The 72,089-nt window shown below is 42.0% G+C and overlaps 1 protein-coding gene across 1 annotated transcript; it reads right to left on the reverse strand.

The window, feature by feature from the left end:
* Positions 1-7,644: 7,644 nt before the first annotated feature.
* On the reverse strand, positions 7,645-56,977 carry lhx3 (LIM homeobox 3). Its single transcript, XM_072240681.1, has 6 exons — positions 56,881-56,977; positions 55,868-56,039; positions 28,989-29,191; positions 27,410-27,561; positions 13,053-13,224; positions 7,645-8,072 (listed from the first exon to the last, which is right to left on the reverse strand). Exons 1-6 carry the CDS (start codon positions 56,975-56,977, stop codon positions 7,645-7,647), a joined length of 1,224 nt encoding a protein of 407 aa, XP_072096782.1.
* Between the last annotated feature and the right edge of the window lie 15,112 nt (positions 56,978-72,089).

Raw genomic sequence — 72,089 nt, forward strand, 5'->3', positions numbered from 1 at the left:
AGTCGACGTTTCGGGCCGAGACTCTTCATATTCCCATTCATCGGCGGTACCTGGCCTGCTGAGCTCCTCCAGCACATTCGGTGTATCATTCTAGATTTCCAGAATCCGCTGCACCTCTTGTGTCTTCTCTCTACCTCTCTGTTTCCCTCTTTTTCTTCAGAAATGCTGCCTGACCCGCTGATAGTTGGCGGCATTTTTTCTACATCAGTTCTTCGGTTTGTGTAGTTTAGTTTTGTTCTCACAGGTCTGTCTCTATATCTCCGCTTATGTGCCTTTCTGTCTACTTGGCTCGCCATCATTCTGGCAATAATTACGGGACGATCTTAAAGCGACAATGGGCAAACGTGGGAGCAAGTCTGGCTCTCTTGGGAAGTAATGGTTAAATAGTCATAGTCATAGTCATACTTTATTGATCCGGGGGGAAATTGGTTTTCGTTACATTTGCACCATAAATAATTAAATAATAATAAAACCATAAATAGTTAAATAGTAATATGTAAATTATGCCAGGAAATGTCCAGGACCAGCCTATTGGCTCAGGGTGTCTGACCCTCCAAGGGAGGAGTTGTAAAGTTTGATGGCCACAGGCAGGAATGACTTTCTATGACGCTCTGTGTTGCATCTCGGTGGAATGAGTCTCTGGCTGAATGTACTCCTGTGCCCAACCAGTACATTATGTAGTGGATGGGAGACATTGTACAAGATGGCATGCAACTTGGACAGCATCCTCTTTTCAGACACCACCATCAGAGAGTCCAGTTCCATCCCCACAACATCACTGGCCTTACGGATGAGTTTGTTGATTCTGTTGGTGTCTGCCACCCTCAGCCTGCTGCCCCAGCACACAACAGCAAACATGATAGCACTGGCCACCACAGACTCGTAGAATATCCTCAGCATCGTCCGGCAGATGTTAAAGGACCTCCGTCTCCTCAGGAAATAGAGACGGCTCTGACCCTTCTTGTAGACAGCCTCAGTGTTTCAGAAATAAACTTTCTTCAACCCTACAGCAATGCACTGCCAAGGTTTCCGGGGCAAGAGGGTGTGGGGACTTGGGAGCCCCCGTCGGGTGCCTTTTCACCTCACAGTCACTGGTTTCCGATTACGCACTGAGCTGTTCAACATCTCAGCTTTGACCACCTGCGCTTTCGTAGAAGCGAATCATTACAGTTTAAACTCTCTGGGGCGGAATAAATCGATTAGAACACGGCTTTACTTGACTGACCTTAAATGCCTTGTTTGAGCCTTGTAAATCCAACTCCAGGACACACTTTTTCACAGAGCGGACTGTGGGAGATCGAGTGACCGCTCTCCTGAAACAGGAGACAGCCTTTGTTCTAATAATCAGACACTGGGGTAATGAGTGAAGGTTCATTTAACAAAATGTATTTAAATTTGCCCCGCAAAATCTGTTCATTAGCGAGTTCTCACAAATACTTTTCTCCACGGAGCGAACATAAAGACAGGGAGGACCGTTTCACCTTTTACCCTGAAACACAGTGATTATTAGAAAGAGAGATATCAGGGTCAGGGTAAGTATACAGTGATGGGGGAGGGGGAGATGGGAGGGGTGGGGAAGAAGAGGAGAGGAAAAGGAGGAGGGTGAGGGAGAGAGGAACGGGCAAGCAGTGAAGAGGAAAAGAAACATAGAAACATAGAAAAACATACAGCACAATACAGGCCCTTCGGCCCAAAAACCTGTGCCGAACGTGTCCCTACCTTAGAACTACCTAGGCTACCTATCTATGTAATCACCTCGAAAACTCAATAAAAATTATATTAAAATTTTTAAAAAATCAAAAACTACCCAGAGCCCACTATTTTTCTAAGCTCCATGCAGCCGTCCAGGAGTCTCTTAAAAGATGCAATCGTTTCCACCTCCACCACCGCCGCCGGCAGCCCATTCCACGCACTCACCACTCTCTGCGTAAAAAACTTACCCCTGACATCTCCTCTGTACCTACTTCCAAGCACCTTAAAACTGTGCCCTCTTGTGCTAGCCATTTCAGCCCTGGGGAAAACCCTCTGAATATCCACACGATCAATGCCTCTCACTACCTTGTACACCTCTATCAAGTCACCTCTCATCCTCCGTCGCTCCAAAGAGAAAAGGCCAAGTTCACTCAACCTATTTTCATAAGGCATGCTCCGCAGTCTAGGCAACATCCTTGTAAATCTCTTCTGCACCCTTTCTATGGTTTCCACGTCCTTCATATAGTGAGGCTACCAGAATTGAGCACAGTACACCAAGTGGGGTCTGACCAGGTTCCTATATAGCTGCAACATTACCTCTCGGCTTGAAAAGAAAAGGGGAAAAGAAGCAAGGGAAGAAAGAAAGTGAGAGAGAAAGGCGGCGGAGGAGGAAAGGGGCACAGAAAGAGGGGAGAATATTAAAGAGGAGGGGAAGAAGGGCGGGGGAAAGGAAGGTGAGAGGGGAAGATGAGGAGAGGAAAGGAGAGAAGTGAAGTGTGGAGGATAGGAAGGAGAATATCTTAGCATCATCGAAATTCAAACCGATCCTGACAAACTCAACTGGGGAATCACTGCAGAACCCGAGGGAATCTGAAGTCCACGGTTATCCTCAACGTTGCATGGATCTGAAGGCTTCCAGAACGTTGTGGTCACTTCATTGTAAAGAGCGTTCGATAACTTTCTTTAAACGAGTGTCCCTCAGCTCACTCAGAAAGATTTCCCTCTAGAATTTTCTGAATTAGGGGCCCTGGGTGTTTTTTTTTCCGCATGCAGACTCAGATGGTGCGTTATGTACCCCTGATAAACTTGCAACTAATCCGTTTACCTGTGAACATAAACAGAAAGCTGAGTTTGAGATCCCCTAAATTCAAAATTCGGTGCTTGTCTGGGGAGGCTCCAAAGCCCCCAAAGAACCCATCATGGGCGCACATCTAACGATACATATCGCATTCTGCAAAACGGTTAAATTTGAATCACAAAGTATTTGTCAAACCGCGGTGTATATTAATCGGAATAACCTGATTAATCTTTTCTTTGACTTATGTCCGGATATTAAGGCGTTTGTCGAACCCTCTAGGATTGAAATATTTCGCTGGGTAACGCTAGGACTCGGGATTTACCCGATAAAACCCTGGGATAGTGATGAAAGAGTGTACTCAGCTGTCAGTTTAGTCTCCACTTGAAGTCCGATGCTCATTACGAATTAGAAAACAAATTAATAATGAGGTTGTGATTATCGTTTCAGTTACCGTTTACTTCACTCACACTTTTACTCCGACTCGTGCATCTGCATGAAAATGAGACAAAACTCTTTCAGGTGCAATGGCGAGGGTACTGAATGCGGTAAACTTCCTTAAAAATAATTCAGTTGCCATTTTATTATAATACACACAGAATGCTGAAGGAACTCAGCGAGCCAGGGAGCGTCTATGGAATTGAGTTAATAGTTGACGTTTCGGGATAATCGAAACGTCGACTGTACTCGTTTTCATAGATGCTGCCTGGCCTGCTGAGTTCCTCCAGCATTTTGCGTGTATTACTTTGCTTTCCAGAATCTGCAGATTTTCTCTTATTTGTGATTCGACTTTATTGTGTACATCTCTACTCATATTAAGTAATGCAATTATTCAGCCAATCATTTGGTAGCAACTCAGTGCATAAAGGCAAACAGACATGGTCAAGAGGTTCAGACTGGACATCAGAATGGGGAAAAATATGATCGCGGTGACTTTGACCGGCGAGTGATTGTTGGTGCCAGACGGGGTGGTTTGAGTACCATAGAAACCTCAGACCTCCTGCGATTGCCATTCACAACAGCCTCTGTCTAGAGTTTACAGAGAATGGTGCGAAAAACAAACGAAATACATCTAGAAAGCGGCAGCAAAAACGTCTTGTTAGTGAGAGAGGGGCCAGGCTGGTTCAAGCCGACAGAACGGCTTCCGTAACTCAAATAACCACGCGCTACAACAGCGATGTGCAAAAAGAGCATTTCTGAATGCACAGCGCGTCGAAACCTGAAGTGGGTGGGCTACAGAAGCGGAAAACCACGAAGAGACACCCAGTGGCCACTTGATTACTCACAGGCAGGACCTAATAAAGTGGCCAGTGAGTGCAGTACCAATGCAATGCGCATTCGACTCCCAAAGTGGTTTCTTGTTAATATGAAAACGTGCATATGAAAAATAAAAACTAGAACCAGAATGAGGAGTCGTACTAGTGTGAAAAAAACACGCCTGTACGCCACTGTTAACATCACCAGTGTGAAATGTCTGGAAATCAACCCATCACATTGACTTTCTCAGAAATTAACATCAACAGAGTGGAGTCAATTCGAAACCAAGTGTGGGGTTCTGAATCTGCTACCCACCAATACAAAGTCGACAGCCTTGAGAGAACTCTATGCTTACAAATTCTGCATAAGAGCAGTGAGCGTGTTTGACGGGAATAGACGCTAGGCGTCTGGTTCCCTATGCACTCCATTAGGAAGAGTTGTGGGGTTGAGTCACGTTTGGGACGATTAATTCACAAAGGTTGACCACTGTAATCCAATATTGTAGTTTCCCTAAGTCATTGCCAGGATGCAATAAAATGAACAATAGCTTTATCAATAACTTCTCTGACTATTCATTTCAAAATCAAACGGTAATTACAATTCTTTGGACCTACCTATAAAGCTATTAGTGATGCGAAATTATTAGAACATTTCAAACGATCTTTACTTGTTAAGGCAAACTTGACTTGGATGTCTCCGCCTTTTCCATAAGAATGCGATATTTGCCGTTTCCTTGTAAAACCTTACCCTGCCGGTAAATTACACCCACAAGCTGCTATGGTATTCAGAGCAAAAGGAAGACGCAAAAGCAAGTATAGCTGTTGCCTTGCGGATCCAGTGACTTAACTTTGAACCTGACCTTCAGTTCTGTTTGTATGATCGTGCACAATTTACCAATGACTGTAAGCTTCCCCCGTGTTTTGATGCTGCAAACCACCCCCGGTATAGGTGGGTGCTGGGCGAATCTGCAGACAATTAGTGGGCTCGAGGGCGAGACTAAGTTCCAGGGGGAAATCGGAGAAGGGGATTGATGCATTTGCTCTCATTGCTGACATGGACTTGATGGGCCAAATGCCTTTCTGCACCATAAAGAAATATCAATTCACTGGTCGCCGCTGAGCTCCCAGATATAGATAACATATCCATTCAACTTTGTTCACTAGTCTCCCAACTTTTGTAAAGTTGCTGACGATGGGACAAAATCCCGAAGGGGAAAAAAACATTTCCTTCTCTCATTTGCTACGGTGAATATTACTTTATATCATATGAGTTTCAGGTAAAAATACGCTTTTGCTGACATGATCCCCCATTCTCATCAGATGTCCAATGCATCCGCCTTATAGGATTGGCAAACACCTCCCAGAACTTCTTGAAAGACAACTCGCCATCGTTTCTAGCATTCCTTTACACTGGATGATCCGTGCTGGAGATTTTCTGGATGTTCAGCTTTGTGCGAAAATTAGGGAAGCTGTCCCTTGATCAGATGAAAAAGGCTCACGTCCATCATTGGGCCGCTTCAGGGAGGAGGTGCAGAAGCCTGAAGACACACACTCAGCATTGTAGGATCAGTTTCTTCCCCTCCGCCATCAGATTTCTGAACGGACAATGAACCAGCTTATAAATACTGCCTCACTATTTCGTGCTCACTATTCGCTCGACTTATTTATTTTTTAAAATATATATCTACAGATCTTATTGTAATTTACAGTTTGCTTTTATGTATTGTACTTGTACTGTGCTGCAAAACAACATGTCAGTGATACTAATTCTGATTCTGACGCTAATGGAGGTGCGCAGATCTGAGGTTTCTGTGGAGTAACGGGAACGCTCTTCTCCGGACAGAAACGTGTGTTGTGATGTGCAAAATTGCCAATGAAGAGTTTCTGGAAAGTATAGCCCGGAAGCGAAAGCAGAGTCAATGTTAGCTTGCTGTCCGGGTCAGTTAACACACTGAAAGGGAATACGTAGACCTTTGCGGAATGAACCCGGAAGTGGGACGATGGCCCGAATGGCCTTTAGTGCCCTGTATTCCTACTGCCTGTTGTGGGCGTTGAGTGGTTTTACGCTCGCTCTACATGTGGAAGTCCCAAGATTAAACAATATTTCCCGTTCAACTCATCGAGCTATCGCTATCCCAGCACCTAGTACCCAACCATGACCCGAGCTGACGATACAGCAAAATGTGTTGTTGTCACATAGGCTTAACGTGTAAATCGAACCGACCAAATCTATTTCGCGAAGGATCAGTGAATACCGGTATCAAAGGGAAAAGGTGTCCACGATTGGAGTCACCACTACTTCACTGACAGCAGATAAAGCAAAGTTCTCTACACATGCCGTCTTACTTTAGCTGATAAATTTATTAAAGATTTGTCTTACTAATCGTTTAGAGAGAATAAATAAAAGACAATAAAACATTTACACTTGACCCACGACGATTTCCATGTCCAATCTGTATACATAAAACACCTTACATTTTATACCTCTGGTTGACAAAATGCATAGTCGTACCAACCACCGAGAAACCCAGAAAGTCAAGTGGTGACAAGAAGCGTGTCTCTTTTTTTTTGCTTTTCCCCCCAATTTTTTTTCTCTAAAATTGTTTTACTAATGTCATCCTAAAAATACCGCTAAACAGACTGCTTTCCACAGTAAAAATACACAACAGAAATACAGAGTGATTTCCCCTCGTTTTCCCTTCCCGCTGGGAGATATTTGGCAATAAACAGACATTGCAAAGTGCAATTGGTATATTAGACGTCAGTCCAAAAATAATTATGACGGAGGCTTAAAAATCACTGTTGGCCACACTCGGGGAAGTGGTACAATTTTCCACTTTCTACAGACAGGCATTGACGGTGGGCGTTAAAAGTAAATAACATGCAAAGATATCGCGCTCTTTTCGGGCTGCGGGACATCCCAACACGATTCACAACTGATCAAGTGCAAACACACCATTGCCACTAGGAACGGAACACAGGACATCCGATGTGCGCACGGAGAGACCCCGCCAACGGGGATAACTAATTGTTAAAATACGTAAATAAAACTTCCCATCAACCATCCCTCCCCCTCCCACCCCGTGGCCAACGCTAGTCCCTAAGATGTAAAAATGGTTAAGAAGGACTATTGACAATATCAGACGTTTAACATCAGGCAATTTTCTAACGGGCCGTTCTGTTCAATAACTGCTTCGACACTTTTTTTTAAAAAAAGAGATCGTTCGTAGCTCTGCCGTTAAAGGGATAATGCATTGAAATGCGTAGCCAGGATCACACAGAATCACATTAACTACGGGCTATAGGATTTACACATAATCAGATATAACGTAAAAAGAGCAATGTGGGGTTGCTTGGCAACTCAACACCAAAATAACATTTAACAAGGCCAGTCGATGTTTCGGGAAAAGCCCAACAGTAACTTGGTTGCCACGCACGGAAAGTTTTTTCAAACAAGGAAACAGGAGTTGCGGAGGGGCTGGAGCTGATGCGGTTCTCGTCCGTGGCACTGGGGTCACACGGTGAGAGGTCGATCCCCGACAAAGCTGGAAAACGTTACAAGGCTGTTGCTTCGATTGATCGAACATTATTGTTTCAAAACAAGGTGTGTGTGCTCGTGTGTTAAAACTGTGCGTGTTCCACCTCGTCCAGCCAGGATGCCGGACTAGCCGGGAAATCGGGGTACCCTCCGCTGCTGTCCGTTGAGAGATCCGAACTGGGTCCGTTTGCTCCTAAAACATGCATGGCCTGGCTCATACCTTGTCCTCCTCCTCCTCCTCCTCCTTGAGCAATAAGGCCTAAACCAGCGTCCTGGTACACGAGTCCTGAAATAAGGGGCTGGTGGGAAGGAATGGTTTGTAGCGACGCGGGAGACTGGGGGATGCCATAAGGACTGTTCGATCTCAGGTCGTGATATTGGTCCTGCGGCAGTGCCCCGTCTATGGTGAAACCTCCGTTGCTCCCAGTCTGCCTGCCCAGACCTGGAGAGGCGTCGTTCATGCTGCTATACATCCCATTCGGATGCCCCATGTCTGACATCGAATGTTCGTCTATATGTGCAGACAAAAAAAAAAGAACAAATGCGCATTAAAATCCAGCTATCCCGAAAGATTGACCTTTCCACCCACCTGGCATGAAGCAGTTCCTCGATCTCTCAGGGCTCAAGCGCTGGTCCGTCCGCTTGCCCGGAAGATTTGTGTGTGTGTGTGTATATATATATATATTTCCCCCGCGCGCTTTCCGCCGCTTTGAGAGAACTCAGCAGACACGACCCGGGGGAAGACTCGATAGCTGAGACATTAAATCAAACTACAAGTCAAATTCCACAGAATAATCTTCCATCTTATTTCAAATTTCTACCCTCTACAGTATTTGGCTTCCATTTCTAGTTTGTCATTCACAAGACCACGCAAACTCTTCATTTTCCGGGGATTATTCTAAAAAGTTCACCGCAAGCAGTGATAAATATTACTGGTATTTAATTAAATCTGTTTGGAGGAAACCTTTTGGAGACCGTGAGGTGAGTTTTAAATTTAAATCTTTTTTAAAAAAACATTATCAAAAAGGCAAGAGGGAGAAGTTGCACTTGAATCAGAAAGGGAAATTTTGCTCGTGCAACATAGTTTAACTGGATGCAGCGAGGAGAGGGGAGGAGAGTGGGACGTGGGACTCCGTGCAGGGGCAAGTCATGGATAAAACAGTCGGTAGCAGAGTATCGGCAGCAGAGTAAAGGCAGGGAAAAGTTAAACAGTGTCGTTTCAGTAGCCCAGGTTTAACGGGTAAGGCAAATAAACAGTGTGGACAACAGGAAATCTGCAGATGCTGGAATTTCAAGCAACACACATCAAAGTTGCTGGTGAACGCAGCAGGCCAGGCAGCATCTCTAGGAAGAGGTACAGTCGACGTTTCAGGCTGAGACACTTCGTCAGGACTATCTGAAGGAAGAGTTAGTAAGAGATTTGAAAGTGGGGGGAGGAGGAGGAGATCCGAAATGATAGGAGAAGACAGGAGGGGGAGGGATGGAGCCAAGAGCTGGACAGGTGGTTGGCAAAAGGGATACGAGAGGGTCATGGGACAGGAGGCCCAGGGAGAAGGAAAAGGGGGAGGAGGGAAAACCCAGAGGATGGGCAAGGGGTATAGTCAGAGGGACAGAGGGAGAAAAAGGAGAGTGAGAGAAAGAATGTGTGTCTAAAAATAAATAACAGATGGGGTACGAGGGGGAGGTGGGGCATTAGCAGAAGTTAGAGAAGTCAATGTTCATGCCATCGGGTTGGAGGCTACCCAGACGGAATATAAGGTGTTGTTCCTCCAACCTGAGTGTGGCTTCATCTTTACAGTAGAGGAAGCCATGGATAGACATGTCAGAATGGGAATGGGATGTGGAATTAAAATGGCAATCCTGCTTTCTCTGGTGGACAGAGCGTAGGTGTTCAGCAAAGCAGTCTCCCAGTCTGCTTCAGGTCTCGCCAATATATAGAAGGCCACATTGGGAGCACCGGACGCAGTATATCACCCCAGCCGACTCACAGGTGAAGTGTCGCCTCACCTGGAAGGACTGTCTGGGGCCCTGAATGGTGGTAAGGGAGGAAGTGTAAGGGCATGTGTAGCACTTATTCCGCTTACAAGGATAAGTGCCAGGATGGGGGGACGAATGGACAAGGGAGTCGCGTAGGGAGCGACCCCTGCGGAAAGCAGTGGGAGGGGAGGGAAAGATGTGCTTAGTGGTGGGATCCCGTTGGAGGTGGTGGAAGTTACAGAGAATAATATGTTGGACCCGGAGGCTGGTGGGGTGGTAGGTGAGGACCAGGGGAACCCTATTCCTAGTGGGGTGGCAGGAGGATGGAGTGAGAGCAGATGTGCGTGAAATGGGGGAGATACGTTTGAGAGCAGAGTTGATGGTGGAGAAAGGGAAGCCTCTTTCTTTAAAAAAGGATATCTCCCTCGTCCTGGAATGAAAAACCTCATCCTGAGAGCAGATGTGGTGGAGACGGAGGAATTGCGAGAAGGGGATGGCATTTTTGCAAGAGACAGGGTGAGAAGAGGAATAGTCCAGATAGCTGTGAGAATCAGTAGGCTTATAGTAGACATCAGTGGATAAGCTGTCTCCAGAGATAGAGACAGAAAGATCTAGAAAGGGGAGGGAGGTGTCAGAAATGGACCAGGTAAACTTGAGGGCAGGGTGAAAGTTGGAGGCAAAGTTAATAAAGTCAACGAGCTCTGCATGTGTGCAGGAAGCAGCGCCAATGCAGTCATCGATTTAGTGAAGGAAAGGTGGGGGACAGATATCAGAGTAAGTACGGAACATAGATTGTTCCACAAAGCCAACAAAAAGGCAGGCATAGCTAGGACCCATACGGGTGCCCATAGCTACACCTTTAGTTTGGAGGAAGTGGGAGGAGCCAAAGGAGAAATTATTAAGAGTAAGGACTAATTCCGCTAGACGGAGCAGAGTGGTGGTAGAGGGGAACTGATTAGGTCTGGAATCCAAAAAGAAGCGGAGAGCTTTGAGACCTTCCTGATGGGGGATGGAAGTAATAGGGACTGGACATCCATGGTGAAAATAAAGCGGTGGGGGCCAGGGAACTTAAAATCATCGAAAAGTTTAAGAGCGTGAGAAGAGTCACGAACATAGGTAGGAAGGGATTGAACAAGGGGGGATAAAACCGTATTGAAGTATGCAGAAACAAGTTCGGTGGGGCAGGAGCAAGCTGAGACAATAGGTCTGCCAGGACAGGCAGGTTTGTGGATCTTGGGTAGGAGGTAGAAACGGGAAGTGCGTGGTGTGGGAACTATAAGGTTGGTAGCAGCAGATGGGAGATCCCCTGAGCGGATAAAGTCGGTGATGGTGTGGGAGACAATGGCCTGGTGCTCCGTAGTGGGGTATTGGGATTGGCTCTGAGGACTGGGATGTTATAGAAATGTTGTGTTGGTGTGTGGCCAAGTGGTTAAGGTGTTGGACTAGCGATCTGAAGGCTGCGAGTTCGAGCCTCAACCAAGGCGGCGTGTTGTGTCCTTGAGCAAGGCACCTAGCCCACACATTGCTCCTGCATGTTTATAATCCAGTGGTGGCAGGTGGCAGTTGGTGCAGTATGGACAAGACAAGACAAACGTGGCTGAGGGAAGGGCAATCCAAGGTATAGATGGCACCTCAGGACAGAGGTATAAGTAAGCAAGGAGGCAGTGTAACCTTTTTAATAAATGAGGATGTAATACAATACTTAGAGATTACTTTCCTGAGGCAATATCCAATCAGGCCATATGGGTAGAATTTAGAAACTAGAAGAGGAGGATCACTCTATTGTTCCACCCCCCCCCCACCCGACAATAGTCAGAAGAAGCCTGAGGAGCAGGTTTGTAGAAAAATTCTCATAGTTGTAAAAATAACGGTTATGTTAGTGGAAGATTTTAATTTCCTCAGCATTGACTGGGCCACTGAGAGTGTTAAGAGCCTGGACTGGGCAGAATTTGTGAAATGTGTCTAGGGATATTTCCTGAAACAATAGCGTGACATCATTACAGCTTAGGGATTTGGAGTTCAGAGTTCAGTTCCCACGCTGTTTGTACGTCCTTCCCGTGATCCCATGGATTTCCTCCTTCAGTTCAAAGATGTACTGGTTGAAAGGTTAATTGGTCATTGTAAATTGATCTGTAATTAGGCTTGGGATAAATAGGTGGATTGGTCTGATGTTATGGGAAAGATGTGTAGTTTCACTAGAAAGAGTTCAGAAAAGATTTACCAGGATGTTACCAAGAGTAGTGGTCCTGAGTTCTAGGGACAGGTTGACCAATCTAGGTCTTTATTCCTTGTAACGTAGCAGAATGAGGAGTATACTTACAGACATGTTTGAAATTACGAGAGGCATAAACGCTTTTCCCCAGGATAGTGGAGACCACAATGAGGGGACATAGCTTTAAGGTTAAAAGGAAGATTTAAAGGAGACCCAAGGGACAACTTTTTCATGCAGAGTGTGGAGAGTATATGAAACAAGCTGCTAGAGGAAGTGGTCAAAGCAGGTACAATTTAAAAGAAGCAAGTGAAGGAGCAAGGCTTAGAAGGATAGGGGCAAAAGGCAGGAATTGGGACTAGCTCAATGCACGCGATGGTTAGCATGGAATCTTTGGGCTGAAGGGTGTGTATCCATGCTGAATGTTTCAAATAAGGAATTGTATACACACTCTAGTCAGAGAGGAGGGACAAGGCAGCTTGGGCCTAGATGCATTTCTCCGGCAACTTTGTCAGGCTCTCACTAAGCATCCCCAGCAGAACACTCCTCCATTTCACACTAATTCATGTTAAATGAAGGCCTCAAGTTAGAGACTTGGGTTGTGTGGTGCTGGAATGGGGAAGCTCTATAAATAGATAATTTTGTTATTAAATTTCATATCTTTTCATTGTCCATTTGGACTTATTGTAGAGAACCTAATGGAGGTTTTTGGACTCATGGCATCTTTAGAACAGCAACAGCCTGCTGGATGAACTCATTGGATTAAGCAACATCTGTGGTGGGAAAGGAATTGTCAATGCTTCCAGTTGAAATACTTCTAACATCTGCAGTCTATGCCTTTAGATGGGTCATATGTCTACATCTTTGTAAAACCTGAATAGTCAGTCCCACACTCCCTCATCTCTTTCCCTGTAGCCCAACAATGTTTTCAATGATATATCCTTTTTCAACTATACTTCCAACTCAAATTTGAAGTTATTATTAAGTATTCTTCCACTGGTCTTTATGGCAATGCATTCTAGGTTTTAAAAACTCATGGAGTAACTGATAAAATTCTCTGCCACACACCTCTGACTCTTTGGCAAATAACCTTAGGTCTGTGGCCATTCCTGTCAATAGATATTCCTCTCCCAATAACTATGTTAAAATCCCACATAATTTTGAAGATCATTATCTTCCTTTAATCTTTTCTATCCTGACTGGAACAATCCCAGCCCTTAAGCATTCTTCCAGTGTTATAATAGCCCTGAGAAGCTAACTGCAGGGTTTGTCAGGAGAAACACTCAGATTCTGACATGTACAAACCTATGAAGGACACTTCGGCGTCGCTGGCCACCCCATCATCTTGGGCACTGTCTTTATCTGATTTGGAGCTTGCTCTGGATCTCTTGATGTTCCGGAAATACTGACCCCATCTCTGCCTGCCAGCATCTTTCTTCAATCGTTTCTCCTTTGCCCTTCGGTTCTGAAACCAAACCTATTGGAGGGGGAAGCAGGGTTGAATTACATCCAAAGGGTCCAATAATTTTTCTCATCAGTGTATGAATTTAGTTGGATGACAGTTTCATTCCATGAAATATGAAAGTCAGCATCATCGCTTTCAAGGGCAATGATATGTGGCAGCAATGATCAATGCTTCATTGACTGATGCACTGTACTTAGAGGCCAGCAGAATGCACACAGTTTGTCAGCTGTGACATGATTTTTAGCATTTCTCACCTCTGAGTCAGACTGCAGAGACTTCAGGGCCTAATCCAGTCTGACACACAATCAAAATTCTAGAGGAACATTGCACTGTCAGGGTGGTGTGCATCAGATGCAATGTTAAACTGAGGACCCATCTGACCATTGGAGCAAGCAAGTGGTCAGGGTCCCATGTTCTGGCCAGAAAGATAACCAAAAAGTATTTTTGTGTCATGGTCACATAGCTCATTGTGAGATCTCGCTTTGGTCAAATTGATCATGGCATTATGGCATTTCCTATATTGAAAGATTGATTACACTGGACAAAAGATTTTACTTCCTGAATACCTTTGGATTTTGGGCTGCTGATCATGAAAATCACCATGAAATTTTCCTATCACACACCATTTTTTAAAATTGCTTATATTTGTTATTTCAATTCATAATTTGTGAGAATAGCTGACGGCAAGATTAGGGACAGCTTTTTTATTGGTTCACAAATCAAACAGGTCATCAATGACAGGCAATTCAAAGAACTTCTAGTGGGACCAGAGAAAATCGCATGGAAGGCATCCAAGGATGTTGTTGAAAATTTTCTTGGCAACTACAGAGCACCAAACTACGCACAGCTGGTTAACAAAATGCTTCAAGCATACAAATCTATGAAGTGCAACATGTCACTAAAGATTAATTTTCAGCATTCGCATTTAGACTTCTGGGTAAATCTTGGTGCTGTCAGTGATGAGCATGGTGAAAGGTTTCATCAGGACATTACAGTCATGGAGAAACGGCATTCTGGCAACTGGAATCCATGAATGCTGGCTGATTATCATTCTATATTTAATCGAGAAGCCTCAGACACTGAGTACAAATGTAAATCATCAACAAAACATTTTTAGCTTGGTTGAACTATTGTGAAGTGTCAGCACTGTTATGCAATTAAATGCATTATATTCAATAAAAGTTAATTTCTTGTTTTTTCAAATTCCTACGTGATACAAGTAGTCTGAAATTATACTGGTGTTCAGCTTCAAGCACTATATCAAAAAAAAATTCTGATAGAGCAACACTTTCAAAAACTTTGTTGTCCAGTGTTATGTATGTTAGATCTTTCATGGACTGTGAAGTGTTTTGTGATTTCCTAAATGAATTTGAATCAAAGACAAAATATAAATAGAGACCTTTTTTCTTCAACTATTGCCACAAGTTTAACATTCATACTCTGGTAGGCCCAGATGTCATTTGTACCTTGCATTTAAAGTTCAGTAAAATTCTGAGTTCTTCATGTTGGTAGGTTAAATGGTCTTTGTAAATTGTCCCGTGATTTGGCCAGGGGTTAAATCAGAGGACTGCTGTGCAGCACAGCTTGAAGGGCTGGAAGGGCCCTATTCCATACTGTATCTCAATAAATACGTAAATGGACCATGACATTTTCAGTCCAACTGTCCTTCTCAGAGATGGAGAGGAACACTGTGTCCTCATTCACCAAATTAAACTTGTCTACCATCTGTTGTTACTCACAGAACCAGAGCAATGCCAAAACATTTAATGAAAGCATTTAAGCTGGGGGTTGGTGTCGTACATTTCACAGTCATTTAAGAACAGAACAAGGATGTTCAGGTCCTCAAACAATGCTTTGACACTCAGTTCAGTCACTCCAGGCTAACCCAAGTTAACAAGCCAGCCTAAGTTCTGAGCAGAGTACTTAGGTAAATCCATCGCTGAGTCTAAACACAGAACATCAACTGACCCCCTGTCTTCCAAGATGCAGATTTTCTCCAGCGACATGTTTTTAACCCAGCTAAACAAATTCTGGGGAGAGTTGAAAGCTTATACAGTTCTTGCCAGATTTCCAAGGCAGTTGTGGCCATGAAAAGTATTTCAAGAATGGTCAGGCATTCCACTGCAGAAGGAACCCAACAGCTTTGAAAATGGTCAAAATCTAGACAAAACTACTGCAGTAGTCAAACTAGTCCATATCTCACAAAGTGTTTTTGCTTTTCTTTGTTTTCTATCCATTATGATCCATAATTTGTTTAATAACCTTACTTTATAATTTAACAAAGGTCTTCTGGAAGTACATCACATTTACTGTTTCTCCCATATCTAATCTACTAGTTAAACTTCAAACCACTCTCAGATTTGTAAAACATGATTCAATTTTATAAATCCATGTAGGCCCCGTCCTAACTTAATATCATTTTTTAAATGCTCTCCTATCACTAATTTAGTAATGGATTCTAGTATTTATCCTACTGATGTCAGGTTAACTGGTCTACAGTTCTCAGTTTTCTTTCTCCTGTCTTTATTTAAATATTGGGAACTATGTTAGATTCTACAGTATGGATTTTCAAAGTTCATTGATTTTAAAGTCTTTCCTTCACCACCTTTCAAAAACCTTTGGTTTTCCAATGTACAGTAGCAATCACACCTCACAACTTCATGTCTTCCTTCACGTAGTGTTAGACTTTATTTAGATTTTGGCTTCAGACTGAATTAAATCACTTTCAATCTTAGTATGAAATTTCATCCTAGAATAATAGAATCATACAGCATAGAAACTGCCCCTTTTGCTCACCATGTTCATGCTAATTATCAACCACCTAACTATACCAGTCCCCACTGTCCAATACTCAGCCCTTAGCCTTCTATGCCAAAGTGCTTCATGTGCTTATTTATACCCCTTAAATACGACGAGAGTGCCTGTCTCCACCATTCCCTCAAGTAGTGTTCAAGTAGTGTGATCCCAATTTCAACCATTCTCTGGGTGAAATAAAATTTTCACACCCTCTCGTGCATCTTGACTTTACTCATGGCCCATGATTATGGACCCTTTCAATAGTGAAATGATTCTCACTATAGATTCTAGGTACACTCTCAGTCAGGTTCCCCCACAACATTTTCCACTCCAGGGACAACAAATCCAGCATCTCCACACTCTTCTCTAGGTTGAACCACTCCATCTGAACTGACATTCTGAAGACCTACTTTTGCCTTCTCTCCAGTGCAACTGCATCCTTCCTCTACTGCAGTGACCAAACCTACACACAGTACCTTAGCCAAGGCCTGATTATCTTGATATGGTTGTACAATAATACCACCCCCCCCCCACACACACACTTCTATATTCAGTGCCCTGGCCAATGGGAGCAACCATTCCATATGCCTTCTCAACTACCTTACTTAGCTATGCTGCTGTCTTCAGAAATCCTTTCATATATAAATAGAGAGAGAGAGGGAGAGAGAGAGAGAGAGAGGGAGAGACACACACAAAGGGTGATTAATAAGTTCGTGGCCTAAGGTAGAAGGAGCTGAGTTATTAACTTTAAATTTTCTGCATAATCACTAAAGAGTTGAACTGCATGTGCATGTAACAAGAGCTGTATAACTCACATCCTTCTCTATGAACTTATCAATCACCCCTGCTGTGGACCACTTTCTGGAGGTTCAAGACGCTGACTTCTACAAAGAAGGGATCCGTATGCTCCACAACCGCTGGACTAAGTGTGTAAATGTAGGAGGGGACTATGTTGAAAATAAATGTGCTAAGTTTTCTAAAATTGACTCCTTCTACCTTGGGCCATGAACTTATCAATCACTGTGTGTGTGTGTGTGTGTGTTTAACGAGCACCGTAATGAGCCCTGATGGCCCAATGATCCCATGACACCCATTTACATACATGTGACCAATTAACCAACCCGCACACCTTTGAAATGTGGGAGGAAACCTGAGCCCCCGGAGGAAAACATACTCGGCCGCAGGGAGAATGTACAAACTCCTTACAGACAGTGGTGGGAATTGATCCTGGCTCCCTGGCACAGTAATAACGTTATGCTAATCAATACACTGCCGGCTGGTGGCATAGTGGCATCAGCGCCGGACTTCAGAGCGAAGGCTCCCGAGTTCGAATCCAGCCGGCTCCCTTGCACATTTCCCATCCGTGCTGGGTTGAGCATCGAGCCAGCAACTCGACCTCGTAAAAATAAGAAAGCCTGCTAAAAAAAACACCGTCATGACAGCGTCCTGATGACTCCACTCGGAGTTAAGGGCTTTCTTCTTCTTCTTCTTAATCAATACACTACCATGCCACCCCTTACTGGTTTTCAGAATTGAATTATATTGGCCATTGCTCTGTCCATATTGCCAATTCACCATATCTCCTACACATGCATGCAGACCGTAAATGTATATAGTTAACAGCAAGGGTAGTGATACCAGTCCCTGTACTACACAATTGGATTTCAATAACCAGATTATTAATGAATCCTAGCAACACACTTAAAATGCTGGAGGACTCAGCAGGCCAGGCAGCATCTATGGAGAAGAGTAAACAGTTGATGTTTCAGGCCGAGACCCTTAAGCAGGACTGGATAAATGAATCCTTTCTGATTTCACATTACTGATCTCTGTCATTATCTTGGTGCCACAGAATATGTCAATAGACCCATTCCCCAAACTGTTCTGGGATCATCCTCCACAAATGGTTCATGGAGAAGGATAACCAGTGTTTTCTTTAGGCACCTATGAGTAGGTGCCTAAATTGTAGACTTCTCAGGGTTGTCACCACCCCAAGAACATGCTTACGGTATCAGTACAGGTATGTGATACAAATAAACTGATGACAGCTGATTGTGAAGATGCCCCTGGATATTTCATTACCATTGCAACAACGTTTAGAGGTTCTGGTCCTATTATTCAAAACTGCTAGGGATGAGACAGAGTGCAACTTTCAACCATTGAATGATACATTGATGTTAATGTGCTTTCATTGAACAGGTTGATACAGTGCAAACTTAAATTGACCAGTTTATACTATCCATTCTAAAAACAGTTAAAGTCCGATAATCTGCTACCTCCAAGTTCAAAGTAAATTTATTATCAAAGTACATGTATGTCACCATACACAACCCTGAGATTCATCTTCTTGTGGCTATTCATGGTGAATACAAGATAGAATCAATGAAAGGTTGCACCCAACAAGACAGACAAAAAATCAAGAACAAGGTCTGTAGATGCTGAAAATCCAAAGGAACACACACAAAATGCTGGAGGAACTCAGCAGGTCAGGCAGCATCTAAGGAAAAGAGTAAACAGTCCATGCGTCAGGGCGGGACCTTTCTTCAGGACAAACAATCAATGTGCAACAGACAAAAAACTGTGCAAATAAAAAAAAATAATAAATAAGTAATCAATAAATATCAAGAACATGAGATGAAGAGCCCTTGAAAGTGAGTCCATAGGTATGGGAACAGTTCAGAGATGGGATGAGTGAAGTAATCCCCATCAGTTCAAGAGCCTGATAGTTGTGGGGTAATAATTGTTCCTGAATATGATGGTGTGGGTCCCGAGGCTCCTGTGCCTTCTTCCTGATGACAGCAATGAGAAGAGAGCTTGGCCTGGATTGTGGCGGTCCTTCATGATGGATGCTGCTTTCCTGTGACAGCGCTCCATGTACTCTATAATGTGCTCAATGGTGGGGAGGGATTAACCCGTGATGGACTGGACCATATCCACTACTTTTTGTAGGATTTTCCATTCAAGGGCATTAGTGTTTCCAAACCAGGTCATGATACAACCAGTCAAAATACTCTCCACCACACATCTATAGAAGTTTTTCAAAGTTTTAAATGACATGTCAAATCTGTGCCAGGTTGAGACCCTTCACCAGGAGTGGAAAAGGAGCCAGAATAAGAAGGTGGGAGGAGGGAAAGGAGTATAAGCTGGCAGGTGATAGGTGAAGCCAACTGATGGAGAGGATAGGTGGGTGGTCCAAAACGTTGACTGTTCATTCCTCTCCATAGGTGAAGCCTGACATGCTCAGTTCCTCCAGCATTTTGTGTGTGATACTCTAGATTTCCAGCATCTTCAGAATCTCTTGAGTTTGAGTTTTACTGTAACTAAAAAAAAAAATGGTTTTGAATGTGAATCATAATTGGTGCAAAACTGAAAATAATAAAGATTACAGTGATCAAGCATACAATTGCACAGAGACAGGAAACGGAGCACAACTGCCCTTCAAATGTCAGTGAAACAGGAGCATTTGATCCAATTTATACCATTATCAGCCCCAAAATGGATTCCAGCCTGGCAAAGTTGTGCTACTCAGTTCAAGAGCCAGCTCTCTCAACTAGAAGGTCTCTGTACTTAAAAGCGGGAAGACAAGTTTCCCATTCTATAAACGTCTCAATCAATGACAAGGACCTTTCAGATATGTTCAGTGTATCCGAGACCTCTGCGTGCACTTTCCAGGACACGTTTCACACTAATACAGGTTTATTCTTTATGGAGTATCAAATATATGAGAATCAACCAGCCGAGTACTGATATTTCAGATTCTGTAAAATTTATATCAGTGCTGAACCCTTGTGGTTTAATAAATACAAATTCTTGGCAGTGTAGCTGAATGGTGGAGGAATCAATCATTAGAAATAGCCTGGACAAATTTTCCTGCATTCTATTAGTAGCACAACATCAAGCTTAATTCAAAATATCAGTTCCCTCCTCATACAATGGCTCTCTGAAGTCAGGTCAAAGTCCCAGTGACAGTATTACATTGCAGCATTAGTGTCCTAGCAAAGCTGAAAACCACTGCATTATCCTAATCCTTCCTTTACGTTGTCGTGGTTACAGCTGTATGCGGTCATCAGTACTTTATTTTCCCCACCATGAATTTTGCAGAAAGCCGTCTACTTAAACACATAACCCTTGGGTTAGTCCTTGGGCACCAGATCAGCAAAGATAATGAAAATCATCTTTTCTCCCTGCTTGTAATTGGAAATGGTTTTGTATTCTAACTAGGATGTTGAAAGGGTAGCGCTTCACAATGTGCTATGACTAACAGGTTAATTCTCTCATTTATTACAAATAAACTCTTTCCAAGCATCATCCCCGAAAAAGATGGGAGAGTTTGATATTGGACCATTGGTTATAATCGATACCTGTACCCAGCTGGAAGCCCAGGAAGAATTCATTAGCCAGGAAAGCACTTGACCCTTTTTTTCTCATTTAGTGTTTTATATCAATAGGACCTTTCAGTGAACAATCCTCAAAAAGAATGTATATTTGGCTATCGATGCTGAGTGATTACAACTGTACATCTCATTGAATGTTTAATCATTATCAATGTGTGCAGAGAGCTCCAAACCTTACAGCGAAGATGCCCTTCAGTGTAAACTGTGGACAGTCACTGTAACTAAGCACTCACTACTGGTACTATTGCCAGAACTGAGTAACTCAGCATCAAGTTCATGATAAGCAGGGATACTGATCCATTAAGCTGGTTTCTTTCCATAGAAATATACATTCAGTTGCCACTTTATTAAGCACCTATAGATATTGAATCAGCCAATCATGTGGCAGGAACTCAGTGCATAAAAGCACGCAGACATGATCAAGAGGTTCAGTTGTTGTTCAGACCGAACATCAGAATGGGGAAGTAATGTGATTGAAGTGACTTTGACTAGGAAATGATTCTTGGTGCCAGATGGCATTGTTTAAGTATCTCAGAAACTCCTGTTGAGTTATTGGGGGTTTTCATGGGCTACAGTTTCTGGAGTTTACAGAAGAATGGTGTGTAAAACAAAAAAAAAAAAAAAAAATCCAGTGAGCAGCAGTTCGGTGGGCAAAGGAAAAAAGCCTTGTTAATAAAAGAGGTCAGAGAAGAACAGTCAGACTGGTTCAAGCTGACAGAAAGGTGACAGTAACTCAAAAAAAATATGCATAACAATGGTGGTGTGTAGAAGAGCATCTCCGAATGCACAATACATCAAACCTTGAAGTGGATTGTTGGCATCCGCAGAAGACCACACTGGGTTCCACTCCATGATGTCACTGCTGTACCTAATAAAGTGGCCACTGAGTGTACATCCTAAGAAATGTATATATGCATAAAGGTCTAAGATTGTAGAGAAATTTGATAAGGTAGCCACGTGGAAAATATTTCCATCTTTGCCTGAGACTAAACCTAGGGAATATAAATTAAGATCCTTGTTAATGCCATGAATATCAAATTCAAATTTACTAATGATATCACTGCCGTTGGCCTGATCAAAGGTGGTGCTGAACCAGCATAGAGGAGGAAAATTGAAAGTCTGGCTGAGTGGTGTGATAACAGCAACCTCTCACTTAATGTTGGCAAGACCAAGGAGCTGATTACAGACTTCAGGAGAAGGAAGCCAGAGGTCCATGAGCCAATCCTCATTGTAGGATCAGAGGTAGAGAGGGTTAGCAACTTCAAATTCCTTGGTGTTATTATTTTGGAGGATCTGTTCTGGGCTCAGCACAAAAGTGGAATTATGAAGAAAGCACGGCAGCTCCTCTACTTCCTTTGAAGTTTGTGGTTCAGCATGACATCTAAAATTTTGATAGACTTCTATAGATGTGTCATGGAGGGTGCATTGATTGGCTCCAGCATAGCCTGCTGGTATTGGAACACCAATGCCCTTGAATGAAAAATCCTACAAAGAGTAGCAGATACGGCCCAGTCCATCACAAGTAAAGCCCTCTCAACCATTGAGCACATCTACGTGAAAGGCCATCGCAGGAAAGCAGCATCCATTATCAGGGACCCCCACAACCCAGGACACGCTCTCTTCTTGCTGCTGCCATCAGAATGAAAGTACAAGACCCTCAGGACTTGCACCACCCAGTTCAGGAACAATTACAACCACTCGACCAGCAGGCTCTTGAACCAAAGTGGATAACTTCATTTGCCCCATCACTGAATTGTTCTCACAACCAAAGGACTCACTTTCAAGGGCTCTTCATCTTATGTTCTCAAACTGTATTGCTTATATATTTATTATTATTGTTTATTCTTTTTCTATTTGCAGTTTATTGTCTTCTACACTCTGGTTGATCACCCTTGTTGGGCAGTCTTTCTTTGATTCTCTTATAGTTATTATTCTATAGATTTGAGTATGCCTACAAGAAAATGTATCACAGGGTTGTATATGGTGACATATACATACTTTGATAATAAATTTACTTTGAACTTTCATAGATCCAAAAGGGAATTTAGGAGAAATTTCTTTACCCTGCGAGTGTGGTGCTTGCTACCACATGAATAAAGAAAACAAGAGAGAAAGGAACAGGAGATTGCATGGATGAGATTAGATGAAGGGTACAAGAAAGATAAATGGAGCATCAGCCCACAAACTGCTATAATGGTTCTGCTTTGCAAATGTTGTTATAACTTCTTAATCACTAACCACTTAGAGTCATAGAGAAGGACAACACAGAAAGAGGCCCTTTGGCCCTTCTTGTCCATTCCGAAACCATTTAAGGTGCCTACACCCATCAACCTGCACTGGGACCATAGCCCTCCATACCCCTACCAACTATGTGCCTACTGAAAATTCTCTTAAATGTTGAAAATGAGCTCCTATGCACCACTTGTGCTGGCAGCTCATTCCACACTCCCACGACTCTGTGTGAAGAAGTTTCCCCTCATGGTTCTCTTAACTTTTCACCTTTCACCCTTAACCCATGAACTCTGATTGTAGTCCCACCCAACCTCAGTGGAATAACCCTGCTTGCATTAACCCTATCTATTCCCCTCATAATTTTGTATATCTCTATCAAATCTCCTCTCAATCTTCTACAATCTAAGGAATAAAGTCCTAACTGATTCAAACTTTCCTTATAACACTTGGCAAGGTAAATCACCACTTGCCTTATAGAAACAGAAAGCCTTGAATGATTGCTATTTAGAGACAGTATTATGAAGTCAGCATACCAGATTATTCAAAGTTGCTGTGCTGCAGAAGATTGCTCAGTTTGAACACCAGCAGGCCCCCACGGTAAGGGGGCAATAGAAGTCCCCTCCCCCTCATAAGATCCCATCATTCTGGACCCAGCCTGCTATCTGGAGTTACTTTTCCCAGATAAGGTCAGCTGAAGGGGTCAACTTCAGATCCCGGAGTCATCTCATGAGATACAGTGAATCCTGTAAAGTGACTAGGCCTGATGTATCACATCTCGGCGCTCAGCCGCTGCCGTGTCCTGCTATACTTTGCCAGCTGTCAAAGATTTCTGAACAGTTCAAAAGTCTCTTTAGTCAGCAAAGCTATTCAGGTTCAAAAGATTCAAAGATCCAGAGCACATTTATTATCAAAGTACGTATGCAGCGTTCAGCCCTGAGATTTGTCTTCCTGCAGGCAGCCATGAAAAAAAGGAACACCATGAAACCTGTTCAAAGAAAATAGCGAACACCTAACGTGCAAAAATAGAACAAATCGGGCAACTGGCAAAAAAACTATTTAATTAGTTAAAATAAATGCATTAGAAGTGCAAAACAATAGAACACTAACAATTAATATTATTAAATAAAATAATGTAAAACAAAAGGCCTCACTTATCTTTTCCCATTGGTTTGGTGCCTCCATTCAAATGACATATAACTGAGGAGCCAGTTGCAAAGTATACCAGGCCCTTTGACACACTAGATTCAATGGTGTGTCCAGAATTAGCATGGTCAGTTTGATCACAGGCAACTGACCTCCACCTCATCCATATTGGTGAGGAACGTTTGAGCAGCTGTGGATCAGTGGGCCCTCTACCCTTTCCCATAAGGTCCCAGCCAGCCGGGAGGAGTTGAGAATGTAATGGCTTAACCTGTACTTAATCGGTCACCTGCACTATGCTTTCTCGGTAGCTTTTGCTCTTTATTCAGCACTGCTGTTTTACTTACTTCTACCTTAATGCAGTGTGTAATGATCTGATCTGTAGTGAGCAGAGCCAAGCTTTTCACTCTATCATGGTACATGTAACAATAATAAAGTCAAAGTTCAAAGTAAATTTATTATCAGAGTATGTATATGACACCATATACAACCCTAGAATACATCTTCTTGCAGGCATTTACAAGAAAACACAATAGAATTTATGAAAGACTATAAATAGCAAAGACTGACAAATAAGGTGCAAAAGACAAATTATTCAAATAACTTTAAAAACTGTAAATAAATAATACTGAGTTTTAGAATCCTTGGAAGTGAGTCTGTAGGTTGTGGAATCAGCTCAGCACTGAGGTGATTGAAGTTATCCACATTGGCTCAGGAGACTGATGGTTGTTACTGAACCTCGTGTATGGGACTGAAGGCTCATCACAAAACAATACCAATACTAGGCCTTCCTCAGGTATTAAAAAATGTGGATGGAAAAGTATTTAATAGTTAATGTGGAAGAAGGTAATTGGCAAGATTTTCATTTCCTTTGCAGCAGACCTGAAACCATGCTCCCAGAGATAACATCCCAGGAATTTCCCTCAAATACACATGAATGGCGATGGTACATGGTTTAATTTGTGCCTCTGTATACTATGTGAACGAAAAATGCTGGCATTGGAAGTGGGGAAAAGGCCTTTCCACAGTCTGAGGGAATGGTCACCGACTTAAAACTTTAACTCCATTCTCCCTCCACTGATGTTGCCTGAACCAATGGGATTTTTCTGCTTTCTTATAGATTTGTGTTTTTCCTTACAGATTCTGCTTTTACTGCAGACTTCTATCATCTGCAACAGTTTGACTCCCACCGTGTGTTACCTGATCTGATTAAGGCAGCAGCAGCTTGGGCTTATTTTGTGACTTCTCCGAGGAGCTGAGGATGTATATCCACAGTGAGACTGAATTCAACACAGCATGCAGGGAAAGGCACTGCATTTCTAAAGCTCACTGCACAAATCATGGTTCAATAATTATTGTAATACATTTTCAGAATCATTTGCATTCAGTGAAATGTACATTGTAATTTATAAAGCATTAAATAATCAAATAGAGCCTCCAAAAAGACCATAACCTTGTCACTGGGTTTGGAGCCTTGCTTACCTCAATGACCCAGAGATCTATGTTGGGTGGGGTCAGGGCTTTAAGCTTTGGCTCTTGGTAGGGTCACCCATGCCAAACAGGTCAAAGGGTAGAGGCCAGGCGAAGAGTGGTCCATCATTCTCCAAGTTTGGGGTTCAGCTCAAGGCTAACAACCTTACCTGGTCAAACAAATTTGTTATGGAAACAGCAATGGTTGTAGGGTAATGGCTTTTCCTGAACCTGGCGGTGTAGGACCTGAGACTGCTGTTCCTCCTTCCTGATGGCAGCAGTGAGAAGAGAGCATGGCCTGGAATACAGGAGTCCTTGATGATGGATGCTGCTTTTTTGTGGCTGCATTCCTTGTAGATGTGCTCAGTGGTGGGTTAAAACATTCTCCATATGATATTACATCTAAGTATGAGGCTATTTCTTTACCAGGTAAAATAGAAAAGGGAGGTATTTTAAGGTGTGAGAGAAAATTCAGACGGACTTTGGTGACTTGGGACATGAATCCTAGAAAATCTAGTATGGGACACAATTAAAAAAGCAGATATTATACTGCTCCCTTTAATGGAATGATGGGAGGAGATAGATCCTTGATCAGGCCAGATTCAAACATTGAGGAAAGTTTTGGTCTGCTCACCAAGAAGGGATATATCTACTTTAATGAGAGTGTAACAAAACTTCCCCTGATAGAGATGGTGCACGGAGTGTTGATCACTGTGATGTGTTGTCCTGAAGGGGAAGGTTGAATGGTCTGGGCTGGAATAGCTTAGATATTAGAGGCATGAAGGATAATTTCACTGAAACATATAAAATGATTAAAGAGCTGGCCAATATGGTTGCTGGGAGGATGCTTCCCTTGGCTGGTTGATATGTAACCAGACAGCACTGTCTTGGTACAAGAGCATTTGGGAATTAAGTGAGAAATTTTCTTCATTCCAAATCAGAGGGCTGGGAGTATTTAGATGAGATTGAGACTAAAAAGTACCTGATTAGTTAACACCAAAAGTTCCACGAGTCGTGGAATATGAAACATGGTTGTATTTAACTTTCGTTCAGGTTCATGGGCTGAGTGGCTTCTCCAGATTTCTGAATTTGTTCAAAATGGTCACTGCTCTAAACTCCAAAGAATATAATCTTTCTCCACCTTTTTCTCTTTCTGGAAATGCCTGGAATCTCATGTGTGGAACCAACCAGTCATCTACAATCAGTGGCCATTTTATTTGGTACATCTGTACACCTGCTTGTCAATGCAAATAACTAATTAACCAATCATGTGGCAGCAACCTAATGCATAAAAGCATGCAACCATGGCTTCTATTCTGCACTCTGGCCTCTCACCTTTTCTCACCTGCTTATCACCTCTCCCTCAGTCCCCTCCTCCTTCCCCTCTCCTATCAGATTCCTTTCTCTCCAGCTCATTAACTTTTGCACCCACCTGGTTTCACCTATCACCTTTTAGCTAGCCTCCTTCCCCTCGCCCACCTTTTTACTCTGACGTCTTCCTCCTTCCTTTCCAGTCCTGACGAAGGGCCTCGGCCCGAAATGTTGACTGTTTGTTCATTTCCGTAGACGCTGCCTGACCTGCTGAATACCTCCAGCATTTTGTGTGTTGCGAGAGGTTTGGTTATTGTTCAGATAAAACATCAGAACAGGGAAGAAATGTGATCTAAGTGACTTTGACCAGAATGATTGTAGGTGCCAGGGGTGGTTTGAGTATCTCAGAAACTGCTGATCTCCTGGGATTTTCACACACAACAGTCTCTAGAGTTTACAGAGAATAATGCAAAAAAACTGTAGACTTCTTTGCAGTCTTATGATTCTTTTTAGTATTCTGTGTCTTTCGCCCAATCTTTCTCATTTTTTTTGTGTACAGGGGAGGGGGATATTAGGGTCAGTGTGCCTGTTCCATCTGTGTTCATTTATTTGTGTGGGGAGGAGGGATTTTGGGGGTTGATGATAGTGCTGCCCTTCTTTCTTTCTTGGTATTGTGGCAATCTGGAGAAGGAAAAATTCAGAGTTGTATACTTTGATGATAAATGAACACTTGAACTAACTCCCTGACTTTCTTGATGCTGACAGACTTGTTTTGTATCTCCTGCAATTTCTCTGCTCTTATCTCCCAGCCTCCACTTTATTTCTAAGAGAAGGTGGTAACTGCATGCCCATACCTGGACCACTCGCATGTCCAGCCCGGTCTCGGACGAAAGCTGTTCCCGCACGTGGCGAGCTGGTTTGGGCGAGTTATTGTAGGCGTTCTTCAGTGTCTCCAGCTGTTTGGCAGTGATCGTGGTCCGCGGCCTCTTGGCATTGGTTTCGGCTTCTGAAAGGAAATGGAAGACCCCTTGGTATGATCTAACCAGCTGGTCAGGAAAAGACAACCTTCTCTCACTGCCCATACACGAGCAGCAATACCTCCGTGAAAGGGGGAATGGGAATCCAATGAAATGTTTCCCTCTTGAGTGTGCCAAATTGTATTTGGTGGAATTGAGTACAGTGTGTGTGTGTGTGTGTGTGTGTGTGTGTGTGTGTGTGTGTGCGAGAGAGAGAGAGAGAGAGAGCTGTCTGAGAATGTGGCTGGGTGCACGGGTTCCTGGAGATCAGTGCGTATGGATGAATGTGTGTGGGCGTACACGACCATGAGTATATATTTATAGAGGTGTTTGCATGTGTAGATATGTGGCTGCGTGTCTACCTTTCTATATGCATTTAGTTTATATATTGCACTATCATTCACGTCACAGAATTAGAGATGAGGTACACCCAAAAAGGGTAAACGCAGGCTCCGTGTCAACCCTTACGGTGAGTAGACAGTGCCCTAGCAAAAAGAAGAGGAGAAAACCAGACCAGTGACGTGAGGGTGCGGAGGAGGTTACAATGAAAATGAAAACAGAGACCCACTAGAAGAGACTCGGACGTGAAAGACTCACTTGGTTTCTCTTTCCACCGATGCTGCCTGACCTGCTGAGTGATTTCGGCATCTCTGGTTTTATTTCAGATGCCTAGCATAGGCATGGCTTTATTAATAACTTTTATATATTTATAAATATATGGGGTATAAGGACTAACGGTCACCATACGCTGAGAGTTAGACCCAGTTTTCCTGACTTTCATAGCATCTGCAGCTGTGGTTGATAACTCAGCAGGCCAGGCAGCATCTCTAGGAAGACGTATAGTCGACGTTTCGGGCTGAGACCCTTCGTCAGGACTAACTGAAAGAAGAGCTAGTAAGAAATTTGAGAGGGGGAGGGGAAGATCCAAGATGATAGGGGAAGACAGGAGGGGGAGGGATGGAGTCAAGAGCTGGACAGGTGATTGGCAAAAGTGATAAGAGAGGATCATGGGACAGGAGGCCCAGGGAGAAGGAAAAGGGGGAGGGGGGAAACCCAGAGGATAGGCAAGGGGTATAGTGAGAGGGACAGAGGGAGAAAAGGGAGAGAGAGAAAAAGAATGTGTGTATATAAATAAATAATGGATGGGGTACGAGGGGGAGGTGGGGCATTAGCGGAAGTTTGAGAAGTCAATGTTCATGCCATCAGGTTGGAGGCTACCCAGACGGAATGTGTGTTGCTTGAAATTCCAGCATCTGCAGATTTCCTCGTGTTTGTGGTTGATTACTAGTTATTCCCGGTGGAGGGTGGATCTAATAATTTCACCAATTAATTAAATGCCCGTGTTACATAAGTGTATGGAAGTTATACACCGATATGATGGTCTAGTAGATTTTATACGTCGAGTTGGTTCACTGACCTCGTTGCTTGGCTGCCTCGTAGTCTCCCTTACACACCAGTCTACTGTCCTCCATGAGGTAAAATTCATCGCCCGTAGCCAGTTGCCGCTTGCACACGATGCAGGCGAAACACTGCAGGTGATAGACAAAGTCCTGAGCCCTGCGGACCACTTGGGTGGGGGGGATCCCCTGCTGACAAGCGGCGCATTTCGTTCCGAATCGCCTGCGGATGTGAACACAGCGGGAAGCGGTGTCAGTGCCGTCAATGGTGCCTCCACTGATGGTCGCCGCGCTTGCAGAGACCGACAGCCCCACTGAAATAGCTTCAGTTCCGCTGCTGCGCTGGTGAAAACTGCCACGACAGGACACAGAGATGCTCCCTGGATTACTAACGGTCTACTAAAGAGGTAACAATCACTTACCTACGGATACACCTGCACACATACTATCCATCAGACCCACACTCTATATATAGTACTGCACCCTTCTACACTTACTGCAATCGAATACATAAAGATCAACTTGACAGAAACTCTGCAAACAGATAGACAACCACTGCACATCCTGCGAAATTATGAATTTGATTCCCAGAAATCATGGGTAGATATAGAAGTTGCATAGAAGAAGACAAAATTCACAGTAACACAGACAAAATGCTGGAGGGACGCCGCTGAATCCCGTGAGTTTGGACGCAATTCATAGCCCGAAGAATTACATCTTCGGCAGAATTGCTTACTTAACTGCCCAGCTCTTGGGAATGCCCCGAAATTGTGACAAGTGGCGATAAATGCGAGTCTTATAAATAATAAATAAATAAGCTAATAAATTAAGTTATCAGAGAATGTCGAGATGTTTCACACAAAACAGTCGTGCAGCTAAAGTTAGAGAGATTAGGAAAAAAACTAATGACGACATGTGGCTATTTTATTACAAATAGCCACACATAAATAGTAATCAATAATTAATATCCAGATGGGTAGACAGAATGGAATTATACGACGTCCAGATAGAAAATGGACGTTGGGAAACATTTGGGGAGCGCGTCTGAGAAGAGTGTGCCACAGTCAGCTAGGTACGTCGTGAAATATGTTACAGACGTGAAGCGCGGCGAACCTGGCTGTTAGATTACACACACACGGCCCGATTGTCAGCGTTAGTGATGCTTATTGATGGATAAATATAATCTCAACCCTCGATTTTCTGAAACTGAACGACGTCTGCTGCCAGATAAAACTCATTTAACACTCAAACTAATAGATATAGCCAAATAGATAAATACGACACTGGACAATATTTTACCGGCATAGCTACACAAACGTCAGGAAGAAAATAGAAAAAAACTACAAATATGGGAATTCTGAAATAAAAATAGAGGAATGCAGGAAATACTCAGCAGGAGAGGCAACAACTATGGAAAACACCGTCAATGTTTCAGCTTTGGGACCAATGGTCAGAACATTGATGAACGGTCTCCTCGACTTGAAACGTTAAATTGTTTCTCGTTCCACATATCCTCGCTGAGAGTTGACAGAGTCTTTTTTGTTTTCAGACTCCGTACTCAAATGGGTTAACATAAGCAGGTAAAGTGGGAAATGAATCAAACGAAATAGATATTGTGTGCTGAGGAATGAATATTAACTTGCGGTATGCAGTTAGGGAAAACATTTGCCTTCCGGCAGTTTATTTTGTAGAGGCACTGTATAGCTAAAGACCGTAAGAACATAAGTTATATGTGCAGAATTTGTCCATTTGGTCCATTGAGTCTACTCTGCCATTTCATCACTGCTGATCCAATTTTCCTCTCAGACTCAATCTCCTGCCTTCTGCCGGTATCCCTTCATGCCCTGACCAATCAAGAATAACGCATTCAAACACACCAAGAAAATATCCTTTTGGAGAAATAGATACCATTTCCAGATGGATTCATCAACTCAGTTAAGATATTCATAAGGATGAGGAAAGAAGACAAGCAATATTATGATAAGACTCTATGTTCAGTACACCACAGATACAGTAACCAAATACATATCATCAAGAGAATCAAATTATACACAGATAAATAGAGTTTGCTCATAAACAAATTCACTCAAGTGTGTACACTGCATTGAGCAGAACAGGTACAATCTCCGAAAACAAAATATAACATTCAGATAGCTAGTTAGGATCTAGATTATAAGAAAGACAATATCCAGAGGATAGCTAGATAGAGTTTCTGTACAAAAAGGTGAAATGTCTATCCAAACAAACGGCACTTAGAAATGGGTCCAAGTTGATGCACAGACACAAAATGTTGGTAGATGGATTTATTCATTTGTCTAGCTATCATCTGGATTATGTCTTTTTTATAATGTGAATCAAATAACTGGACACCAAACAGAATTCAAACAGATAAATAGATTTAGCCTGCTGCTGGCTAGTTACATGCAGTATGAAAACAAACAAAAATATATTGCACCCTGAGGAAGGTACTCTCCACAGAAAGGCATGGACTACATTACAAAGTAAGTAAAAAAGATTGTCTTAATAAATAGATGCAACATATAGAGTTAAAACACCTGCATAGAAAAACTGATTTTGTTCAAAGTTCAAGATAAATTTATGATCAAAGTGCATGATGTATATGTCACTAATACTACCCTGAGATTAATTTTCTTGTAGGCATTCACAGTAAATACAATGAAACACAATAGAATCAATCAAAAGACAACAAATTATGCAAATACAAAAAAATAATTATAATTGGGGTGCAGTGCTGCCGGAGCTCACCGGGGCACTGCTCCAGCACCTCTGTAAAAAAAAGTCAAAATAAACAAGTGGGGAATTTAACAGCGGCCACATATTAAATAGAGGGAATTTTATGGAAGCAGGGGTTGGGGAGAGGGGGTGGTGGCTGGTGGGGAAATACCACTAATAACATTAGGACATTTGATTGTTTTTGGTGAAATCCTGGAGCTGTGACTGCTTTTTATTTAGATATTTGTGAAATTCCTCCTTGCTCGACCCATTGTCCCAGCATACCCTGCTGTAGCCTCCTGCCATTTCACAGATCCTCAGTCTCTCTCCTGCACTCGTTGTTTGAGCATTTTTCACCGTGAAAATAAAAATCTTAGATCTTTTGAAAAGTGGCATGTCACTTGCCGAAGTGGGCCGTAAGGTCGGTAAGAACGAATCGAGCAGTCACACAATAAAGCAGGAAGAAGCTGAATTTCGTGGAAGTGTTAGTGCTACCCCTACAATGGCAAAAATGATCTCTCTGGTTCGTGATAAAGTGCTTGCAAAGACTGAGAAAGCATTAAGTGTGTGGCTAGAGGACATATCACAGAAGCATATCCCTGTTGATGGCAAAATTATGCGTGAAAAAGGGACTTAGCCTCTATGAGCACTACTGTGAGGGGGTTGAGGAAAGTGAGGGGAAGGAGCTCAAGGCTAGTAAGGGATGGCTGGCTAGCTATGTAAAGCGCTACAGCCTCAGGAACTTAAAAGATTACAGGAGAATCGACATCTGCTAATTAGTGAGTGCAACCGTGCAATACTTTGTCATATTATTAAATTAAGTATTATATGTTTTATTGTACCAGTTATACACGGAAATGTAGTGATAGGCTATAACCTTGTTAATGTCTTAACTATCGCTATATTTCTGTGGAGCTCTGGAATTCACATATTTCTTTCATCTTGGTTTAGTGCTTGACATTATAAGAAGCCCTATTCATGTATGTATGTCACACCCAGTTTGTGTACCGGCTCATTACATGAATGGGGCAAGGAAGTTGCCCAGTACATGAAATGAGCAGGTACACAAATTGGGTGTGACATATATATGGAGAGGATATAGGAAATGGCAAGCATTTTGTCAGCTCCGGCACCTAAAAAATTACCACTGCACCCCTGATTATAATAATTAATCAAAATTGAGAACATCATTTGTAGAGTCCTTCAAAGCAAGTCCATAGGTTGTGGAATCAGTTCAGTGTTGGGGTGAGTGAAGTTATCCACTCTAGAATGGATATTACCCCTCAACCTCAGCCATCAGGCTCCTGAATCACTGTCTATGTAGAATGAATAGCCAGGAGGGAAAATGTATAAGTAACATGACAGACCAATAGAAACAATAATGTGATGGATCTAGATAATGTACCCAGATAATTTAATTGATGGAATATCCTGATTGATAAATTGAGCGAATACACTGCTAGATAAATAGACATTTTACCAGTGGATCAATAAATAACATTTCCACACAGAAGAACAGAAACAAAACCATGATAACTGAATGGACACAGTACACAGATTGATGGATACTACATCCCAATTGTTAAATAGAGTATTCTTACAGAAAATATGTAACATATCCTGAGAGATCCATAGGTGTCAAAAGCAAATAGATAACCTTCAGCTGTATAGTGAAATAGTAATATTCTATCCAGTAATTTCAAAGGACAGGGCACTCTGATAAATAAATAGATATTGAATCCTGATAGCTAAATATCCATATAGAAAATAGAAACTGTAACCAGATTCACAAATAAATGAAGGATGCACATAATATAATAAAATACTCATCCAGATTAAGGCACACAGCTGATAGATAGAGAGAAGTCAGATAGATAAACTAGATAAAGTAACTGTGATATTTTTACTCACAGGACAGGGGCATTCCAGGCATCTTCGTTGCCCATCTCTAACTGCCCTAGAATTGAATGGTTTGCTTGTCCATGTCAGAGGGCAGATGAGAGAAAACCATGCTGGATTCACATAAAACATTATAAACTTAGTTCTCCAAAGAACATCAGTGGACTGGCTAGGATTTTACAATATTTATTAAATTAAATTTAGAACAATAAAATGTTTTGAATTGAAGTGAAACTTCCATTGACCACAGCAGGATTTGAAAACATATTTCCAAAACTATATTACTTGCTGATTGAGATGACTATAATTCTGGAAACCACACACGAGCCAACATAATACTCTGGATATTGTTCATGTAGGAAGAGGAAGTTTTTGTAGACATGAAACATCTCAGCACAGAAACAAAAATCATTTTCAATCTCCCTGAATCTTTTATGATTTTACACATTTCAAATAAATCTGAGCTTTCTCTATGCAAGACTAGTTAACCTTTCATCGTTATAAAACATTCCTCAGATTCGACAACATCCTCTTAGATCTGCTTTGTATCTGCTCTGCTGCCAACACATCCTCTGAATACTGCTCACCACAATAATGTACTGGAATGGCGCACTACCTGATATTTTAGATACTTTGAGCTCTTGCATTCACGTTATACTGCCACCAACAATGCCTTCCTAAAAACCTTGTTTCTTTCCCCTCTCTTTCTCTCTTTTTTAATTATCCATTCTGGCCAGATTTGCAAAGCATTCCTACCTACAAGGCGTAACTTAACACCATGAATGGCAGTGATGCCTCACTCCCAGATGAGCTCAATCCCTTTTATGCAAATTTTAAAAGGGAGAATAAAGCTTTGGGAATCACTGCAGCATCTGGTGACCCTGTGGTCTCTGTCTTGGAAGCCGACATCAGAACATCTTTCAAGAGGGTCAACCCTCGCAAGGCGCCAGGCCCTGATGGTGTACCTAGTAGGGCACTAAAAACCTGTGCCAACCAACGGGTCGGAGTTCAAGGACATCTTGGTGGGAGGAGAAGATGGTGACGCGACGCAGCGCGCGCGGCCGCTCCAAAATAATATCGTATTTGTGAAGTAGGATGCCGTGCACAATCCTGATTTGATGGAGACAGCCGTGAGAAACACGGAGGAACATCTGGAGAAACTTCTGAAATGCCCGCTTCGCTGCCACTGCTACTGTGTGATCGAGAATCTCCGGAGGGGAAGGCCCCAAATCCTCAGCTTTGCCTATTGCCTGTTGCCAGGGCCGGGGTCGAAGTGTTCGGCAGAGATGGTGCTCAGTGCTCGGTGTCGGAGGGCTGGTCGGAGGCTCGAAGTTTTTGGACGGACTCAAGAGTCAGCTGTGGTCAGGTGCTTCCAGGGTGCTGCAACGGCAAGTTTGCGGCGCTGGAAGTTCATGGCAGGGGAGTTTTTCTTCCTTCTGCTGTCTGTGGGAGATGATGGGACTTTCGAGAGACTTTGAGACTTTTTTTTTACCGTGCCTATGGTCTGTTCTTTATCAAATTACGGTATCGCTTTGCACTGTTGTAACTATATGTTATAATTATGTGGTTTTTGTCAGTTTTTCAGTCTTGGTTTGTCTTGTGTTTCTGTGATATCATTCTGGAGGAACATTGTATCATTTCTTAATGCATGCATTACTAAATGACAATAAAAGAGGACTGTGTGTCCTCATAATCTAATCTAATCTAATCTTCAATCTCTCACTGCTGCAGTCACTGCAGAAAGCTGTAAACTCATCCAGCTCCACGATGGGAACTAGCCTCCCCGGCACTGAGGACACCTTCAAAAAGCAATGCCTCAAAAAGATCTCATCCAGCATTCAGGACTCTCATCACCCAGGACACGCCCTCTTCTCATTGCTAACATTAAGGAGGTGGGACAGGAGCCTGAAGACGCACACCCAATGTTTCAGGAACAGCTTCTTCCACTCACCATCAGATTACTGAATGGGCAAAGAACCCATGAACTCTACCTCACTCTTATTTTTGTTCATTTTTGCATTACTTATGTAATTGTTTTCATATATGTTTTATTGTAACATAGTTTTTATACTATGTACTGCAATGTACAACTGCTGCAAAACAACAAATACACAACATATGGCAGTGATATTAAACCTGATTCTAATTCTGGCTCCCCTCTAACTCCTTTCCTTCTCCTCACCTGCTCATCACCTCCCTCTGGTGCTCCTCCTCCTTCCCTTTCTCCAGTGGTGCACTCTCTTCTATCGGATTCCTTCATCTTCAGCCATTTACCTCTTCAACCTAACACCTCCCAGCTTCTCACTTCACCCCCTCCCCCACCTACCTTTCCCCTCACCTGGCTTCACCTATCACCTTCCAGCTTGTCGTCCTCCTCCTCCCACCTTCTTATTCTGGCTCCTTTTCCCTTCCTTTCCAGTCCTGGTGAAAGGTTTTGGCCTGGAATGTTGACTGTTTATCCCCCCTCCATAGATGCTGCCTGATTTGCTGAGTTCCTCCAGAATTTTGTGTGTTGCTGATGATTGAGACCAACTCCTCCAATGTTTGGCCATCAGGCATGGATGTGTCCTATATATCAAACGTTCTCTGCTAGAACTCAAATGACAGCCGTTTTGTAGGTGGCCTCTGAATGGATCACCTGCACCCTGCTGAGTACAACTTAGAACACCCTGCACCTTCCCATGTGCACTCTTCACCTTTACAAGCAACAATAATTATCATATTTACATAGACCCATAATTATCTTTGAATCTTCTCTGCCTGTACATTTTCTCTCCTAACACCATTATCTGCTTCTGCTCACGCGTGGATTGCAAATCAGCATATATAAATGCAGCTTGAAATTAGCGAGGGCCACTTCATATCAAGTTAGCATTGATTGCGTCCTGATTGACATCACTATTTGTCTATTCTGAATATCTCTGGCATATGCAAATACTGCTTTCTAAAATTTAAATATTAAATATTGCTGTAAATTAATAATAAATCAACATTGAAACTGCTCAAACAACAATGTTACAATTGCACAGCCACCATGTTTGGATGTATATTGCATCTAGGTGGATACAGGAGATACAAATGACTATGGATGCTGGAATTAATGCTGGATGCTCCTTGACTCATTGAGTTCCTCCAGCAGATTGCTTGTTGCTGAAAGAGATATAGGATCTGGATAAAGTGTTGCTACCATAGCCAGATAAAAGATTAATTGATAATTAATTGCTTTTTTTCTATATTTTTATTCTGTTGGTTGTGAAACATCATGTTTACAATTAACAATTCTCCTGCACCAATTCCTGTTTCTGCCCTAACTTTTCCCCTGAAACACCATGCTCCAATTTTTAGACCATGATTTCCTGATCCTCAATCCCCAATCAACAGAAACAGATTCCACCCCAATACACACAAGGTGCTGGAGCGCAGCATCAGGCAGGATCTATGGGCGGGAATAAACAATCGATGTTTCGGGCCGAGATACTTCATCAGTATTCCATCCAACTTGTCAGTCCCCCATGGCACTCTAAGAAGCACTCTAAGAACCTTTTAACTTAAGTTCCAGGCATCACAGGCCTTTTTTGCACCACTTCTCCTTAACTTGAAGGAGTCCTGCCACTACTCTGTCAAATCTGTTCTTTCCTCCCACCAAGACCAATACCATCTCTGTACGACAGGAGAACACACATTATAGTACAATAGTCTCTGTTTTATTATTTCATACATTATTATTGCACATTATTGCACTTTGGTAAATTATTATTGTGTCTATTATTATTCTGCACTTTATTATTAGTTAATATTATTATTAAGTATGTTTTTAAATGTTGCTGATGTAACAAAATAATTTCTCAATATTAATAATAATTATTATTATTATTTCTAGTTAAACTTTTTTTTTTTGGGTGTAGCTCAATCAAGATTGTGTGTGACTGCATGAAAATTTTTCATCTGCTGCAACCAGGCCAGTACTATATTGGTTTTAATGATTATTTCCCTGGACCTCTACGTAATATTACATAAGAAGCAGGATCAGGAGTAAGTCAGCTGGCCCGTTGAGCCTGCTCTGTCATTCAATAAGAACCTGGCAGATCTGGCTATGGATTCAACTCCACCAACCTAATGAGGTAGTCTCTACTGCTTCCCTAGACAGAGAAATCCATAGATACACCACTCTCTTGAAAAAGCAGTTTCTCCTCATCTCCATCCTAAATCTTTTTCCCAGAATCTTGAGGCTATGTTATCTTAGTTCTAGTCTCACTTAATAGTGGAATGTACATAGACTCTTACCTATCTTCAGGTTTTCACATCTTCTAATTTCTTGCTTTTCTATCCCATGCAGGTCTCTTGTTCCTATATTTCCTGTATTTTACTTACTTGCTGAAGCTGTTAATGTTCCTTTGTAATTTAATGCACCAATATGCATTGGTTTCCATATTGCCTTTCCTTCTGTCTTCAGCAAACTTGGATACATAACTTTCTTTCCTGCTATCTAGACAGTATATAAATAATTTGAAAACACATAACCCCTACAAAAATCATCATGGGATGTACCTACTTCATCTTGCCATTTTCAGTAAGTCATAGCTATCTTTTGTCTCCTATTTCAAAAGCTGGAACGAGGTCAATAATTGACCTTTATTTCCATGAGCCACAGTTTAACACTCCATCATGGGATAAGTAATTTCTGAAAACTGATATGGATAACATCCACAAACACTTTCCTGCTCGCTTAAGCAACGGCCTTCAAAAGAATCATATTCATCAGATATATATTACTATATTACTATTTACAAATGAAAGGTGGCTAACCTTGTTAGGCTGAGCGTTTTTAAGGTATACTCCTTATAAATGTGCTATTCAGAGAGAGACAAGTAAATAATACTCAGAATGAAAAGTAAATATAACATTGAGTACAAGATGAAGCTCTTGTATAGAAAAAAATAGAAATGTAAGCCAGCAGAGAAAGTTGTAAAATCCAAATAGGAGAGATAGTGGCCAAATTTTGCTCCTAGGTCTTATGGTCTTATAAAGAGAGGCATTGCACTCAGTCAGATAACAGGATACAGCAATTGGGCAAGTGAAGGGTGGCTGCAGTCAGATTTAAATAATGACAGGAACAGAGTAGAGATTCCACATTCATAAATCCAAGAGGTTTGGCAACTGCTTGAGCAGCACACACAAAATGCTGCAGGAACAATGCTGAGGGGAGCAAACTGTCGACATTTCAGGCCGAGACTCTTGGTCAGGACTGACAGAGAAGCAGGGTGTGGAAGGTGCAAGTTGGCAGGTGATGAGTGAGACCAGGTGAAGGAGAAAGAGGGTGGGTTGAGGAGGGTCGGTGAAGTAAGAAGCTGAGAGGTGAAAAGTGGAAGTGATGAGGGGCTACCTGATAGGAGAAGATAGTGGACCGTAGAAGCAAGGTAAGGAATAGGGGCACTAGAGGGAGGTGATGGGCAGGTGAGAAGAGAAGGGGTAAGGAGGGAACCAGAATCAGGAATGGAAAAGGAGAGAAGAGGAAGCTGGGAGAAATTACCAGAAGGTAGAGGAACCAGTGATCATGCCACCAGGTTAGGGGCTACCTAAATAAAAGGATACTGCACTCAAACTATCCAAGAAGGGATGTACTCAAACAACAAGATACAATACCTTGTAGTGAGTGGATGTATCTAAATACGGGGTTCCCAACCTTTTTATGCCATGTATCCCTGCCACTAGCCAAGGGGTCCAATGAATCCAGGTTGGGGACACCTGAACTAGATAGGTACAGATATATTGGCTGTGAAGGATAAGGAAAGGCCATTCCCAGATGTCCTGTGATTTCATCATCCATCATCTCACTTAAACAAAAATACTGGGAATGCTCCGCAGAGAAACAGAGTTAATGTTTCTGCTTGAAGTCCCTTCATCAGAGGACTCTTGGTCTACAACCTGAAATGTTAACATTGGTAATCTTCCCACAGATGCCGTCCAATCTGCATCTATAATATTTTCTGTTTTATCTTCAGAAACTTCAACACCGTAAGTTTTCTTTTTATTTTCATTCATCACCTGATTTCCAGTACCCACAATGGTGGGAGATGAAGGAGAGGCCTTGGGCCAAATATTGGAGTGCCCTCTTCACCAAACTAGGCCTATCGTTGACATAGGATATATCTTTGAAACAACATTGTTTGGACTTTCCCTGTCCTAGAACCTGGGATGGTCAGACTGGTGCAGAGATACTGATGGCAGACAGTTAAATAAATACTGTAGGTAAATGAACGGAGATATTTCAATGGACAGTGGAAAACGAACTACACTCAGATAGCTGGGAAGAAGTTGTATCCAGACAGATAGAGAGGGACTTTCCATTTAGTTAATGATAATGTATGCTCAGACAAAGAGATACATCATGCAGATAGATATATCCAGAAAGTGATATGTTTTGCACATAAATAATTAGATTATCTGCCCAGGTAGTTAATAGATCTATATAAATGGATGCCAAATCCAAATATTAATGGTAATAGTTACCAGTTAGTACCTCTTACAATAAATAGGTATGGTAAAAGACATATAAGGAAACACTCTACACAGGTTGATGTTAAGCACAGTACATAAACAACGAAAAGCTCAGATGGATGGTATACACAGATTATGTCTCTGAAGAGATGATTTCTCTTTACTTGTTGAGGGACAATATCTCTATGTCTAAGTGGGTAGAGCCTGGATAGCACCTCTTTATTGAAAGGCCATGGTTACCCTACACTTAACACTTAACCTTTTATGAGTGTACCATCACTTCATCTATCTCTTTACAGTATCTTTTTATCTATTTTGATGGTGTATCTCCCTGAATATCTGGCTTAATATAGCTGGGTAAGTATTGGCTTACTTCACTAACCTAGGTGAAATGTCTCCTTACTTGCCCAAATATGTCTCCTTCTGCCTCTCTTTTCAGAGTAACAACCTGGGTATCTCTATCTGGAGAGGGTATTGATGCATTCACATATCCATCGGCACAAACCTGTGGTTAGATATGTCTTCCAGATTTGATTTAGCCCACCGAAAGAGAACACTTTGGCTTCAGCGCACCACCATGCACAAAGCCCACAGTGTCACTCTGGGTAGGATTCCTTCCGCTAGAAGAACATGGAGGAAGCGTTGGGGAGAGGCAGGTCAAGGGGTGAAGACATGCCGATAATGAAGCTAATAAGCAGGTCAGGAGCAGATGTTAAGGTTGGACCATTAGTGGGTTGACCAGATCAGACAGAAGTTGGAGGGATGGATTGGAATGGTGAAGAAGGGATGTTGAGGACAATGAAGATAAAAAAGCAGTTTATCCATCTTGATACAGTATCATTGACTGTCTAGTGAAGTATCCCATTACCTGTGTGAGCAGAATATTGTTAATTGAGTATACAATAGGAATACACTAACCACAAAGTGAGCTGCTGTACCAGACAAAAAAAGAAATAGCATACACAGATATCAAGCTATGGTACCCAGTGAGATTTAAAAAAAACAACTCTCATGATTAACAGTGAATTGCTCTGCTCAGGAAGAAAAAAGAGATTATCCTATTGGATAAAAACATGCTTCACCCAGACAAATAAAGAGATACCTTATCCAGATAGATAAATAATCGATGAGTTCAGATATAAATAGATATTTTAATTCAAATAGATAAATATATACAGACAAGTAAATAGGCATAAATAGTAACCTATTATCCTATATGAATAAAATGATATTAACTTTGATTGATACTCTACCCAGACAGAAAATTGTTCCACTCATACAAACGAAGAAAATGATACTAGCTTTGAATGATACTCTACCCAGTCAGAAAACTGCTCTACTCAGATAAATAAATAGATACCCTATTAAGACAAAAACATGCTCTAAACAGTTAGATAAGCAGAAAAAGTATGGAAATAGAATGCCGGACAATGAGAGGGGAATGGTCACCCAGAGTGCAGAGGTCACACACAGGAATTTAGTGAAGAGCTGGAAGAGAGATGCTGCTTACTGTCAAAAAGAAACATAAAAAAGCACCATCCATTATCAAAGACCCCATCATCTAATCACGCTCTTCCCTCACTGCTGCCATCGGGAAAGAGGTACAGGAGCCTAAGGTACCACAACACTAGGTTCAGGATCAGTTATTATCCTTCAGACATCAGGCTCCTGAACCAATGTGGAGAACTTCACTCATTTCAACACTGAACCGATCAGTGACACACCTACAGACTCACTTTCAAGGGCTCTACAACTCATGTTGTCAATGTTACTTTTTCACTTATCTCTCTATCTATCTATTGTTATTGCTATTATTATCATTTGTTTTTTTCTGTCTTTGTACAGCCTTTGTGTGTGGGTGATGTTTCATTGATTCTATCGTATTTCTATGTTCTACTGTGAATGCCAGCAGGAAGTGAATCTCAGGGTAGTATAGTATATGGTGACATATATGTACTTTGATAATAAATTCATTCTGAACAGTGAACTTTGGACTTAAAATAATCAAGGTACATTTTACAAAAAATATTTTAATAATTAATAAAACAACCAGGTTAAACTATAATGGTCAGCTTGAAGTGAATAATTGAAATTAGTGTTTCAAACAAGACCAGTCACTCATATAAAATATATAAATAACCAATTAAAATTTAAAAAATAGAAGTATCAATAATATGATCAAGTTAACAAATTAATAATAGATCTTTAGAAAAGGATTGGTGAAGAAAAGCATGCCACTTTAGAATGTGAAATGTGCAGCCAAGGTAGAATTGACTGAAATGCGACAGATATAAGGCAAAGAGGAACTAACAATAACACAGGAAGAAACCTTTAAACATGCCATCTATTATTAAAATTTATCTCTACCTCATCCCACATGCTCTTCCTTTCCCTCCATTCCCTAGCAGCCAAAACCTGTCAATCTGATAATCCCTCTCGAATACAGAACTCATAATCATCTGAGTGAAGAAATTCTGAAGATTCCAGCCTATCGTCCCTGGTCCTCAACACCACTTCTTTAGTCAAGAAAGCACAGCAGCATCTCCACTTCCTGAGCAAATTGAGGTGAGCACCATTGAGAATGCCCTGACCAACTGCATCACCTTCTGGTATGTGAATTGCAAGGCATCTGACTGCAAAACCTTACAAAGAATTGCGAGGACAGCTGAGAGGATCATCAGGGCATCTCTTCCAACCATCAGAAATATTTACCAGGAGTGCTGCGTATGCTCCCTCCTATCTGTCCAACAATCATTTTGTCCCCTTACCATCATGCAGGAGATACCAAAGCATTCGGACAAAATCTGTTAGGATGGGAAACAGCACTCCACCAGGCCGTGAGGTTACTGAACTACCTGCCACCACCCAGATCTCACCACATATGAAGTGCCATCAGCATTAATACTGCTTCACTTTTTAAACTTGTGTGTAAATGCACCTTATTATCTGTAGTAATATTACCTCATGTGTCGTGTGTGAGTTATATGCACTGTGTTGTGTATTTTGGTTCAGAGAAACATTGTTTTGTTTGGCAGTATACATTGAATTGAGAATAAACTTGAACTATATGATCATGCCTTACAGTTGTTTTAGATTGCAGCTGAAGGAGACAGCCTCTCAAATACTTTACCAAGCTTGCTCAAAGTATTTTACATGCTTCAGTGTGAGCAACCTTCATGCTTCCAGGTCAATTCTATACAATTTCTTTCACAGGTAATTTTCTTCCTCTCAGGAACCATACCTTGGACAATATCTAAAGCAAGTAAATTCCTCCTCAGCCACAGACACCAAAACAACATGAGTTACTGCAGATGTGGTCTTGTCATATTATTGTATAGTTTTTTAGCAAGATTATATTGTTCTGGTCCTACAGCCCCCTTTCGCCAAAAGCAAACATGCCAATCGCCTTCATAATTGCTTGATATACCTGCATTAACTTTCTGCATTTCATTAACCACCGAATGTTACTAATTTCTCATCACTTTTGCTCCTCCCATCCTACTAACCAAAGTTAATTCCCTCACAAAGCTTCTTGCCAACTTGCTAGTTTGCACTGCAGGCGGTTTTCCTCCTCCGTACACCTCAATTTTCCACCTGCCCCTGCGACATCAGGCAAGTATGATCATTGTAAGTTTGCACGGGAAGCAGCCGTCAACCTACAAAGAGCCTGTTTATTCTAGCTGCGCATGTTATACCCATTAACCAGCCCTAGGTTAACAGAAGAAGCACAGACACTGCTGACACATACATATTCAGATACATATTCAGGAATATGGATCAACAGACAATCTGCTGAAGGAATTCAGCCAATTGAGCAGCATCTATGGGAGCAAAGGAATTGTCCACATCTTGGATCAAAACCCTGCATCAGGACTGTTGCTCCAAGGCGGACACTAATATATTACTCAGACCTGTGACTCCTTTAGATTCATCTATTTATCACATGTACATCAAAGGTTATAGTAAAATGCCTCATTTGCGTTACAGCCAACACAATCCAAGGATGTGCTGGGGGCAACCCACAAGTGTTGCCGCACATTCTGGTGCCAATAGAGCATGCCCACATTGTTCAACAAAAACAGCACAAGCAACAATGGCAACAAAATAAAACATCAAAACAAGCCCCTCTCCTCCCTTTTACCTATCCACTCAGTCATGCACACAGTCTCACACACACACACACACACAGTCTCTCTCACACACACACACACACACACACACACAGTCACACACACACACAGAGTCTCTCACACACACACACACACACACACAGTCACAGACACACACACAGAGTCTCTCTCACACACATACATACAGGCATGCTTATATGATGTAATAATGACATTTTCATAGCATTCACATTTTTTTTGACTGTCTGGATATATAGTATCTACTGATCCCCCTTAACCACCCTGCTGGTTATATTTTTAATTTGACGGATATTGTTCCTGGATTTATGAATGATACATGCCCAGAGAGGCAAAGGGATAACAAATCTGAATGGGTAAAGATCATCAATTCCGGATCTAGTGCTTTCCCAGCACATATGACAAATAAACTCTTGTTGGGCTTCCAGCCGGGTACGGGTATCGATTATAAACGACGTTTCGATGACAAACTCTGCTGCCTTCTTCAGGCATCATCCCTGAAGAAGATGATAGAGTTTGTCATCAAAACATCAGTTATAATCGATACCTATATTCGGCTAGAAGCCTGAGAAGAGTTTATGCTTGATTCAGTTTGACAAAGGGATAAGTGTGCAGACAAAAAAGATATTAAATCCAGATATCACAAGAAATAGACCACATAGCCAGAAATATAGCACACGCGTCTTTCTTTCCAAACTTGTCTGACCTGGCTGTTTCATATTCTATGATGGTCTTCAACCTTATAACCCATAACGTGTGTTGATTCAATTAATGCACCTTCAAATACTAGGCCCCACCACTACCTGTCATCGCTTTAATTCCTAAGCTGACAAGAATGGGATTCTCTTGTTGAAACTCTTGTCTGCTCCATTTCTAGTCCATTCTTTAAGACAACTTGTGAAAATACAATATATGACAAGACATGGTAGCTATATGAAGTGATACTTTTCCCAGACATAGAATGAGCAATCATACCCAGGAAGGTAAAGAAATCAGGTAAATACTGGTTCCAAATAAAAGATGTTGACCCTTAAGGCAATGAAATAGAAATAAAGGTATATATACCCTCTACTTCATCTTACATTGCAGTCTTTGCACCATTCTGCTAATTTGCATTTGTCGTTGCATTTATTATTACCCTTCGCCGCTACGCCGCTGGTGTCTAGGGCAGCAATGGAGGCCCTCCATCTTTGTGTGTCCTTGGTCTCACACAGACATAGAAGGAATCTTTATTGCTGTTTCATTAACAATTTATTTTTGGACCAGTCAGGGCTGTTAGCCCCGAGGTGAAGCTCTGAACATGGAGGACCGGTGGACCACTCCTAGTCTGGCCTCTACCCTTTGATCTGTTTGGCATGGGTGATCCTACCAAGAGTCAAAGCACAAGACCCTGACTCCAGTGGGTCAATGAGGCACACCCTACGACAAGGTTGTGGTCCCCTTGGAAATATTATTACTATGCAGGCTACTGTCTGAGCAAAGAATGCAAGCAAGGGATCTCATTGCAACCTGGTGAATATGACAATAGAGTAATCTAATCTAACTATTATCTACATACGAAGTGTATGCAGAAGAAGAGAATTTAACCATAATACACAAGGACATACCGTAAGAGATAGATAAAGCCAATAGGCTGATGGATAAAAGAGATGCCTTACCCAGATGTGAAAGAGCAAAGTGAACCCAGATGAACAGAGGCAATACACCCAGACAAATAAAGAAATAACATATGTTGATGGATAAAAAGATATCAAGGCCAGGCAGATAAAGAGATATTGTATTCTTATAGATCAATAAATAATGAAATAACTTACCGGGTATAAACCGAGGTTCTACACTCAGGCAGATTAAGAATTAATGTAAGCAGACAGTTCAAGACATATTGTACCCAACTAGGTAAAAATAATACACATGCAGGAATATTAATGGCCCAGACAGAACTGGGGACATTACCCCTGTATCTATCTGTATCCAGACTGTCAGAAATATTCCACTTTGATACACAAATGGTTACTCTACAAAACAAATAAAGGAATACTGTACCTGGATAGATTTTTCTGAAAGATTATCACTCTGAAACATTAAGACTGTTTCCTCTTCACGAGCCTGATCTGCAATGCTTCATGTTTCATGATTATATTTCAGAAATGCAAGTGGTATTTTGCCTCCGATTGGGGGGGCGAGGGATACTCTGCACAGATGGGTAAAATGTTTCTGCACCCAGGTAGACAGCAACACCATCATTGGACAGATCACGAGATGACCAGCACAAACAGAGAGAACTCTCATTTGACATAACAAAGAAGTACTGGACCAGACAGATGAAGAAGTACTTTTCACCAATGGATAGAGATATACCACACATCGATAGATTTAAAAAATTATTCTACCCAAGACAGACTTAGAGATACAATAACGAGAGATAAAATAGTAATGTATTCATGTAAGGATATAATGGAATACTCTAGCCAGGTAGCCAAATTCACTGAACAAAGACAAAGAGAAAGTTTCCCAGATGAAGATATACCTTACCCAGACACAAAAGAGAAACTCTATCCAGAGACATAAAAAGAGTTTGATGGAAACAATATCTGGTTAGGCAGCTAGGTAGCACTCTTTGATAGCTTATTATACTGTACATTGTATCCTGATAGTCAAAAAGATCTCTAACACAAGTGGATAATTGTGTGGAGGAGATAAATACGCACAGAAAATAGATCCTACATTCAGATAAATTAATAGATACCATCACCAGCATTTCCCAACACATCCTTCACTGCTTCATTATTGGGCTCCCTCTATCTTACAGTCAGATGCAGGGATGCACGCTGATGAATATGCAGCCTTCAGCTCCATTTGCAAGTATAATAAAGTAGCCCATGCATCTCAAGTGCAAGATTGGACAGGTTTGAGCTGATAAATGAAGTTGGCCCTGCACAAGTCCCAGTCAATGACCATCTCCAGATGGAAAACATCCAATGTTCTCTCCTTGAAACATTAGCAGCAACAACCCCACCCCCCTAATTAATATGCCATAACTATAAACTTAACTAGATAAGTCACATAAATACCATGGCTACAAGTGCAGTCAAAGGCTGGAGCACTGACTCATTCTTTGTCTCATCAGACACTTTCCACCAACAATGAGAGACAAGTCAGGCGAATGCTGGAATTATCTCATTTCTCCGGGCGAGTGCACTCCAATAACACTCAAATGAATTATCTGACGGTGCCAATAATTCTTTAATAGACTAGCCGCCAAGTTAAACACTGCAGAAAGGCTTATTTAGCCACACCTCCCAAAAAATGAACCCACGGCCTCAATGATTGAAGGGCCTTAAAAAGAAGTGGTGGCTAAGTTAGTGGATATGTTGGCTGTAATCTCACTTGATTCTGGATGGTGCTCCAGAGGGTTCAAAGATTACATGCAATGCTACTATTTGAGAAAAGAGAGAAGCTGGGGACAGGAAATCAAGGGCCAGTTTGCCCAACAATGACCATTGGGTAAGAAGCAATTGCAGGACATCTGGAAAATCTTTAGAATAACAAACAAAATTCACATGGTTTATGTTAGGGAAATTGACAGATTGGCCAGTGTAGCCTGAATCTATAACAAAAGGAGGAGGAGAAGATGGTGGCGCGATGGCAGCGAGCGCAGCCACTTCGGTGGTGATGTCTGTTATCTGTCAAGTAGGGAACCGTGCACAATTCTGATTTGATGGTGACGGACGTGAGAGTACGGAGGAACATCTGGAAAACTTTTGAAATGCCTGCTTCACCGTCACTGCTACTGTGTGGTAACCGGAATCTCCGGAGCTGAAAGTCTCGAAATCCTCGGCTTTGTGTGTTTCAGCAGCCGGGGCGAGGTCGAAGGCGCTCGGCAGAGGCTGGCGCTCGGGAGGCTGTATCGGAGGCTCAAAGTTTTCAGACGGATGGACTCAGTGTCGGCTGTGGTCGGCTGCTTCTAAGGCATCAGCAAGTTGACGGTGCCTGGAGGTTTATGGTAGGGAGTTTCTCCCTTTTGCCACCTGCTATCGGGGACTCGGGAGTCGACCGACTTGGGACTTTGAGACTTTATTTACCATGCCCATGGTTTGTTCTTCATCAAATTATGGTATTGCTTTGCACTGCTGTAACTATATGTTATAATGATGTGGTTCTATCAGTGTTAGTCTTTGGTTTGTCCTGTTTTCTGTGATATCACTCCGGAGAAACATTGTATCATTTCTTAATGCATGTATGCATTTCTAAATGACAATAAAAGAGGACTGAGTGTTCTCATAATCTATAAAAAACTGAGGAGTTTCAGAAAATGATTCCAAGAATGAAGGGACTAACACATGAAGAGCATTTGATGGCTCTGGGCCTGTACTCACTGGAGTTCAGAAGAATGAGGGGGTTTTCATTGAAACCCATTGAATATCAAAAGGCCAACAGGGAGTGGAGGTTTAAAATATATATCCTATGGTAGGAGAGTCAAGGACCAGAGGGCACAGTGTCAGGATATAAGATCTTCCCTTTCAAACAGAGATGAGGAGGAATTCATTGCCACAGATGGCTGTGAAGGTCAAGCCTCTGATGACCAAGTCATCCAAGTGGAGGTTAGTAGGTTCTTGATTAGTAAGGACGTCAGAGGTTATGGGAGAAGGCAGAAGAATGTGGTTCAGAGGGATAATAAATCAGCCATGATGGAATGGCAGAGAAGACATGATGGGTTGAATGGCCTAATTTTGCTCTGATGTCTTATGGCCTTATGGGTAGATACTGGGATACGAAAAGGTTCATTTTATAAGTGGAATGCATTCTGCATGCTGGCACACAAAGTTTTACTGCACATGATACAAGTGCATGGGACCGGGGAATATTGTATATTGTAATGGGTTGGGGACTGGATAATTAAAAGAAAACAGATAGTCAGGATAAATGGATAATTTTTGGATTGGCAATCAGAGACAATCACTGAAATGTTCCCTCTAATTTTTTTCCCTGAAAACTGCACAGCATTTTAATAAAACATCATACAAAAGAACATTCCAGCTGCATGACAACAAAGGCTATGTGCATGGGAGCATTTCAGTTACTGCACGGCCACACACCCATGCAGCTTTGAGGGTACAGTGACAATCAAAGATGAGGAGGAATTTCAATTTCAGACTTCTCTATGCTACATACATTAGCTATGGAAGTAGAATTACTGAATATAGTGAGGGCAGAGATGGATATAAATAGACATTTAAACTACAAGGAAATCAAATGTGGAAAACTGGTATTGAAGAAAAAATTTTATTGAATGGTGGAACAGTTTTAAGGGACAGATTAGCTAACTCCTTATGTTCGTACGTTTGACCATTGTTCCATCAGTATAACACATACCTTAATATGTAAAGGAACAAGAAGTGAATCTGTGTAATCCCACTGATAACAGCCTTCTGCTCACAAAAATACAGTACATCTGAGAAAATTTTGGACCAAATTTACTGTTTCCCTTGAATCATTGGCCTATGGTTTTGATTTACTGCCATGTTAAAAAAAGGCCTTGCTAAAATCTTTGTAGACTACATTGAATATATTTCCCTAATTGACCCCCAACCCCTCGCTACCTCCTTAAAATTTCAATTATTAGTTCGTCATGACCTTCCATTTACAAGCTCCAGCTGTGCTTTCTGGACAAAGGTGTGTACTATCACTCGGATTGGGTCCAATAACCTGCCCATCTCTGAAGGTAAACTAACTGGATGTAACTTTTGTACAAATTGTATCTAATTGTACAAGGACTGCATCCGTTGATTATGCTGATACCACTTTTATAGCCAGGAAGACTTGAGGTGTTCTAGATATAAGAACAAGGTAGAAGTAATGAAAAACATTTCGGTGACGATTAAAAGAAATTTTCCGGGACCTGAGTGCATAAGAAGGTTAAAATATTCAGAAAATAATCTGGAAAAGTTCAGAAAGTAATCAAAGTAGCTGGCGAAAAGTAGTCTTTAAATAAGAAGATTGCGAGTAAGCAGAAGTTATCCCAAGACTGTACGAGTTCCAGGAACGCTGGGACTGATTTTTGACAAATACACCCCGGCCTCTCCCGATTAAGTCTTGAAACTTGTATGAATAAATAGTGGATGAAAATTGGAATGCTAAAGCAAATTTCAATTTTGAGACCCATGGTTTCCTTTTTTTCCAAATGAAATGCGGAGTATCGGAATGGTGTCCGGGAATTGATGGATCAAAAATCCGCCGTGACCTAATGAAAGAGCAGAATATCTGAGTATAGAGCTGAATTCCTACCCTACTTAGATGCGCACACACACACACACACACACACACACACACTCACACACTCACACACACACACACACACACACACACACTCACACACTCACACACACTCTCTCACACTCACACACACTCTCTCACACTCACACACTCTCTCACACTCACACACACGCACACTCACTCACACACACACTCACACTTACACTCTCTCGCACACGCACGCGCACACACACACACACACACACACACACAGATACAAGCAGCGTTTCCGGTTATACAGGTGAACCGAAGGACCGCCGGCAGTTACTACTAAAATTTCCAGAACCTTCCGACTCAGGGGGTCAGCGGGCAATTTACGGCTGTCAATTCAATCGTCCAGCGACAGATAGATTATGGTATTAATTGTTTACGTCTGTCGATGTGACATAATGGATGGGGGGGGGGGGGGGAGCGCATTCTTGTCTCGCTTCGGCAGAGCATTAAATGCGTCCACGAAGCTGGGAAGTAATCACTTCCAGCTACGTTGACAACAAAATTTGTGAAGGAACGCAGCAATAAGATCCGGCGATCTCAAACAGAGAATGTCTGAGCCCACGGAGCGAGATTCGTGCTTTGTAATAGAACACTTCACGGTTCGAATGGCTCCCTGGTACGACAGGTCAATAAACTTGTTAATACAGTTCCCGCCAAACCCCCACCTGAAATATTATCACGTTATTCATTTGAAGTAAAATACATTTAGCGGCGGTCCAGTCGACAAACACAACTTAGCCCCACTTCACCCAAGACAAAGATCAGGACGCACTGCTACAACACTGCCTCAGCCCGGCGCCAATTGCCCGTCTCTCGTTGTTGTCATTTCAAGGGTTAAATATTCGGAAGCGTAACGGGTTGCCCGTAACTATCTCACTGTTGCTCCCAACACGTCTAGACTATCTGTGTTATAGACAGCAGTTAGAAAGTTACGAGCAACCCGTTATTCTTCCGGATAACGGGAACATGCAGATCCCGTGATACTGAGATACAGAGCATCGGATTGACGCTCCCACGGAAATTATTTGATCCTTCGTTGGCCACAGTTCCACAAAGTGCACACAGCTAACCATAGCAGGAATTGAGCTGCAGTTTAGAAGGTGCTCAGTATATGTTCGATAAACAATATGTTTGATCTATGACATCTTTTTTTTCACGCCGAAGTACATTTTTGTTTTGCTATTATCAACATTTTAAGCAGGTAAATAAAATATTTGATATTGCAAATAAATGTATTGTTTGACATGAGGCAGGAGATTCACGTTGCTAAGGAGAGTCGCTACCTTACCTGTCAATTCTCCACGGGCTATGACTATGTTTCCGATTTGTTAATTAGTTAGTTTAGTTCATTATCGAACTCACCAGGGTGGAAAGAACTTCCTTCATACACACAGACACTATATATATTATATATACTATACATTACAATAATATATATGAACGTGTATACACACTTCTATACTGTAATTATATATATTTATACATATATATATCTTATTGTAATTTACAGTAATTTTTATGTATTCCATTGTAACCTGCCGCAAAAGAACACATTTCACGACATATGCCAGTGATTTTAAAACTGATTCTATTTGCTTAGGCCTCTAGTTATTCCCTTCATTATAGTATTTTGGAACGAAATTAAGACGCAGCCAGGTTTAAAAATCTGCTCGTTTGTTTGTTTGTGCTGACCACCAGTCGTATTTACATTAGACGCGTTAACAAGGGAATTTAAAAAAAACGAGAGTAAACGAATGCGGCCAGTTATATTATAATAAGAATTGGCGACAATGATTAATCAACGAGTGCAGTTCTGATTGATCCCAGTCACCACAGAGCGCGTCTGGCCGCTGAGGTAAAAAGTGATGTTTGCACTGAAATCTTCCAGGATCGAGAACGGCGGTAAAGTAATAAAGAATGTAACATTATTTGTAATTCGGGAGACTCTGAGTCGTTCACTGGATAATATGGCATTAATATAACGCTATGTGCAGAACCTGGAACGGAAGTATGATACGTTTGTATATTCAGACTACCGTCACCTTAAGTGAAATGGACATTTAAAGAAAGTACTGGAACAAACTATAAAAGCAGGTCGTTTTTGCTTTCTCGCGTCTTATTGAAAGGTCTGCAACATTAACTCGATGTTTCCCGCACGGATACCGGCGCAGCGGCGGCAAGCCTCCTTTCCGTTGGGACGTAATCCCTTCGCAACCGTTTAACAGAGAAAATCGAATCTCCAAGACCTTCTAAACCTTACACTGGGTGAATCGCAGTGAGATGCTGACAAAGAATCGGATTTGCAAAGATGTTAAGCTTTGTTCGCCACTTTATTGTCATAATTAAAGTTATTTATAGAAAAATAATAGAAATCGTCTTGGGTAGTTTAAAGTGAATTGTTTAGAAATTAAACGAAGTAGCAAAGGAATGGACTCCAGAATAACCATTCACTGCGCTTCATGGAACTGTCCGCACATCAATTCTTAACGGCAAATTTGCCACGAGTTCTAAACTAAAAGAGCGGGCGGCCATTTGAAAGACGACAGGAAATAGGTGACGGTGATGCCGTACCTGCTTTGGTTGAAACCTCTCCAGTCCTTGTTCGGCTGGTTGATAAAATAGATTCCATTTTATTTGATGCTTTGATGACTTCGAGCAAAGGTGATGCCAGTCGAATTACTTTAGCGGTGAGGTGACGTTGAGGGAATAATCGTTTTTATTTTTATCGGGGTACAGGTACCTTACAATAGCGCCGCGAAGCAAGGAACGTGAGCAGTAATTGCAGGATTTATGTAGTTTCCTTTGTGAACAAGTCAATCCACCGAGTCTGATCGGTTGGAAGATTTTCTAAAGGCCTGTGGTATTATTTAATCCAAAATCTGAATTAGCAGCCCTCACGTGCATGGAAAGAATTTCAAAGAATTTAAATCTTCCTGAATTGTAATTGAAAGCTAGCCGAGTATGCATCGGGGGGAGGTGATGTTTTGTTCAAAATCATTTTAGTCAGGCTATGTTGTATGTAAAGGCTGCACATCGACACAGATTACAGCCTCTGGCGGGATTGATCGGCAATGAAGTAGCCGATAGTCGGATATGCAGACGGCTGGGGGTGGGGAGGGAGGGAAGGTGGGGGGGGGGGTGGGGGGTGATCTCTTTATCAGTGACCAGTCGCGAGGAGATGAGAGGGCTGAACTGAAGTTTTGAATTCGACCAACTATCTCATCCAACACAGCCTCCTTAATCACAATTTTGTTACGTCAGTGTTCTCAGATTAGACATTCATAAAGTTGTCAATAATTTTAATTTTGTTAAAAGGCATAACATTTGATTCTGTGTTTGATTCTTTGCCGTGCAAAGGGTGACGCATCATTTTATAATCCAAATCTTCTTTAAAAAACTGAGCTAAAAGTAAGGTACCCAGAGCTCAAAAATATTTACAAAGCTAAATATAACGGATCTATTAATAAATAGTTTACATTTATTGTACGAAATTACCTGCGTGGTATTCTAAACTAGACTTGGATATAGTTCTGTACTAAAGCTCTTCTAAGCGGATCACCGGTACCAACGAAAGACCCCAGCAACCCGATTCGGAATTCGGACTCCACTTTCCGCCCAGCCCGCCTTGTCACTGCACTGACCCAGTTCAGCGGCTGGGGGATTTGGAGGGTCTAATCCTTCCCTTTCAATCACTTGCTTAAGCAAGAAGATAGCAATGAGATATTAATCACCCTAGATCAGAATATAAAAATAAGGAAAATAAAATAAAGACGAGTAAGAGGCTTAGTTTCTTGGCTGGATGCGTTGGTGCCATTGTCCAGTATGCCTGCGCCTGTGTGTGGGTGAGCCAGTGCGCGTATGCATTCACACCGCTGTTAAACCGCTTTATGCCTAAATGTGCGAGCGCCGAATTCTTGGTAACGATTTTGTGACGGTATATATTATTCGAAAGGGGGAAAGACGAAGTTTAAGACCCAAAATAAATAGTATCCCCTTCTATTTTATTGCAGACTTACTATATTAGAACCACGTCCATCAAAAAATAATAAGAGCGGGAATGGCGATTAATTTCTATCTGGTACAAACAATAGATAACCGTAACTAACAAACAAGTACAGAGGACCTTTTTTTTCTAGGTGAGGTTGGACCATATCTTAAAATCAGAGAAAGTTAATTTTTCATGGATCTGACTCAATATTTAAACAGCTTAGTTTTAAAATACTCGCTTATTCTTTCTCCGGACAAGCTGAACTTGATTGCTGATTTATTTAGGAAAATCGTTAAATTGAAAATCAGCCGTCTTCAGCATCAAATTTGTTAAAATATTTTCATTGGCAGACCTTGAGTTCACTAATTCCTTTCAATATTTTGAGTACTGTTTTTAAAGATATGTTTCCACCTGTTTAAACTGTAAACCAGTTGTTTCGGATTTGTTTAAAGTAAAACCTCAAGGGAGGTGAATGCGCGGGTACGGATCGAATGCTTTTGAGTTTCTATATAGAAGGCAACCACCGTTTATGCATTGTAAAAAAAAACTCTGCAGCCAATGACTTTACAGAGGGAGCCATCAAACAGTGTGATTACCACCAAGGACGAATAGGTTTGGGTCATAGGTTGAAGGATTAATATTGACCATGACACCGATGAGAACTTCCTTACTCCTCCCCAGAGTAATCTCATGAGAGTAACAGACCCTCTAACAATACGGTGGTAAGCAACTCGAGCGGCAGTCTCGATTTCTGTCCACGTCCTAAAGGCAGGCTTAAACCTACACAAGGGGCCTTTCCAAACACAAGGGATAAGTAGGGTTGAAAGTGGGAGGGGAGAGACCGAGTAGTGGCTGCTCGCATTGGGCTACAGCCCACTAAAGCTCGCATCCACACGCTAAATGTAAATGTATAAACAAACAAGCAAGTCCCTGAAATGGATCACAGCGCCTTCGGGCTACGGTCCATCTCAATATTGTCAGTGTAGTCCAAAAATACTTCAGTAGTATTATGCTGCCGACCACGCCCTCCCGTCTTTTTTCAAATAAAACGTGCCTGAAATACCTGATTAGAACGATTTGAAAATTTGGTCAGCGACTTTAAATGGAATATAATCATTGTGATATAATCGTCATATAATTATGCCTGCTTCAATTGATGCAGGGTTCCAGTAAACACACACACACACAATTTAAAGGCATTGTTGTTATTTGCTTTCAATTTTGGTCTCAGTTTGAGATCTCCCAATTTCTCCTATTGTATTCCCTATAGAACTGTGCTGAATGGACTGATAGAGACGTGCAGGGAGAAGGGATAAGATGAACTCACTTAAAGAAATCCTCCTTGCAGTAGACGCTGTCTCCTCGACTGAAGCATTTTTCGGTCAGTTGCTTCTGACAGTCGCTGCATTTCAAACACTTTCCATGCCAGTGACGGTCCAGAACCTTCAGAATAAACCTGTCCACGATGTGTTGATTGCAGCCGGCACAAAGTGGGATATCTGTGTACACAGCACCCGGTTAAACACAGGCAAAGGATCACAACACAAACACAATTTTACGTAAGAATTCGATTTAAAAATATTCTGAAGCACCTGAGAATAATACAGCTATCTTTGTGGTGGATCGACATATTCCCAAAGAGCAGGGAACAAACTAGCTCGTTCAATTTTAACGCGAACCCATCGCAAACATTACGTCGCGATACTTCAAACTGCAAACACCGAGTTTCCACGAATGAGAAAACCCGCAAATGTTATAAATGCCTCGAGAAACGCGACAGCCAGTTATATAAATGTAAACGATAACATGCTGAAATAATTTACATCATTATTTAAATCAATGTTTGCAGTTGACAATGTTAAATTATTCAAACAATATTAATTGGCACAAGAATGATTTATTTAGCTACTTCCATGAATAAGTGTAAGTAATCAATGCCTAATATACATTTTAGTTATTCGAACGAGTTAACCTGTCTTCTTCTATTTTACTAAGAAATTCAACTTGCCAGCTAACGCGAGGTCCCATGGTTGACACCCCATGTCCACAAATTAGACACACATGCACACATTCACACTTGTTACTACCCTATGTAAAACCAACCGCCTAAAACCAACCGAGGCCATTTTATATTTTACCGCTATCTTGTTGTCTTAAAAATGTGTATTTACTTGCTTCTGATTTGCAGATTTGAGATTATCCCTTAGCCCGGGGGGGGGGGAGGGTAGAGACTTCACTTAGATTCACATCCATCTCAACTTCCATAAAGATGAATTCTTGCATCGTAGTATCTGATCCCTGATCATCCAAACTCGGAAACTTGAGAGGAAGAAGACTTACGTTGCATGGTGACATCCAAAGATTTACGGAAGCCGAGCGGAATCGGTTGAGTGTTGTATCCTGGTTTGAGCAACTTGGCTTTCAAAGCAGGACGCATTACATTTATTTCCCTCTTTTAAGATGGAGTGGGGTGTTGGGGAGGACTGGGGAAAGTGGAGTACAGTATAAGTATCGGAAGGGGAGGATGTGCAAAAAAAAATTCCTTTTAAATCCCAGCCCAGCTCTTCTACCCAGCAATGTTCACCCAGAAACGCTTCCTGCGGCCCCCGCCCTAACCCATTAAGGAAGTTCTTGATAACACCGAATTCAGAGGAAAAAAATACTCAACTAATTGGATGGACAGAAAGCCGGAGAGCGGAAGGGCGGAGTCATGTCGCCGTTTGCTGCCAATCTCACTCGCCAACCAATCAGGAAGTGGAAGAGCAGGTGGCCGTCACTCCAGGTAAACAACTCTTTATCGAATGAGCGCTAACTCCACATCATTTCCGAGCAAGTTTCCCCTTAGCACCCGTTCTCGCCACCAGTGTCAATATCGGGTCAAATAGCACCAGCTGAAATCTAAATACACGGCTATTTCTGATCATGTCCGCCCAACAGGTGCCAGAGAGCCGAAGAGGATATTCAGAAGACAGAGAGAAAAAAACTTCCTTTGTTTCCAGCTTCTGAACAAGCGAATCTGATCTAACCCATACATTCTAATTACATTACTTACGGATTTTAACCAAATGAAAATAAGTATTTGTTATTATGCCTACCTTTTAAACCATCGGAACATGGGTGGATTAAAAATACCGGCGCCGCATCGCCTTGGTTTATCGCCTTTCTCGGAGCACTAAATAATTAAAAGGATATTTGGCGCGAATGCTGATTCCGGCTCAAATTCAATGTGACAGAAGGCACGGTGAAGTTAAGAAAAAAAATAGATCGTAGATGAAAACATTTTCCAGAAGGTTTACATTGTAAGAATGAGCAATTACATAATCTCAGCGGGTTCTAACTTAAAATTGGTCAGCCCTTCGTGGTGATGAATCCTTGCATTCAAGCGGTTCGGTATACGCCACTGTTTTCTTTTAAGTGTCCGACATAGAAAGCTTCAACTATTCGATTCCAATAGATTAATTGTGCCTAAAATGAATGTTATCTGCTCACCCGCTTTGAGGGGAACCGACGAGATGCGCCCGCGGCCCTGAAGCGGGTGCCTATTTCCAAAGGAAGTCTGTGATCTTCATCAACCCGTGAGCACCGGCTCTCACAAGTGAATTGTGAATCCTTTGCTCCGTATCCCCGTTCAGAAGCAACCGTGAAATATAAACGGTTTGCGAAATAAAATCCTTCATTATGTAAAAAAAATTGAAAGAAATGTTTGGTTGTTCTTTCTTTGAAATACATCCATATTTAAGAATAAAAAAAACCTTTATTTCTGAAATTAATTCAGTTTAGCCTGTTTTTTTTTCATGTAGAACCACGCCGGGGGAAAAAAAAACAGGAATTACTGGCATGCAATGTGAATAAATACACCGCTCTGTATACATCTTTTCTCATTAATGTTATAATGATGAAAAATATGTTAAAATGAGCCCCTATTCCTTTATCGGGTTAATGTCCGATCCCCTTCTCGTTACTGGCACGTAGAATTTATTGATGAGGGTTTTAGTCGGATGCGGTATCCCTTGCTACATAATAGATCGGCGAGAAATGACGTAGAACAGGTTGGTATAACAGGCAATCGCTCTCTGCCTTCAACTAAGGTCGCTTTATTGATCATCGTCTCGGTTCCGCAATAAATATATTAATCACCTTTTCTCACATACATTATAAAAACCCACCCACACCAAATTTAATTATCCTGTGGCATGGTCGTCGCTGGCAAGAATTCAGACCTTGCCTATGTCCTGTGGCCATGGGCTGGTATCCCGATAGGAATGAATAGCTGGTTCCACCACTTCAAAAAGCAGACAAGTAATAAAGTTATTAAAGGGCAGAATTTAGATATAACCCAGCGCTGGTCGGGACAACACATTCCTCCCGCCTCCCCCCAACACAAAGTTAAAAGAGTATTAGCGACCTGGCTGAGTCGGGGTCGTTTCTCTTTAGTTACTTTCCCTAATTTTACCTTTTACTTATATCTTATTTTCCTTATTTTACCTTATTTCCCTAATTTTACCTTTTACCTTATTTTATCTTATTTTCCTTAGCTTAAAAAATAAATATAACTTTGCCCTGGAGATCTTGCTATCCATGATGGTTGGTGCTGGTCCCGGGATAGCGAATCCGGAAGCAGAAACATTGCATCAAACGGGTTAGTGTTAAAAGGCTGTCGGCACGTCCCGGTAAAGATGTCCGAGTCCACAGGCAGCGGGAGGCGCCCCCCATGGGCTGTGCGCGTACACACCGCGGCAGCCGCGCGGCCAAAATTACCTTCTGCGAAAGTTACACGCACCACTCGAGGAAAGGTGGCAAATCGTTCTTTATTTGACGAACTCAGCTGCTCGGAATTGTCCTCTTCTTGCATAGAAAAGGCAATTCTGTTCATTTGGTAATAAAATTATTCATTGACTCCCCACCCTCACCCCACCCATCCTCCGCAGCATGAATAATCCGACGAACTCGTTTGGAATAAATGTGAGAACAGTATTTATTCAAGTATGGCTAATACGAAGGGGCATGATTTTAAAGTGATTGAAGGAGGGAAAGTATAGAGGGGATGTCAGAGGTTAGTTCTTTACACAGAGTGATTGGTAGGTGGACGCCCTGCCAGATTAGTGCTAGAGTCAGATACATTAGGGGCATTTAAGAAACTCTTAGATAGGCAGATGGATATAGAAAAAAGGTCAGTTATGTAGGAGGGAAGGGTTAGGTTGATCTTAGAAGAGGTAAAACATCGAGAGCTGAAGAGACCTGAGCTGTGATGTAACGTTCCATCTCTGCGTTCAATATTTCTGCGGCCCAGGAGGAAGATATTCGTCCTCTGTGTGGGTACCGGCCAAAATGAAGGCTTCCATAAACCCATTACCCTGTTGTTGGATCCTATGAGTTACGGCCCTTCAGGTGCTCATTCGCGCTCTCCTTGAATGTGTCGAGAATCTCTGCTTCTAACGCCCTCTCTACAGTGGGTTCAGAGCCCTCACGATTCACGGGGGGTAGTAATTTCCACCCGCTTTATTTTATTCCATAACAAGCAGTGTTAACGACATTATTTAACTAGAGGTATCAATACAATGTGTTTTTGGCATTAATTTGGTAAATTCGTCTTTTAAAAGTGTTATACTATTTCTTTCCACTGCACGAGTTTGCTATTTACACAGTAAAGTACCTTGTAAGGAATTTTCCCCTTCAACGTTTTCCGGATACGGTTTGCTACTGATAGTGTTAGATGCTGGAGGTGAGCAGAGATAAATAACCCAGGTGCCCTTGGAAAGCATTGGAATGATCCGGGTTTGATCATTAATAATGCAGCAAGAAACTGGCGCCTGGTGAAATCCAATAATGTCACCGAGACGGAGAGTAAGGTGATAACGGTGAAATAAACAGAAATGGTGGATATTGACCATCAGAAACTGAGTCCGCTTCCCTAACGAAACAGAAGAACAAACTAGAAACACGGGTATATTTATATTTTACATCCGAGCTCGGTGCTCGAAATATAGATCACGAGTCGCGTTAAAACTGCAACGTTGGGTAACGAAAACTGTTTCTCTCTCTCTCTCTCAAAAACACACACACAGGGATAGTCATTTCAATACAAACCCTCTCTTGCACACACATACAAAGGCGAACGAACACACACATAACGCATACACGCACACGTACACAAATCTATGAAGCAACAGGTCATATGCAGAATGCAAATTTAAATGTCCCTGCACAAAGAGAAAGTAAAATGAGAATGCAGTATGTCGGAAGGCATTTACATTTTATAGAGGACCAATGGATTTTGGATCGAGCGTTCAGGAAGACAGCGTCTCTTTTTGCCTTTTGGTTAGAATGATGGTCGAGCACTGCGTGTTGATAATGTTATTTAAAATACACAGGAAGTGTTTTGTGATGTTTCCACCAGCTGCTTTAACTAAATATATATTCCTGTTACGCTTGCGTTTGCAAATACACGTCCACGGATTTGACTTTGCCAACCCGCTGGATAGTTTGTTCAGTTTCATTCCCCCTTTTGTGGTGAATGGACGCCGGCAGTGATCGCGAGTTGGGGAACCGCTAGTCCTGGACTTCATTTTTCCCCCTCTCCGGTCGTCTTAGATAAACGAAATGAGAGTCGATTTCAATCAAAGTTACACTCTCTTTGGGATGAACGGGCAAAAACCATCATCCCCGAATTATTGTCGCAAGAGACCAAACTCCAATAACAGACAAGAGAAAATCTGCAGATGCTGGAAATCCTGGCAACGCAAGCCTGCTGATTTCCTCCAGCATTTTGCGTGTGTTGTTTCCAATAAGAGAATTGGTTGGGTTACTGAAATGCTGCCCACTTTTCAATTAACAAAGAATATAACGGCAGCCCTGAAGTTTAAAGATTGCTGCTGTGATAATTCTGCCTTTCTCCTCTTCAGCTGGTTTTGTGCAATTAAACATAAAGAGAGACACCATTTATATTTATATAGTTGAAGATCCTCCACATACCGTAATGAACTTTTCACCATTGAAGAACTACAATATTCTAAATCGTTATTTTTTTTCTTTCAAGCATGTGGGTGCAGCTTAAATGGTCACCATGTTATTTGAGATATAAAGGGCTAGGAGGGTTAGTATAGTGGTGGTGGGGTGTTGTGTTTGGGGGGAGGGGGCGAGAAGTGAAGACAAGGCATATGTCAGCTCAGAAACGTTCATATGTCCTGATCTCATATCTGCTTTAACGGTTAATCCGCAGCATTACCGAGATAAGAACCAAGATTTAATGACAAAAGGAAAAATCTCCACGTATAAGACTGTCCTGCAATCTTCTGTGATGTTAAATTAAAAAAAACAAATTGCAACGTTAATAACTAATTTGATATTTTCATCTTACACAACATTGGTATAAATACACCGTGGGCAAATGACGGGTACCGCCGATTAAACTAAACCACTGTGTAGCCACTGTTTCTGTGTGGCTGGAGAAAAAAATCATTATTATAATAAACCCACTCATAAATAGGAGGCGACGCAACACTGAATAAATAAAATCTAAAACAAAGCCATTAGAACTGCATTAGGGTGGGTGGTGTCTTATTTTGCGTTCAGTTAAACGTTTAAAGTAAGACACTATTTTACCCCGTGAAGGTTTGTCGTGGAAATGTCAGTCAATTAGATACTGTAACTGGTTGCGCGTTTCAATACTGTATGCGCATCTGAATGGAAATACGTTTTAACCTAAATGCAGGTTACAACTGGCTCCTCCTATCAGAGAGTTTGCACGACACGACATCTAATACTGGCAACAGAAAATCCACTAATGCATATGGCTAGGGACAGTGAATTTTAACCTGCGCGCTTACTTGGCCGGGGTTGTGACAGGGTAGAAGACAAAGTTACAGTTTCCATGTATCTGTACAGGGTGATCTGAGGAGCGGTTCTGATCGGCAGATCGTTGTCAGTGAGGCCATCAGCACTTCCATGTTTGATCTCTCTTTGAACGTATTTATCTCCTTATCTTGCGCCGCTCCCTGCACCAAATGTACTGACCCGAATTTCAGGTGTCGATGTTTTCACCAATAAAATCTGTATTCATCCCTTCGTAAAACTCGCAACAATTACATAACATACACAAAATGCTGGAGGAACTCAGCAGGCCAGATAGCGTCTATGGAAACGGTCCTGCCGAAAGGTCTCGGCCCGAAACGTCGACTGTACTCTTTTCCATAGATGCTGCCTGGCCTGCTGAGTTCCTCCAGCATTTTGTGTGTGTTGCCCGGATGTCTAGCACCTGCAGATTTTCTCATGCTAACGATCACACAAACCCAGAAGGACTCGCAGGGCTATTATGTCACTGGGTGGGCAACCAGGAGTCTGGATCTGCGAACGGGGTTGGATTTAAGGGTGGTATATCACAAGTAAATACACAGAATCACCAAAGTACACATACAGAAAACACACGCGCACATACAATATACACAACATCCTCTCATATACCCAGATATACAAACACGTAACACGAGTAATCCGTCCTTATGTGCAAGACACACAGAAACTGGAACACAAGGAAAAAAAATGCACATATACAAACACGCATATATACAGACCCACAAGCAGATGCACAGACATACATAGAAATGTACACCATATAGACAAACATGCACACGGACTCTTAAACACACCAAGATTGATGTGCGCAAATACAAACACGGAGCCGAGTCACTGGACTTAAGAACAAACACGCAAATGTGCATTCATTTGGTCGTGCGCGCGCGCGCGCACACACACACACACACACACACACACACGGCCACACTTGCCGAAACATCTGCACATACAGGGTCCTGCAATCGTAACGCGATGCGCGGAGCACAGACAGACAAAACGACCAGTAACGCCAGCCACTGAAGTTTATATTAAGGAAAGAAACATTGTGATCCCCTGTCCCCTGGATTCCGTCCTGGTGGGAAGCTCCAGAGGATGAGGGAATTGGGATAAGGTGCAGCAGAACAGAAGTAGATACATGGGTTTCGCCCCTTGTTTCCAGTTGCTGTATCCCACTAAGTCTCCTCGTCACCTATAAACTCAAATTCCCTATTCGCTTAAATGTAAATAACTAGAAAAATGATCTTCCATTTTTACGGTAAACTACTACGTTTGTATTTATACAAACTATAATAGTTGAATGTTGTGCCGTTTATTAATTTATGTTTTACATTTAAGTTCTGTAAACAACGTGCAACCATTCAAGATGTCAAATGGATTTTTTTTACACAGAGTGGTGAGTGAACAGAACGCGTTGCCGGGGTGATGGTAGAAGCGGGTATATTAGGGACATTGAAGAGAGTCTTAGATAGGCATATGGATAATATAAATAAAGGGTCACAGGCTATGTAGGAGGGAAGGGTTAGATTGATCTGACAGTAGGTTAAAAGATTAGCACGACGGCGTGGGCCGAAAGGCTTGAAAGTGCTGTAATGTTCTAAGAAAGCGACGCAGAGGTGGGAAAGGGCTGGAATTCGCCCACTTAGCTGAGGAGTGAGTGACTAACCTGGCTGCGAATAAGATTTTTTCTAACTCTTCGGTGCTACTGACTAGACCTACCCTTGAATATACTAAATCATACTATATATATATATATATACACTACTTAAGAGCTATTTTCAGCTATTTTAATATCACAAATGTATAAAAATGTGCAATATAATATATACCTGCAAAGTACCGTACAGAATATTCGCTCTTTAGCAGCGATGAACTACTTGTTGATGGGCGCGCTTGAAAATTCTGACCCGTTCCTACCACTGTGTTTCTTCCTCTTTAGAGTTCTTGTGAAGGTGTAACTAAATAATGATAGGAAGCGCGCTGTGCTTGCATACTCTTCCTGCTTTTTACACGGCCGTGGTTTTAGTCTATGGCGATGGCTTCATTCCTTTTCGCTTACAATCCCGTACGAGGGACATATCTCACTTTCTCTCTTCGTTCAACAATGCAGGGGTAGCGGAGCAGAAACCTTTGAGTTACAAATCCATAATTGCAAATACTCGTGAGGGAAAGCTGAAGAAAGTCATCCCATTTATGTGTGTGCGACTGTGAGAAAGCATGCAGAATCTAACGAACCCGTAGTGTATGTGCATCTTTCCTGATGTTGTCACCCACTTTCTAATAATAGCTTGATGTATTTGGGTAATTATGCATGAAATTCTATGTTTTGTAGCAATGTGCAATGAAAAACCGAACACTGTATCAGCATGTCAGATAATTCAGAGGCATCTTTGCATAACCTGCGCGTGTTAGATTTAAGATATGTTTGAGTAAATGCATGCATCAGTTGTCCTTAAATTTATCGATCAAACTGATGCATAGTGGAGGTGACATGAATTGCAACGAACACGTGAGGGTTGTATAACCAACTCTCGTGGAGGGGTAAAAGTGAAATGGCCTGCGGGATGATCCAGCAGGAGCTGGATTATTCCGCCTCTGGTCCACACTCACCCGCCTACCCATCTATTGTTTCCCATGTCGTGTAGTCCTTCAGAACACGTAATACAGATATGCTCAGGCAAGAGGCTGCATTCAGAGAGCCGATCTCAAAACCTACTCTCAGATTTTGACACTTCATCTCTTCATGGGTAACACAGAATCCTTTAGGAACCCATAGGAGTCACTCAGTTGCAGGACGCGTCTGGAGTTTCACCCCAGACTCCACGTCGTTAAAGCCGCAAGAGCTTTCGTTCTCATAAACAAGGAACGATTTTTATTAAATAAAAATAACATCATATTGCGTTTTCCCTCAGGAAACTGGGTGTTAAAACCTCAAGGATCTGCTGTTTACATTAGAAGATGCCAGCGGTCAATAAAATCTTAAGGAGCACCCTGATAAATTTTATTGACACTGATCTTTAAAGCCGAGCGGTACCATGGGAAATCAAATGCAGCGCTACTGATGTATCAGCTGATGAATTCAAAATCAATGGCCCATTTGTTTGCCTTCTCAGAGTATATCAAACACACTTTGGTGAAAGATGTACGGTTCTTCAATGATTATTTCCAACTTTGCAAAGCTCTAATAAATATTTTACGCCCTATTGATCGCTCGCGTAAAAGGTAGTCGCGATTGGGATAAAACTTGGCGTGAGGGTAATGCCTTGAGCCAGGGCCACAAAAGCATGGAGCGGAAGGCACAAGCATGACCCGCTGGATCTGCGCCGTAAAGAGCGGAGATGGGAGGACGGCACACAAAGGTTTAGAGGTGCATGTTTAGTATCTGTAAATCAAACACCCAAGCGCCCTGCAAACAGGCGAATTTATTTACCATAGACTTTGACTTTGAATGTTTCCTACGGACAGTAAATTACAAATTCCAGAATGCAACAATTCCCAAACAAAAATTCTTCCCTGCTTGGCCCCAAAACTACATAAACGCATTATAACGCTCACTTGGTTTTTAACTTTAGAACACCTTCAAATCGCTCACAACAGAACAACGAAGCTCCGATGAGTGAAATTTTAACGATAACAAGATTGTATCACCCCCCTCGGCGCAGGTTGAATCCAATACAAACGCGGTAGCTGATTAAATCCCCACTGTAGTTCTTAATGTTGGCTTAGACTGTTAAGTGTTGGAATTACCGTATTATTGTCCTTTGCTGCCCGTCCGTATATATCTGCTCATTCGGGAAATCTCTAACCAACAACCCGAGTCTGCTCTCGGAACACCAGTAGCACGTTTCTCCAGTAAAACAATAATAAGTACCGGTGACTGAGCAGTGGAGAAGGCGCAATTGTGAAAATAAAGCGATCCAGATTACAGATTCAACAAAGTTGGTGGTCAGGGCTATCAGTGTTCAAAATTACCAGATGCATATTATTAAACTGTTTCTTGCATTCACGATTTCGTATGCCCAAGCTTAAGATGTGTCTTGATTACCTATCCAGCATTTCCTGAAAATGAGCTACATAGTTTCTCCTTTGAGCACAACACTGGAAACTAACTACTACCCCCCACACACAGATACAGACAGACAGACAGACACACACACACACACACACACACACACACACACACTTTTCCTGGGGTACGGATCAGTACCGATAGTTGGTACAAGTCCGTATTAGAAACCCGCTACCTTCGCAGCTCTGAAAACCCGAACCCCTAACTCCGCCCAAGCCTACACACACCACAGGGCCTTGTGAAGACGGGGTAAAAAATGGGTGGAGAGGGTTACAGTGTCAGTGGGAGCTTGGAAACTCTTGGCAACAAGAAAACGAGCAGATATCTTTGGGGGAAACGCACCTGACACTGGGGTTGGAGTATCCCACGTCACCGCCATACGGCTTGGGTTCGGAGAGACTCGGGCAAGCGTGCGGGGGGCGGGGGCCGCCGCAGAAAACTGGTCGTTACTTGTGCTCGGAGTTACAGAAAACTATTGCTGTCTCTCCCAATGCCGAACAATGAATGATGTCCCTGTATTGACAGCCAGACCAGACACGCGCTCTACATCTGTTGATAGAATTTCCTAACAATGAACCTCATTACATATTCATAACGTGTGCTGCTTACCAGCGAACAGAAGGGTGGCTAAAGTTACAACTTATCTTTTAAAAAATGAAACGGTTAATACACTCCATTTCCTTTGCACCGCTCGAGAATGTCACACGAAAATAATGCAAGCCTATCAATTTGTGCGAAATATCTTGTATATTAAACACCTTCTAGCAGGAGGAAACAAGAGTCGTTACATATTCATTGTGAGTGTTAGTTGGGACGGCAGAAGGCTTTAATTTTCCTTGTTCGATCACAGTGGGATTCGGACACAGCATACAAGACTGCCGTTTTTTAACGGGGTTCTTAATCTCTTTGGAAGTCTTTTCTTTTCGTACTGACAAATATCAAAGAATGTTTTGCTATTTCGCCCTGGCGCAGTTAGAAGCGTTGACTCAAACGGTGCTTTAAGAAAGGATGTGCTGCCGAAGGTGAAGGTGAGGACCATAACTGTCTGTGGTGACCAAAAGACGCACACTAAACCCGATGTCCTTGTATGTAACGGACAGAGCCGTGAAATTCAGTCAGCGCTGAAATGTCGTGGAACTCGGGCTAAACTAACACTTGGCGATCGCTTACCTGCGCTGCCGTTTAACCGTGGTCGATCTGACGACTTGGTGCAATTTGTTGGTCCAGGGTGTTCCAGCAGCATTTTATTTCGAGTTTCGACGGAAATTTTCTTCATAAATGATATTTTGAGTATATAAATGGGAGAAGACGGGTTGGAGTGTGTAATCCCTCCAGGATAACGCAGCAGGGAGTCGCAGCCGAAGCTACTGGTGTCTGTGAGAGGGCGAATGTGAATTCCTGTAATCAGCTGACTCGCAAGCCGCCTCTGGGAGGTTCACTCTTTAGCATAACAAATGCCGCTGCAAATTGTGCTGTTCTCGGACTGGCATAAAGGAGGTTGGTCGCAGTGACGGGTGTGTTCACCCCCATGTCGCCAACTACATGCCTATCCACGTGTCGCTGTTTTTTCTTTCACAATGGAACGGTGCAGCGAGGCAGCCTCCTTTCACGTCGCCTTTATTCAAGCACAATGCCACTCCGTTAATTAAATTGTTCTCTTTTTTTTCTGCATCAGTACGATGGAGACTATGAACTTAACATATATAATTTACATTTTTATCCTGGAATATTGGCACAATGAACTATCTAGATCCGTGTAATAACAATTGTATATTCCCATGCAATGAATGCGATTTGAGATTTAAATGCATAACTATGCATATAAACATACCCAGGGAGATAGAAACACACACACACACACACACACACACACAGATTCAGTACTGAAATAGACTGTTTTCGACTAATACAATTAACCAACCTCCATTCAAATAATGACCTAAGCATTTAAAAAGCAGTCTTGCCATGGAAAAGTGGCGGCGGCGATAGAACGATTTTTCTTTATAAAGCGATTTTATCAAGGGCAATAACATGAGTTTTTAAAGTGACCACAACGGAGGAAGATTTCTTGGTGCTTATTGGAATGTCCAAAGGCTGTAGGTTCTGTGTTCGTTTTAATGTGGAGATTGAAACAAAACTCCAGGTGAGTTTTAACTTTCAAACAGATTATATAAATATCTGAGATGTGAGAAATGCAGACCAGTGAACTAAGCGCGAAGGTTCCCCGAAGTACAAAGCTGGCCAATTAGTGTTGCCCAGCACATGAGAAATAATTGGGATCGGGCCTCTTCTTGGAGCGGATGGTAGCGGGTGCCGGCCCTTCAACGCAAATGCCATAAACTTTCTGTTGTACAACCCCGGGTCTGGGCCAGTTAAAACTAATCGTTTATGCTGTCGTTACACTCTATCAGGAGTCTGTTTTTAAATATTTCTTTCTCTTTGGATACAAACAATGGAAATCCGAACTAAGTCATGGAAAACTCGCTATAATAAGTGAAATTTGTTTTTGTCTAAAACTGCATTTGTCCATTCGGCCCGAAATGCGACTGTTGGCTCTTTTCCTTTGGTGCTGCCTGGCCTGCTGAGTTCCTCCAGCAATTTGTGGCGTTGCTTGGATTTCCAGCATCTGTAGAATTTCTCGTCTTAGGGTAAACAGAACTAGAAAGGGAGTTTTTTTTCTCTCGGAGAAGGAAATTTAATTTCCAACTCTGAAACGGTTACGTGCTTGTTAGGTACAGCATCAGGGGCATGGGACAGACGGAGAGGTGCGCAGGAGTAATCGTGATCTGGGACTGACGGGAGACCAGAGGAGAATGACTGGTTCCTCCTCCTGGTACTTCTATCTTCCCACTGCCTTCGAAATAGTCAAACCCTAAGAATATTCTTAAATTATTGGCTACTTTCTTGGAAATGTGAACTACTATGGAAGACAAATATATCCCGCAGACGAAACCAAATGCCCTGATTTAAAGTATTATCGTTTCTCAATATTTGTGAAGGAGAGAGGTTTTAGCTTTGAACCAATCGACACGGCTGTTGTTCTGATTTCTGTATTAATGTCAGTGAACACATCATTAGTAGTGTTCGGCGGTCAACCATTTCACTACACTTCGTATAAAGATCAATATAACCTGTCAAAGTTCAAAGTTAAATTATTATCAGACTACATGTATTACCCTGAGATTCGTTTTCTTGCAGGCATACACATTAAATCCAAGAAAGACAACAGAATCAATGAAAGACCATAGGACACAGGAGCAGAATTCGCCCAATCGGCCCATTTCATCACGACTGGTCCATTTCCCTCTCAACCCCATTCTCCTGCCTTCTCCCTGTATCCTCTCACGCCCTGAATGATCAAAAAATAATGTTTCAACCTCCGCCTTAAACACACACAGTGACCTGGCTTCCTCAGCCACCCGTGGCTGAGCTCAATGGTGGGGAGGGCTTTACCCGTCATGGACTGGACCTTATTTACTACTTCTTGAAGGATTTTCCTTTCAAGGGTATTGGTATTTCCAAATCAGGCCCTAATGCAACCAATCAATATACTTTTCACCACATAGCTAGAGATGTTTGTCAATGTTTTAGATGTTGTGCTGAATCTTCGCAAACTTCAAAGGAAGTAGAGATACTGCCGTTCTTTCTTCATAAAGGCTGGGACCCGGACAGATCCTCTGTCTGAAATGGTAACACCAAGCAATTTACAATTGCTGACCCTCTCCACCTCCGATCCCCCGCTGAGTCTAGCTTTTGGACCTCTGGTTTTCTCCTTCTGAAGTCAATAATCAGCTCCTTGGTCTTGCTGACCTTGAGTGAGAGGTTGTTGTTGTGGCACCACTCAGCCAGATTTTCAATCTCCCTCCTATAGTTCACATTGGGGCAACAGTAAGATTTATAGATTAAGTATTTAAATGTAGCATTGCAATGGGGTTTGAAAGCTCTTGGAATAGTGCTACTGATAGAATAAGATGTGGTTGGTTTGTAATACTTTACTCGAGAAAATGCACCGGGGCAGTTAGATATTACCCGGAGCACTACACTCGCATGACATGAAGTATACCAACATCAGTATGAGTTATTATCAATTTTCCATGGCGATGAGAAAGGGAAAGTGGCCCTGAATGTTATTAAACCCGAATGTCCGTGACAGAAAAAGGAGGTGGGTTTTTAACTTTTGATTTGCATTGTATGGGCTGAAATGAAGGCAGTTTGCAATGGCGCCTCAAATCCTAAATTACACCTTGAGCAATCACTTTGGAGCTCGGTTTAATTGGAAGTAATATGCAGCATTCGACCTATGTGTGTTCTTGGAGGAAAGTAACCTGTACATTAGCAAAATAATATCCCAAAATCCGGTAAAAGAAAGGAAAACAAAAACTTGCAGGTGGTGCTGGAAATCAGACATAAAAAGAGGAAGTTCTGGTCAGCAGTCATGCAGCATCTGCTGAGAGGAAGAGTTTTGTGGAGATATTTCATCAAAGTGTGAAGAATTTAGAAATGAAGCGTGTTTTAAGGTGTAGACAGGGAATGCATGAAGAGGTCTAAGCGTATGTTTGTGATAGGATAGAGTCAAAGAGAGATTGAAAAACACAAAACTGTGTGGTGTTGACTGAGAAATTGTTTCTTCCTTGGCTGCACAGTAAGGCACCTTGAGAAGTGGATTTTGTGGAAAAGTGAACCAGGAAATCTTGGAAGGAAGGATCACCTGGAATGCTCAGGGGAATATGCCTTGTGGTGGCATCTCATTGAAATTACAGAGCATGATCAATTGTAAGTGGAGGCTGATGAGATGGAGAAGGGAAACTCTATCCCAATTTTGTTGGGAGGGGAATGGATGAGAGCAGATTTTTCTTTTTGTAAATTGAAGAGTGGGTGAGAGCCTACCAGCTATGGTAGAGAGGAAACAAAGATTCAGGACAAGTGGAAGACAGCTAAGAAACATTGGTGTGGAAGGAATGAGAAGGACAGATATGAAGGAGCTAGAAAATCTAGGAGAATGGACGAGATTCTTGAAGATATCAGAGAGCCAAGGTACTGGAGCCAAATAGAGAGCGGTCTACACCAACTCTGCTGCTGGGTAACTAGATTGGATTATCATGAAGACATTCAACATAGAGAGTGAATTTTCCATCCACTTTGAACAAATTAGTCCAGGACTAATATTTTTAAATTAAATAAGTTAAGTTCTGAGAGCAGAAATTGGAGATAACTAAATTTCACTGGTAAATGTGGTTAAGGGATGATCAGTTAAAATTCAGTTTCCAGTCATTTAAGAGGATCTTTCAGAAGGTTATTATAAATGCATCCTAATGAATAGGAGTAAAAAAAAATCCAAGCAGAGAACTGAACATCTGTGCTTAACTAAAAACATTAAAGAAATTATCTGACTTTCAAAAAAAACAAAATTCTGTAAAGACAGATGATAGGTTAGAAAACTGGCCATAACGCACAAAATAGCAAATTAGGCTGTAAGATGAAAAAGGATGGAAAGATACAGAAAGATTGAAAGTCAAGTTAAGGGTAGTCAGAGATGTAAAAGCATGAGTTGTAAGTGTTCCTACTAAAGGCAAGGATTTATCAACAGGACTATGGTTTAAAGAGGAATTAATCACAATAAATAAGAAGGTGG

Source organism: Mobula birostris, chromosome 22, assembly GCF_030028105.1.
Source record: "Mobula birostris isolate sMobBir1 chromosome 22, sMobBir1.hap1, whole genome shotgun sequence".
Lineage (NCBI taxonomy): Eukaryota > Metazoa > Chordata > Chondrichthyes > Myliobatiformes > Myliobatidae > Mobula > Mobula birostris.

Coding starts and splice junctions, on each gene's coding strand:
- lhx3 (XM_072240681.1), bottom strand. CDS start 56,977: ATGCGTCCTGCTTTGAAAGCCAAGTTGCTCAAACCAGGATACAACACT. Junction 27,562..28,988: donor CGAGGCAGCCAAGCAACGAG/GTCAGTGAACCA, acceptor ATTTCCTTTCAG/AAGCCGAAACCAATGCCAAG. Junction 13,225..27,409: donor TGGACATGCGAGTGGTCCAG/GTATGGGCATGC, acceptor CCCCTCCAATAG/GTTTGGTTTCAGAACCGAAG.